General features: G+C 42.5%; 1 non-coding gene across 1 annotated transcript; it reads right to left on the bottom strand.

Moving 5' to 3' along the window:
• Positions 1-38,037: 38,037 nt before the first annotated feature.
• LOC139317776 (U6 spliceosomal RNA) lies at positions 38,038-38,144 on the bottom strand. The gene has a single exon (XR_011600477.1). It is a non-coding gene; the product is annotated as a U6 spliceosomal RNA (small nuclear RNA).
• Between the last annotated feature and the right edge of the window lie 33,945 nt (positions 38,145-72,089).

The following is a 72,089-nucleotide window of genomic DNA, read 5'->3' as shown; positions in this document are numbered from 1 at the left end:
CCAAAGAACTTTGCGATGATGTCTGGGGTCAGGACAGAAGTCCGGCAAAACTATTTATTGGGAACGATGAAACCACGAATTAACTTTAGGGGTAAACGCAGGGTCGAGACGAAGCACCACCCTATTAGAATGAAAGATGCATAAGTCTTTCCGGACAGACAATGCTGCAAGTTCGGAGATCTGACGCGCCAACGTGATTGCCAGCAAAAACGCCACCTTGAAAGAAAGAAACTTGAGTGACACAGACCCCAGGGGCTCAAACGGTGGAACCGTCAAAGCTCACAACATGAGCAGCAAGTCCCAAGACAGATACCTATGAACTGTGGGTGGTCGTAAATTAGTGGCCCCATGAAGAAACCCCCGGACCCACGGGTGGAGAGACAACAATTGATACGGAGGGCAGGATATGACCGTGGAAAGAGCGGCTACTTGCCGACGTAAGGTGGCCGGAGCCAGACCTTTGTCCAGTCCCGACTGCAGAAAATCCAGCACATCTTGTATAACCGCCAAAGTCGGGTCCACATGCTGTGCAGCCGCCCAACGACAAAACGCCTTCCATGACGCCTCGTAGATTCGGGTAGTAGAAGGTCGTCGGGATGCCTGGATCATGCCAATCACCCCATCAGACAGTCGACCTTTCATCAAGATGACCCTTTCAAATGCCACATGGCCAACTGGAGCCATTGAGGCTCTGGGTGGAAAATGGCCCCTTGGCACAATGCGATCCGATGAGGTGGGATCACCCATGGACTGCTGATTGAGAACTCCACGAGGTCGGCAAACCACGGTCTGCGTGGCCAATAGGGAGCCACCAACACTAACTCCGCCCGTTCTGCCACCATCTTTCGGACCACTTGCTGAATCAGAGCGACCGGAGGAAAGGCATACAACAGACCTGCCGGCCAACGACATCTCAGAGCATCCACCCCTTCCGCCGAGAGACTCGGATAACGGGACATGAACTGAGGAAGCTGGGCATTGGAGGGACTGGCGAACAGGTCGATCACAGGTTTCCCGAACCTGAGAACTAGCTCCCGGAACAGCCTCGGGTGTAATTGCCATTTGGCCAGGTCGATCAGCTCCCTGCTGAGCCAGTCCGCTTGAACATTTGCTGACCCTGATATATGGTCCGCCCGGATCGACAACAGATGGTGCTCCGCCCAACTGAACAGTCTCTCCGACTCGAGCATCAGGGCGCGAGACCTCGTGCCCCCCTCCCTGTTCACATGGGCTTTCGCAGATGTGTTGTCCGTGAGGACCAGAATGTGACGCCCCCGCACCACGGATTTGAAGTGAAGGAGCGCGAGCCGAATCGCCCGAAGTTCGAGGAGGTTGATGCTGTGGCCACGTTCTAACAGGGACCACCGGCCCTGAGCGACTTGATTCGCAAGGAGGGCCCCCCAACCGTGCAGACTGGCATTGGTGGTGATCACGATCCAGTCCAGATCTAGAAAATAGCAGCCCCGATGAATGGCCTGCGACTTCCACCAACGTAGCGACAGACGGACTTGCGGTGGCACAAACACCCTCCTTGACATGTTGGCAGAGCCCTTCCTCTGAAAGGGGAGAAGCATCCATTGCAACGGACGGGAATGCCTGCGAGCCCAAGGAACAATGTGGAAGCATGACACAAGCTTCCCGAGCAGGTGTGAGAGAGTCAACAAGGGCACCGACCTTAGGGTCAGGACTTGGTTGAGCAAGGCAGTGATGTTCTCGATCCTCTCCGGAGACAGGAACACCTGACCCCTCGTCGAGTCTATCATGGACCCGAGGTGCAGAATGGACGTCGATGGGACGAGATGGCTCTTGTCTGTGTTTATGGTGAACCCGTGTGCTCGGAAAGGAGAAAGCACCAGTTCCAAGTCGCGAGTCACTCGATTCCGAGTGGACGATAGGACCAGTATGTCATCTAGGTAACACAAAATCCGCACTGGAATCGAATGGAGGGTTGCGGCCACCTCTGCCACCAGCTTGGTGAAAGTTCTGGGAGCAGAGGAAAGACCGAAGGGCATGGCACAATACTGGTAATGCCTGCCTGCAAATTCGAATCGCAGATATTGTCGATGGGATGGATGAACTGGTACGTGGAGATAGGCTTCGCGAAGATCCACAGACTGCATGAGATGTCCCTGACACACCGAGGACAGAATCGACCGCAGAGAATGCATTTTGAAGCGGCGGTAGCGAACTGCCAGATTCAGCCGCTTCAAGTTGAGGATACCCCTTACTCCCCCGGAATTCTTGGGCACCAGGAACAGAATCGAGTAAAACCCGGCCCCTTGCTGGTCCAACGGGACCTGTTCTATTGCATTGATGTCTAGGAGGTGCGTTATCTCCGCCAGCATGAGACGACGTTGTTCCGATGAATGTGGTATGGGGCATTTGACGAAGCGCTTCGGGGGCCAATCTATAAACTCGATCAGAAGCCCTTCGGAAACCGTGCGATGTACCCAATTGTCTGAGGTCGACAGAGTCCACTGCTGGTGGAAGGCCCGGAGGCGACCCCCCACCGGGCCTTCCCGCGGCGAGTCATTTGCCCCTCCGAAAAGGCTTGGAACCGGCCCCGCAGAAAGGTCGATTCGAGGGAACCTGCTGTCTGCCCTGGTCCCGAAAACGCTGCCGGTCTGATGAGCGTTCTGAAGGCTGGAAGGACTGCCGGTAAGTAGAGGACCCCCCGGGCCCTGAGTAGGTTCGAAAGGGCTGTCGCTGGGAGTAAGGTGTATAACGCCTGTCCTGTTTACGGAAGGTCGATGGCAGGAACTTCCGTTTATCTTTGTCCTCCACGAGGAGCGGTTCTAGAGCGTCCCCAAATAAATTAGGTCCCTTGTACGGGGCCGAAGCCAGTTTCCATTTTGTTTTGACATCTGCCTTCCAGGGGCGAAGCCAGAAGAGCCGCCGTGATGTTATAGACGAAGCGAGCACCCGAGAAGTAAACTTCACAGAATTCAACAAAGCATCAGCTGAGTACTCAGTGGCCGCTATAATTTTGTTGACATCTTGGTGCAAGCGGGTTTCCTCCGGAGGAAGCCGTTCCTGAAGCTGATGCAACCAGATCAAGGAAGCACGATTGAAGAAAGAGGTAGCCGTAGCGGTCCTGATGGCCCAGGCCCCCGCCTGATGTGACTTACGAAAGGCCAGCTCCGTGCGTCTGTCCTCAGATTTCAGACCATCCAACGGATCAGAAGAAATCACCGATTGAGTGGTGAGGCTTGCCACAGGAGCATCCACATTCGGCAAATCCACCAGTGCCTCCAACTCAGGAGCCGAGCAATACAATTTCTTGTCTTGATTGCTAGGCACAGTGAGGGACCCAGGCTGGCCCCAAGGCGCTTGCAGCACGTCTGTGAACATCTGGGGACACGGGATAAAGTCCTTTTCCTGTTTAGCTTGCTTGAACAGGGCATCATGCGGACCCGCCTCAGTTTGGGAGGCAGGGAGTTGGGCCCCCACCGATCCCAAATTAGTTGTCAAATGCGCCTTATGGAGGAGGGACTTAAATAAAGATGGACGAAACAAGCCCGTGAAGGCTGGAGTGTCAGGCAACAAGCCCTCATCCTCCGAAAATTCGAGATCTTCAGGGCACCCTTCCTCATGTTCGGACTCTTCTGATGAATCAGATTCCCATCGGAGGGGTGAACGGGACCTGTGAGTCTGTGACACATGCGCCGCCTCTTGATGTGCCACCGGAACAGGCCCTTGAGGAGCGTGATGGACCCCTGCAGCCATGATGGTGGCCAAGGCCGTGGACAGCATCGCCTGAAAATCGACCTGCGAGCTCGATGGGCCCGGATCAGATGGGCGCAGGCCGGCAGCCATAGGGGTGAAGGTGGCTGATGGGGCCTGTCTAGCCAGCGGTCGAAAGGAGTCTGCTCCAGCAATGGAAACATCTGGCATGGATTGTGACACCCTCTTAGACAGAGCCAATGGGTTAATCGAAGCAAACCCAGACGGTGAACGCTCACGAGCAGGAGACGTTGGTTGAGTCTGACTCTGATCCCGGTTGACCAGTAAGGCAGTTGCCTGTATGGCCTTCTCATATTGTTTCTCAAATGCCCTGTGGCGACGGAGGGCATCTTTGTCCCCAGCAGCAGGGTTTTTGGAATGATGTGCTTTCTGACTGGCAGAAGCAGAACGCTTGTCCTTCTTCTTCTTTTTATGTGATTTGGAGGACCTAGCGGGGCTGGCTTCCCGCTCAAAGTCCGAGGACAGCGATGAGTCTGCCATGGTCACCAGGGTATTAAATAATAATTAAATTTCTTCTTTATTTATTTGTTTTGTTTTATATATATATACAGTCAGGTCCAGAAATATTGGGACATCGACACAATTCTAACATCTTTGGCTCTATACACCACCACAATGGAGTTGGAATGAAACAAACACAATGTGCGTTAACTACAGACTGTCAGCTTTAATTTGAGGGTATGTACATCCAACTCAGGTGAACGGTGTAGGACTTACAGCAGTTTGCATATGTGCCTTCCACTTGTTAAGGGACCAAAAGTAATGGGACAGAATAATAATCATAAATCAAACTTTCCCTTCTTAATACTTGGTTGCAAATCCTTTGCAGTCAATCACAGCCTGACGTCTGGAATGCATAGACATCACCAGATGCTGGGTTTCATCCCTGGTGATGCTCTGCCAGGCCTCTACTGCAACTGTCTTCAGTTCCTGCTTGTTCTTGGGGCATTTTCCCTTCAGTTTTGTCTTCAGCAAGTGAAATGCATGCTCAATGGGATTCAGGTCAGGTGATTGACTTGGCCATTGCATAACATTCCACTTCTGTCCCTTCAAAAACTCTTTGGTTGCTTTTGCAGTATGCTTTGGGTCATTGTCCATCTTCACTGTGAAGCGCCGTACAATGAGTTCTGCAGCATTTGGCTGAATGTGAGCAGATAATATTGCCCAAAACACTTCAGAATTCATCCTGCTGCTTTTGTCAGCAGTCACATCATCAATAAATACAAGAGAACCAGTTCCATTGGCAGCCATACATGCCCACGCCATGACACTACCACCATCATGCTTCACTGATGAGGTGGTATGCTTAGGATCATGAGCAATTCCTTTCCTTCTCCATACTCTTCTCTTCCCATCACTCTGGTACAAGTTGATCTTGGTCTCATCTGTCCATAGGATCTTGTTCCAGAACTGTGAAGGCTTTGTTAGATGTTGTTTGGCACACTCTAATCTGGCCTTCCTGTTTTTGAGGCTCACCGATGGTTTACATCTTGTGGTGAACCCTCTGTATTCACTCTGGTGAAATCTTCTCTTGATTGTTGACTTTGACACACTTACACCTACCTCCTGGAGAGTGTTCTTGATCTGGCCAACTGTTGTGAAGGGTGTTTTCTTCACCAGGGAAAGAATTCTTTGGTCATCCACCACACTTGTTTTCCATGGTCTCCCAGGTCTTTTGGTGTTGCTGAGCTCACCGGTGCATTCCTTCTTTTTGAGAATGTTTCAAACAGTTGTTTTGGCCACGCCTAATGTTCTTGCTATCTCTCTGATGGGTTTGTTTTGTTTCTTCAGCCTAATGATGGCTTGCTTCACTGATAGTGACAGCTCTTTGGATCTCATCTTGAGAGTTGACAGCAACAGATTCCAAATGCAAATAGCACACTTGAAATGAACTCTGGGCCTTTTATCTGCACATTGTAATTGGGGTATTGAGGGAATATCACACACTTGGCCATGGAACAACTGAGAAGCCAATTGTCCCATTACTTTTGGTCCCTTAACAAGTGGGAGGCACATATACAAACTGCTGTAAGTCCTACACTGTTCACCTGAGTTGGATGTACATAACCTCAAATTAAAGCTGACAGTCTGCAGTTAACGCACATTGTATTTGTTTCATTCCAACTCCATTGTGGTGGTGTATAGAGCCAAAGATATTAGAATTGTGTCAATGTCCCAATATTTCTGGACCTGACTGTATATATATATAAAACAAAACAAATAAATAAAGAAGAAATTTAATTATTATTTAATACCCTGGTGACCATGGCAGACTCATCGCTGTCCTCGGACTTTGAGCGGGAAGCCAGCCCCGCTAGGTCCTCCAAATCACATAAAAAGAAGAAGAAGGACAAGCGTTCTGCTTCTGCCAGTCAGAAAGCACATCATTCCAAAAACCCTGCTGCTGGGGACAAAGATGCCCTCCGTCGCCACAGGGCATTTGAGAAACAATATGAGAAGGCCATACAGGCAACTGCCTTACTGGTCAAAGGCCCAAGTGTCACCCACCTACGAGGAGCAGGCCTGCAGGCCTCCCTAGGGCGTGGGCCTGTCTGTAAACTTGAGGAGCACTGACCAAGAGACGGCCAGAACGACTCCAAACAATTAAGCAGGAGGGGTCAATCCAGAAATAAAAGACCCCCAAACGCCACTCCCAGCGATCACCGCTGGTTAGGCAAGGGCGTAGGCCTGAAAAAAATCGCCCGGGTAAGCTGGAGGCAGCGCCAAAATGGCAGGTGTGACGAGCCGATTCCCACAACAGTGCTCGCCACGAGGAGTCAGGCCGGTGTTTTGAAATTGCAGCGTGGGCGGCTAGCGTCCCCAGAAGCCGCTCTCCCCACAAACAGGAGGAAATCCCTGACTGGCCTTAATAAGACGCGACTCCGCCCGCAGATCCCTGACGGGACGGCAGTCGGTTCTCCTTAACGAGGGGGCTGGGCCTCCCACGCTGAAGCCTCTACTTGCCTCGCCGCTGCTTTACAAGTCGAAAAGCTCCAGCACAGTAAATATGAGGTAGGGGTTACGATGGCGAACCGCCCAGCCCCTCCTCCGCCAATCACGATCTCCCAGCCGAACCTGCCCTGCAGGGACAGATATCGGTGGCTGTGTGCGCGCGAAGCGTGAAGCATGACCCGACCCAGCTCACCAGGCACGCAGTCGGCTAACACAGCAAGCAGCAGGCAAACCAGGAACACAACAAAAAATAACACCTCCTCCTAACCGAAATAAGTAGAAATTAAAATACAGCTACTCAAAAATAACTCAAAAGCCTAATCGCAATACCCTAGAGCACAGAGGAAAAATAATCACCTCAGTCTGTCAGCAACTGAGAGAAAGACTGGGGAATTAAGGCTAAAGGGGTGTGGCTAGAGCACAGAGTGAGGTAGGAATTGATCTAAAAAAGTTCTCTCAGTTGCTGTCAGAAAAGAGGATTGGTCCCAGCTATGGAGTGTAGACGCAGCACACTGGAAAATACTCCGTTTCAAGAGTTTTCCCTTTTTTAAGTTAGAGGGAGAGGCAATCCTTACAATGAAGCTATGAGCTATGCCATGCAGGGCTACCCAAGACAGACAGGTCATAGCAGAGAGTTCTGACAAAACGTGATCCACTGGAGAAGGAAATGGCAACCCACTCCAGTATCTTTGGCCTGAAAACCCCATGGACAGTACCAAAAGGCGAACAGATATGACACTGAAAGATGAGCCCCTCAGGTCAGAAGGCGTCCAATATGCTACTGGGGAAGAGCAGAGGGCTAGTACTAGTAGCGCCAGAAAGAGTGAAGTGACTGGGCCAAAGCCGAAAGGACGCTCAGCTGTGGATGTATCTGACGGTGAAAGGAAAGTCCAATGCTGTAAAGATTTTTTCTCCATAGGAACCTGGAATGTAAGATCCATGAATCAAGGCAAGCTGGACGTGGTCAAACAAGAGATGACAAGACTGAACATCGACATCTTAGGAATCAGCAAACTAAAATGAACAAGAATGGTTGAATTTAATTCAGATGACCATCAGGTATACTACTGCGGGCAAGAATCCCTCAGAAGAAATGGAGTAGCTTTCATAGTCAATAAAAGAGTAGGAAAAGCAATACTGGGATACAATCCCCAAAATGGCAGAATGATCTCAGTTTGAATCCAAGGCAAACCATTCAATATCACAGTAGTCCAAGTCTATGCCCCAACCACTGGTGCTGAAGAGGATGAAACTGACCGGTTCTATGAAGCCCTACAGCACCTTATAGAATTAACACCAAAAAATTGATGTCCTTATCATCATAGGAGATTGGAATGCTAAAGTAGGAAGCCAAAAGATAACCGGAATAACAGGCAAGTTTCGCCTTGGAGTACAAAATGAAGCAGGGCACAGGCTGGTAGAATTTTGTCAAGAGAATACGATGGTCATAGCAAACACTCTTTTCCAACAACCCAAGAGATGACTCTACACGTGGACATCACCAGACGGTCAACACAGAAATCAGATTGACTATGTGCTCTGCAGCCAAAGATGGAGAAGCCCTATACAGTCAGTAAAAACAAGACCAGGAGCTGACTGTGGCTCAGATCATGAGCTTCTCGTTGCAAAATTTAGGCTTAAATTGAAGAAAGTAGGGAAAAGCGCTAGGCCACTCAGGTATGAACTAAATCATATCCCTGATGAATATACAGTAGAGTTGACAAATAGATTTAAGGAATTAGATCTGATAGACAGAGTGCCTGAAGAACTACGGATGGAGGTTCGCAACATTGTACAAGAGGTAGCAACTAAAAGCATCCCAAAGAAAAAGAAATGCAAGAAAGCGAAATGGCTGTCTGAGGAAGCTTTGCAAATAGCTGAGGAAAGAAGGGAAGCAAAAGGCAAGCGAAAGAGAAAGATACACCCAATTGAATGCAGAATTCCAGAGAATAGCTAGAAGAGATAAGAATGCCTTCTTAAATGAACAGTGCAAAGAAATAGAAGAAAACAATAGAATAGGAAGGACCAGTGATCTCTTCAAGAAAATTGGAGATATGAAGGGAACGTTTCATGCAAAGATGGGCATGATAAAGGACCAAAATGGCAGGGACCTAACAGAGGCAGAAGAGATTAAGAAGAGGTGGCAAAATTACACAGAACAACTATACAAGTATGAACTTAACATCCCTGATAACCACAATGGGGTGGTCACTGACCTCGAGCCAGACATCCTAGAAGAATGTGAAGTCAAATGGGCCTTAGGAAATCTGAGCAACAACAAAGCTAGTGGAGGTGACAGTATTCCAGCTGAGCTATTCAAAATGTTTAAAGACGATGCACTAAAATGCTACACTCAATTTGCTAGAAAATTTGGAAAACTCAACAGTGGCCACAGGATTGGAAAATGTCAGTTTACATTCCAATTCCAAAGAAGGGCAATGCCAAAGAAAGTTCAAACTATTGCACCATTGCACTCATTTCACATGCTAGTAAGGTTATACTTAAAATCCTACAAGCTAGTCTCCAGCAGTATGTGGATCGAGAACTACCAGAAGTACAGGCAGGATTTCAAAGAGGCAGAGGAACTAGAGATCAAATTGCCAACGTACGCTGGATCAGGGGTCTGCAACCTTAAACACTCAAAGAGCCACTTGGGCCCGTTTCCCACAGAAAGCAAAACACCTGGAGCCACAAAACCTGGGTGGGCGTGGCCAACTTGACATCACTCACTCCCACCCAGTCACATGACACCCCCCAGCCATGCCTACCCAGGTTTTGTGGCCCCATCCCGAGATTGCAGATACCAAGTTGCGATCTGTTTCGTATTGTTTTCCATACTGATCTATATGAGCCCATACTCGGCTGAGGAAATAGGCCAGTTTGGTAGGCTTACCGTCAAATGTCGCTCTAAACCGTGGTGGCGGGGCCCTTGCTGGCAGAATCGCCATGGCGACTGGAGGTGGGGTGAATACCAGCGGCTGAACTGGAACCTGCGGCGGCGGTGCTGCTGGTTGCTGGATCAGACCCCATGGCAATGCTGGGATTGTTGGGGCAAATTGGGCCCATGGTGATCCTGTAAGAGGGGGAGCAGCAGGTGCTGGCGTCCACTGGCACTGGACCCACCCCTGGCTGGGATAGAATCCCCAGCCTGGGGGGATAAATTCCGCATTGGGTAGCATGAAGGCAGGTTGATGAGGGCTGTATACAGGACGACATCCAGGCGATCGTTCTTTCGGTCCCATCTCTGGAGTTGGATCAGGCTGGCAACTTTTCCCAGAATCCATCTCCCTGGACCGAGCTCCTAGGCTTTGCATCATCTCTGCAGCTTCAAGGGCTCGTACCACACCTTCAGAAGGAGAATATCGGGTCTCGATAAACCTTCCGGTATGTGCTCCAATGGCTCCCTCTGCAATCTTCTCTCTCCCTTCCATTTTCGCTGAGTCTTCGCACCACCCAAGCTTTAGGTTGGTGCTGGGGCTCAGCACCCCATTCAGCCCCCTTTTGGGGTGCTGCTTAGTTATTTAGGGGATTCAGGTTAATGTCAGGGCTCCAAGGAACACCCCGAACAAAATAAAGCTCCAAGGCCTAAGGTCCCTCAAAGTTCCAATTTATTAGCGATGTCATGTTGGCACATCTGGGAAAACCTGAATCTGAAGCTTCCAGGTTTTTATTTTTATTTATTTTATTTATTTTATTTTATTAAATTTCTATACCGCCCTTCTCCCGAAGGACTCAGGGTGGTGTACAGCCAGAAATAAAACCATGACAATAGAAAAATTAAAAACAAGTTAAAACAATTAAATCAGTTGGCTGAAAATTCTAATAAAACAACCCATTAAAATAGTAAAAATATTATTATTATTTAGGCCAGCCCTGCTTGTTGGAATAGTAATGTTTTTAGGGCACAACAAAAGGTACGCAGGTCGGTAATCCTACGAATCTCCAGGGGCAACTCATTCCAGAGGGTAGGGGCCCCCACAGAGAATGCTCTCCCCCTGGGGGTTGTCAGCTGGCATTGTCTAGCTGACGGCACCCGGAGGAGCCCCTCTCTGTGGGAGCGTACCGGTTGATGGGAGGCTATCGGTGGCAGAAGGCGGTCTCATAGACACCCAGGGCCCATGCCATGGAGCGCTTTAAAGGTGGCAACCAACACCTTGAATCGCACCCGGAAGACCACCGGGAGCCATTGCAGCTCGCGCAGGAGCGGTGTTACATGGGAGCGTCGGGTCGCTCCCATAATTACCCGCGCGGCCGCATTCTGGACCAGTTGGAACCTCCGGGTGCTCTTCAAGGGGAGCCCCATGTAGAGAGCGTTACAATAGTCCAGACGGGAAGTGACGAGGGCGTGAGTGACTGTGCGTAAGGAGTCCCGATCCAGAAAGAGACGCAACTGGTAAATCAGGCGAACCTGATAAAAAGCCCCCCTGGCCACAGCCGTCAGATGGTCTTCCAGGGACAGCTGCGAGTCCAGGAGGACACCCAAGTTGCGAGCCCTCTCTGAGGGGGTCAAGATCTCACCCCCAATAGTCAGTGATGGAGTCAACTGACTATGATGGGACGCCGGAAACCACAGCCACTCGGTCTTGGAAGGGTTAAGTCTGAGCTTGTTCCTCCCCATCCAGATCCATACAGCTTCCAGGCACCGGGACATCACTTCAAGGGCATCATTGGGGTGGCCTGGGGTGGAAATGTACAGCTGAGTGTCATCAGCGTACTGATGGAAATCCACCCCGAAGCCATGGATGATCTCGTCCAGCGGCTTCACATAAATGTTGAACAGGAGGAGCGAGAGGACCGACCCCTGTGGCACCCCACAGACTAGGCGCCTTGGGGTCGACCTCTGCCCCCCTGCCAACACAGACTGCGTACGGCCGGAGAGGAAGGAGGCAAACCACTGCATAACGGTGCCCTCCACTCCTAACCCCTCCAGCTGGCGCAGCATGATACCATGGTCGATGGTATCAAAAGCTGCTGAGAGATCTAACAGGACCAGGACAGAGGAACAGCCCCTGTCCTGAGCCCTCCAGAGATCATCGACCAATGCAACCAATGCCATTTCCGTGCTATACCCAGGCCTGAACCCCGACTGGAACGGATCCAGATAATCTGCTTCATCCAGGTGCTGAGCAAGCTGTCGTGCCACCACACTCTCAACAACCTTCACCAGAAAACAAAGATTGGAGACAGGACGATAATTTGATAAAACAGCTGGTTCCAGGGAAGGCTTCTTGAGGAGGGGCCTCACCACCGCCTCTTTCAAAGTGGCGGGAAAGAAACCCTCACTCAAAGAAGCGTTAATAATCCCCTGGAGCCAGCCTCGTGTAACCTCCCAGAAAGCCAGCACCAACCAGGAGGGACACAGGTCCAGCAAACATGTGGTCGCATTCAGCCTACCCAAGACCCTGTCCACGTCCTCCGGAGTCACAAGATCAAACTCCTCCCAGCTAACATTCTCAAGACCTGCCTCCGTCATCCCATCTGAACCCATCCAGTCGGAGTCCAAGCCCTCTCGAATCTCAGCGATTTTGTAATGCAGATATTGCACAAAGTCCTCAGCCCTACCCTGCAAGGGGTCTTCCCGCGCTCCCGTATGGAGAAGGGAGCGAGTCACCCTGAACAGGGTGGCTGAGCGGTTATCCGCAGACCCAATCAGAGCGGAAAAATAATTAAATTTTGCCGCTTTGATCGCCACTAGGTAGGTCTTAATATGAGACCTCACCAGTGTTCGGTCAGATTCGGAACGGCTGGCCCTCCAACCGCTCTCCAGGCATCTTTTTCGGCGCTTCAACTCTCTCAGCTCCTCGGAGAACCAAGGAGCCAATTGAGATCAGCACCGAGTCAGAGGCCGCAAAGGCATGACGCGGTCCAAAGCCCCAGTGACCGCCCTATGCCAGGCAGCCACTAGATCTATGTTAATAACAACCGCCACCCCTCCACCCCTCCCCTGGGCCCTCGGCTGATGGAATGCCCGGAAACTTGGTGGGCACATTTCTACAAGGGGCACCCCCCCCTTCCGGGCCCAACCAGGTCTCTATGATACCCACCAGGTCCGCTCCCCCCTCCTGAATAAGATCGTAAATGAGGGGGGATTTATTTACCACAGACCTGGCATTACATAACATCAGCTGGAGGTCCAGGGCCTGAGGATCTGAGCCACCTGGGAAACGAGAAAGGCATTGGGGACCGGAGTGCGCAATCACTCGAAGGTAGCGATTTCCCACCCAGCTAAGTGTTCACAGCCCTGCTCCACACCCACAAGTTCATCACATTGTCCAATCAACTCTTCACACTCCACTGGATACAATCTTCAGGCAGTCTCCATCAGACACAGGCAAAAGTCCTTGAATACGGAATGTTGTTATGACTAACTTTCTACCGCTCCAACAACAACCCCCTCCCAACTTCCCCAGCTAAAATATGTGGCAGTTTAGAAGCAAAAAGAAAATTCTCTTCCAAAACTGACACTTGCATTTAAGGGCTGTAGTATTGGATCTGGAGGAAGTTAGGGGTGTGCATGCCTAGTTTTGGTTGTTGGGTGGGTGGTTTTTGGGACATGGGATGTTGGTCTTGTGTTTGATACAGTCAGTGTGATAGTCAATGTATAGGTCAGTCTCTCCTTGGTCCTGGCATCTTTTGAGCTCTGAGCAGAGCTCACAGGAGCAGGCACATTGCAGTATGGATAGGTTGGGCTGTGAATGAAGTTTCTTATGGTTGTTGCAGCTTTTGGCAAGTGAGTTTATTGTGTAAATGAATTTGCATTTGCTGGACTCATTCTTGCAAATGACTCTGCAGAAGCGTGGGGCCACCGAGCCGTCGCTGTTCTTGAACTCAGGGCCATCACGGGAAATGTCGATGATTTCATCGGGGGAGATGGTTGATGCCTGAAAGTCACTGATGATGTTGCGAACCTTTGTGATGTCATCGGATTCATTTATGTCCTCAAGATCAAATAAGATAGCGTTGGGACGCTTCTGTTCACGTTCGATGGCGTCTTTGATGAGGATGGAGATATTATTTGCAGGGTTGGTGGTTATCTTCGGTTGTGGTTGTTGGATTGGGATAGGATTTCGAGCTGTTGGATGTTCGCTTTTCTGTGTTGTATCTTTTTTTTTCGAGGGATGCTAATGGTGCTTCTATGGTGTCAAGGGATGTTAATCATGTTTCTATGGTGTCTACCCTTTCAAGTAGGACAATAAATTTGTCCAGTTTGGGTCTGCATGATGGGCAGAAAAGTGGAAACACAAGTGAGGATGCTTGTAGGAATTGGGCTATGCTGTTCTGTCCCCCTTCCTCACACAGGCAAACGTAATACCAAGCACGCCTGCCAATATTTTATTAGGTAAACAGATTAGAATTCCTGGCAGACCAAGGTTTTGGCAGCAAACTGTCGAATGCCTGCCAAGACTGTTTTCACTCCCATAAAGCAGAAGAGGACTTATCTTCAGTCCGTTCCAGGAGCAACAAATTATCCATGAGACAAGAGTTTAGTCAATGTTCAGTCCAAAATATATCCAAGCTGAATTTCAGAGATCACGATGTGACTTTCAGGGTTTAACTTTGTCCGTCACAAAGCCTGAAGAGCAATCCCACCCACTTTTATTCCTGGTGGGGCGTGGCTCTGTGACTCAGCTCAATCTCTGGCCCTCCCACGCCTCTTCCGTTGCTGCGCATGCTTCTCCCTCCGACGCTGCCTGGGATCAAGCCAGGATTCATCCTCCTTGCTCCCTATCAATTGGTGCTCCGATATGCCTTCCTCCTGGCACATCCCAGGCTGTTCCTCCTGGCCTTCAGATGGAACCTGAGGCATTGCCAGAAAGGAGGGTCCTGGAGAGGGAGGCTTTGTCAGTTCCTCCCCATCACCTTCTGAGTCCTCCTCCTCTGTTAGGACAGGCTCGGGAGTCGGGGTCACAACATATGTTTTTGGTTATTCCCAAGCACTTGTGGTGAGCATACTTGTCACATATGGAGCATTTCATGGTACTCTCATCCTCCTTGAAAGATTCTGTACATAGATAGCATGTGCAGGAGTTGTGTGGGTCATTGGTAGAGATCTCTTTCTTTTTTTGTGGAGGTTTGGCAGTGGAGTGTTTGCCTGGCATGGTAGGTTTGGTGTGGAGGTGTTGGTGCAGTTGGTGATTTTACTAATTATTTATAGCTGTGTAGCTGAACACCATTTATTTGCTAGAATCCACTGTTAAATTAATTAACCTTTTATTTGCTCGATTCCACTGTTAAATTGCTTTTTTTTGCTGGAATCCAGGTGTTGGTGCAGTTGGTGATTTTAAAAATTATTTATAGCTGTGTGAGCACATCTTATTTTCTGGAATTCACTGTTAAATTAATTAACCTCTTATTTGCTGGAATCCACTGTTAAATTAATTAACCTCTTATTTGCTGCAAATATAACAAAAATATAAGGGGATTTGCTTCCTCACTTCTGAGTTAACTATGCATGATCATTCTGGAAATTGACTGTCAGAAGTAAGTCTGGGTTCTGGGACAGCAAGAATCAGATCTTCAAGCACTGTTTTGTCCTCTTTCCCCCAAACTAGAACCAAAAGCCACTTTCCAGACCTCCCTGCCTTACCTTAAACTGCTTCTCACACAAGGGTGGCAAAACAAACTCTGTGCATAAACAACAAACACTCTCATATCCACAGGTGAGTGTGAGAGGCCAAGCCTTGCACAGAGAGAGAGAGAGGCTGGCCAAGATGTTTTTGCACATAATTTCTTCACCAGCCACTCTGGCTCCTATGTCAGCTTTCTACAGTGGAAAGGAAAGGAGTCACCTCTTCTACAGTGAGGTCTGTTGTGAGGGGCAAATGACATGGGTTTTGTAATTTGTTAACTAACATAGTTATTTTGTATTTTAATCTGATTGATATTCTCTCTTTTAAAGTGATCAGATTTATTAGCTTTTAACATTCCTAAACTGATAAATAAACTGTAGACTAGCTCCAGATAAGAAAAGTTCGTTAGTACAAATTGGGGTCTGGCTTATCTCTTTTGTGAACTCTAAACAACCTTTCTCCTTACAATTTATGCCCCTTCAGACCTCATTTTAATAAACATGTATGCTGTTATCCTGTCCAATCAACTTTCCTCTTTCAGATTTCTTTGTTATGTTAACTATAAAAGAGGATGTAAGCTAAAGTTCGGGGTTCCCTCTTTGAGAGGAATCTCTTTTGTCTGAATATTCTGATAAATTGTAATAAAATGATCTTCCTGTCTCAGTTTATCTCATTGGAAAATATGCACGCTGAGGCAAGAGCCTGAAAAAGCCATATTTGGCCTTCATTTGTGCCCAGAAAAAATGTTCAGGCTTACAGGTAGTCCTCAATTTACATCCACAGTTGGGACTGGAACCTCCGTCACTAAGCAAGGTGGTTTTTAAATGAATTGTGACTGATTTTATCACCGTTTTTGTTTAGCAAATCAGGTGATCACTAAGTGAATCTGGCTTCTCCCCCTGACTTCATGTCATTAGCTGACTGAGAAGATCATAAATGAAGATCAAATGACCCTGGGACACTGAAACAGTCATAAATACATGCTGGTTGCCAAACACCTGAATGTTGATTATGTGACCACAGGGATGCTGTGACATTCATAAATGTGAGGACCAGTCATGCGTTACATTTTTCAGTACCATTGTACCTTTGAATGGTCACTAAACAAATGATTGTAAATCAAGGACTACCTATATTTTATTTTGCATACATTCATGTCTGTCCAGATTGAAATGTTTGTGTTTTCAAACAGAAAGACAGACTGCTATGAAGGTGCTCACATGTTGATTCAAGACATTTCATGGGATGTGTTCAGAGGCTGGGCAGTCAACTCTTTGAGATAATGTAATATAGATTTTGAACTGTGCAGGAGTTGGACTCTATGATTCCTTCCAACTCTATGGTTGTATGGAACTTTGAGCGAAACTTCATAGGCTATATTTAACTAGCTGGGTCTCTTCATCCTCCAAATTTTTATTTATTTATGGATTTATGTGTTTGTCAAATTTAGGTCCTTTCACTCTCACTTTCAGGGAAGGGTGAAACACAAATAGTTTATTCTGGATAGTATAGGTGTTCTGACCCAGCCTTAGCAGAAGCAAGAAACAGACTCCTTGTTATGAAAAACCTCTCTTTAGTTACTTCTTGTGAATTAATTGCATTCACCCATTGAAAAGTCCAGGCAATAGTCCTTCAAGGAGTTAACTACAGTAACAGACCTTATCAGTTCCTTGCAATAATTGCAAGGCCGTGAGCTTCCAGCCAAAAGGCTGCAAATTAAGGTCTGGCATAAGGCAGGATGTAAAGTGAAATTGGATATAAAAGTGAAATAATACGGGGTCAGCCTAGAGGATCTCTGAAGGGCCCCTTTAACTAGTAAATATAAGAGAAAGTTGCAGAGTTGAAAAAGTTAAACCGCAGAGTTAACACACTTTCTACAGTTGGAGAGTTCAAGAAGTCAAACCGCAGAGGTACTATGTTAAAATGCAGAACTAACCCATATGGAGCTTTCCTGCCTAAGGAATAAGGGAGGGGGCTAGCTAAAGAGGCAGATTTCACATTTCCTGTTTTGTTACTATAAAGATACGTGTCTTAAACAAGATCTTTGTTCAGAATGTAAACAAAATGCATGTCTGAACCTTTTGGCCAAAATAAATAAAAGCTTTTTCTGATCTCGAAATTCAATTCATTCATTATTTTTCTGCAACATTTATGGCGACCGCGGCAGGACTGAAGTGAGATTTTGCTGTGGGCAGAAAAGACCAGCCAGTGCCCAGGTGAGGCCATCCTGCCCAACCTTCAAGGCGCCACTGAGAGTTTTTCTCTGGAAGGAAGCAGATGGCCCTCCTGGGTACTCGATGGCTCCAACCGACCCAAGAACCAAAAACAAGATCAAAACAAGCTAATAGATAAACGCCGGCTGAGAAAGAAAAAGAAGACGCCTGCAGGCAAGTATTGTGGGAATAGTAGACCCACTCCTTGAGAGTGGAAGAGGGAGCATGATCACCTCCCTGGGTCCGGGAACGTCCCTTCCTAACGGAACCGACGTGTCCTAATGAGACTCTAGAACTGTGTGGGTGGTTAAGCCATTGCAGTTCCTGTTGGTGACTGTTGGAAAAGTCCAGCACCGCAGGTCAATGGCAGTGTCTTAGAAAATGGGTGGCAAATAGTAGTGAAACAGAACCCTGACTGACTTCACAAATGCCAAGTAGAAGTCATGCAAGTCTGTGTGGCTCGAGTGAGAGGAAATCCCAAATGTCAGGTCAGAGTCACCCTGAAAAGAAACCTATCTTAAAGACTGCAATCTATGAAGAAGAGAGACCACCCTGAAATGCCAGCTTGTGCAGCATTGCAAATGCCAAGGGGACTGAGCCCCAGATACTCTAAAGCAGAAACACTTCAGTGCATAGCTTACATCAATAGCTTCCACTCACTATGTGCCCATGCAAGTGAGAAAAGAAAAGAAAATTTGTTGTTCCTTTTTTCCTGTGAAAATCCCAAAAGCAAACCCCAGGATTTTAGGAAATTGTGAAGCTGTGAAGTGTAGAAGGTGTCCGTAGTCTGTGTTGGGGGGCAGCAGGTCCTCCCAGATTTCCGTTTATAAGAGGGGTCTGAGAATCAGTGGCAGAACTGATGTTGTGTAGCCCGGCTGAACCAAAGTGTAAAACCCCACATAGAAAGGGAAAACATAGGAAGTTGCAGCTCAAGGGTGGTAGATACCCCTTCAGGAAATTTGTTTGGGCCAGGGACAAGAGGCAGATGCCTGTCCTGGCCAGCCTAAAGAAGAGAGAGGAAACAGATGTAGGAAAGGGGCCTTGCTGAGGGATGACACAGGAAAACGAGATCATGGGCGAGATCATCCGTGGTTTCGGGGTGGAGTACCATCAGTACGCTGACGACACCCAGCTGTACATCTCCACCCCGGATCACCCCAACGATGCCCTTGAAGTGATGTCCCGGTGCCTGGCGGCCGTACGGATCTGGATGGGGAGGAATAGGCTCAGGCTCAACCCATCCAAGACTGAGTGGCTGTGGTTTCCGACGTCCCGATATAGTCAGTTGACGCCATCACTGACTATTGGGGGCGAATCATTGGCCCCCACGGAGAGGGCTCGCAACTTGGGCGTCCTCCTGGATTCACGGCTGTCTTTAGAAGAGCACTTGACGGCCGTGACCGGGAGGATTTTTCATCAGGTTCGCCTGATTCGCCAGTTGTGTCCCTTTCTGGATCGGGACTCATTACGCACGGTCACTCATGCCCTTGTCACCTCCCGCCTGGACTATTGCAACGCTTTCTACATGGGGCTCCCCTTGAGGAGGACCTGGAGGCTCCAACTGGCGCAGAGTGCGGCCGCACGGGTGGTAATGGGAGCGACATGGCGTTCCCATGTAACACCCCTCCTGCGCGAGCTGCACTGGCTCCCGGTGGTCTTCCGGGTGCGCTTCAAGGTTTTGGTTACCACCTTTAAAGCGCTCCATGGCTTAAGACCCGGGTACTTGCGGGACCGCCTACTACCACCAATGGCCTCCCACCGGCCGGTACGCTCCCATAGAGAGGGGCTCCTCCGGGTGCCATCAGCCAAACAATGCCGACTGGCGGCCCCCAGGGGGAGAGCCTTCTCTGTGGGGGCACCTACTATCTGGAACGAGCTCCCCCCAGAGATACGGAGGATCCCGGATCTGCGCACCTTCCGCCGCGCCTTAAAGACCTTACTATTTCACCAGGCCGGCCTGGCCTAATTTTCCCCCTCTTTTATAAAGATTTTTAAAATTTTAAATATCTTTTAGTATTTATATATTCAATTTTAAATTGGTTTTAAAAGTTTGGGGTTTTAAATTTGTCGGGGCCAAAATTATTTAATTTGATTTTATTCTATTTTTTAAATTTTGTATTGTATGTGTTTTTATTGTTTGGCTGTGCACCGCCCTGAGTCCTTCGGGAGTAGGGCGGTATAGAAATCTAATAAAATGAAATGAAATGAAATGAAAACCAATTTGGCAAAAGAAAGATCCTTAAAAAAAAAAGTGAGAAGTTCACTAAAACAATTAGAAAGAATCCCAAACTGCAAATAGACCTGACTAGTCCTTAAAGAAAAAAAAAATATTTAGAAGTTGGGGCTAACCAAAGAAGATTTATGCTGTTATGTGTGGTAGGAGAAAAGAAATACTGCAGTGTTATAAAGATTCTGATAAATTACCATTCTTAAAAGAACCAGAGAACTCTGAAAGAACTAAGAATAGAGAAGAAAATTGTTATTGTTCTTCCCACCTGGGGTTTAGCAGGTAATAAAAAGAAAAGCCTGCTAAATGGGAAGACTCAGATAATTGAATTGATTAATTTGATATGATTTCTGTTAAAAATTATTTTTTTTATTTTTTTTTATTTTTTTTTTTATTTTTTTTTTAATTTGATTTATATGCCGCCCTTCTCCGGAGACTCAGGGCGGCTTACAATGCGTTAAGCAATAGCCTTCATCCTTTTGTATATTTATACAAAGTCAGCTTATTGCCCCCACAAACTGGGTCCTCATTTCACCTACCTTAGAAAGGATGGAAGGCTGAGTCAACCTTGAGCCTGGTAAGATTCGAACCTGCAGAAATTGCAGGCAGCTGTGTTAATTACAGGGTGCATTAAACCACTGTACTACCAAGGCTCTTTGTTAAGATCTGTGCATTCCCTAATTCAACTAAAATTTAAGGCGGGAATGACTAGTGTGTATGTCTAAAGTTTTGTGTACCTTCAAGGTAACTGCAACTGCCTGATCTCTAGAGATATGAATTTTAAATTGTTAGAAAAGAATTGGAGGTATTGAGAGGAAGGAAAATATCTCATCCAGGTTGGTCTGGCCACCCAGACAGGATGAAGAACAAAATTCAACTTTCCTTCTTCTCTATGCTTCAAGATAAACTCGAGTTTATAAGTAAGAGTTTATAAGTAAAAGTTTATAAGTAAAAGTTTATAAGTAAAAGTTTTAAGTTCACTAACTACAATACTGATGTGTAGTTGCTGTCCTTCAAACTCCCTTTCTTCTACTTCTGCAAGGCCTTTCCTCACCCACAAAGGGGGGAGGGGACCTTGTTCTCATGTCTTTTAGCCCTGCAAGGTTGATTTAGATCTGTAAAAGCAGAACTAGAGAGATTGAGGAATCAACTTTTATTCAGTCATGAAGAATTATCAAAAGTGAAAGATGATTTACAAATAGGACACAAAATAAATATTGAAAATCTTAAAGATAATATGATTATGCAAGCTAAACAGCAATTAGATGATTTGCAAAATGAAATGAACAAGAAAAATTAGAAGCTATGCAATTCGAAGATGACAGCTTAACAACAACAACAACAACAACAACAACAACAATAATAATATCAGAATCAACTTATATTAGAAATAGCAAGACTAAAAGATTTACCTACAGTAATTACTATCTCTGAAGAAATGATGCTTCTGGTAAATAACCTCAAGGAAGAGATAGAAGTTCTTAGACAAATTAATAGCTGAAAATGAAAAACTTGTACAACAAGACATCAGACAAAAAGAAGAGAAAACAAAAATTCCTTTTCACTTGCTGAAATAAATTTTAATCATAATTACCAAGAACTCCAAGAAAATTATACTTCTCTTTTAAAAGTAAAAATTGGATTAGAAGAAAGCAAGGGCAAGAAAAACTAAACTCCAGGCTAGCCTCGGAACACTGTGCTTGTATTGTTCTTCCTATAAACAATAAACTAATTTTGCTCTCAAGCAAGAAAAAAAAAGGGGAAGCTCTGCCTTCCAACACTCCTTAAAGGGAAAGGCTCCTTTTTTCCTTCCAACAAGTCATTATAAAGACCCACAATCCTACCTGGCAGAACTTGGAACAGTTGATGACCACTCTCCTTAATGGTGAAGAGAGAAAGAGAGATTAAGTAGTGCCATTGGTAAGATTTTAAAACCCACAGATGGGGGAAACCTCCAGGCTATAATAGACCAACAGTTTCCAATAAGGGACCCTCCCTTTCCTCTCTTGGAGCATTGCTGGACATTCTGTTTGAGTGAAAATGCATCTCTTCTCTGCGCACAACTTATAAAAAAGACTTTGTTTGCATCTAATTGAGACCTTTGCTTAGCCACAAAAGTGACAAAGCTTGCTTTCCTTCTCTTTGCATCCCAAATTCCACTGGATTTAATTGAGTGAAAGTATTCTGCTCAGCAGTAGAGGAACAGAAAGAGGAAAGACAGTTCTTGTGTTGGCTAAGAAGATTGCCCTGTAATAAAAGGTCCCAGGGCAGCATGTTTGAATCATCTTTGCAAGGTTTGTGCGTATGTTGTTTTAGACAAGTTGCTTCTCAGCCTAGTGAGCTCAATCTGCATTTGAAGAAAAACTGCAAAGGCATTCTGTAAAGAAAGGAAGCCATAGGCCTGGCTGCAATAGATGAGAGGCCTGAAGACTGAAGGGGACCAGGGTTCAGTCAAGCCCACCCTGAATCCTTGGTCCAAATGAAAATAGGGGGAATAAAGTAACCTTCTTAGTAGACACAGGGGCATCTAAATCTGTAATTACAAAGCTGCTGGCTCCCTTTTCTAATGATGTAATAAATATCCAAGGGGTTAATGGCTTCATAAATCGTTGCCCCATGCTGAAAACCCTGAATTGTTCCCCGCCTGAGTGTCCAGTTCCCTCCTGGGTCGTGACAACCTATATAAGATGGGAGCTATTCTGTCCTTTGATGAAGACAAGATGTCATTAACAATGACGCACCCCCCAGATGAAATATGGCGAGAAATATGGCTCAAGAGGGTCAAATCCCCATACCTGGCAGGAGTTTGAGGTACCAAAGTTGAAGATAACCCACCAGGATATGCTGCACCCCATGCTGAAGCCTTAGCAGTGCCTGTTCCTCTCAGGCAGAAGAACTAACCCCGCCCCATTACCATAAGTCAAAGGCAGAGAGCAATGGAAGGAAGCTGTCTGTCCAACTATTAGGAAATTAACCCTTAGGCAGCCAACTACCATTTACACCAGCCATGTGATTCAAGGAGTTTAGAGACAAAGGGCCATTTATGGCTGACAAACCAAGAAATTACAAGCATCAGGCTCTCCTCACTCAGAAACCACGAGTGACCCTGATACAAACAAATGCTTTAACCCAGCTACTCTTTTGCAAGCATTGGGTCCTGAAATTGAAACAACATATGCAGGTCAACACAGCAACCAGAGTGGAGCAGACCTTCCCAAGCCTGACTGACCAGCCTTACCAGGACTATAAGAGAAAAAGCAGACAAAGGTATGCCTTGAAAATCACCTTAAGTGAGTAAATGCATTACCACTATTACTTTGATCTGTGTGCAGTGGTGGGATTCAATTTTTTTAACAACCGGTTCTGTGGGCGTGGCTTAGTTGGGGGTGTGGCTTGGTGGTCATGTTGTTGTGGAAAATGAGAGTCTGAAACACATTCCTGGATCAGACAGATACATTTATTTGTGCAAAGGTTCAGTGCAGTGTTTGGTTCTAGCAAAACTGAACAAAGACGAATTATGATTTCACGATTTAAATATGTTTTCAAGACAAAGAGTTCTATGAGCCCTTCCGGCTTCCATATATGGTTACATTAAAAATACATTATACTTACATTACACTTTACTAATTACCAAACCATTACCTACTAGTTAATAAAATTATTTTGGCTACACATTTTTATTCTCCATCATTTACTAATCATTAAACTATTACAACTCTACTTAACCCATCATTTTATAGTTTACAACTTTCCTTTAAGTGCTGTAATGTTTAAATGCAGAAATTATGGCTATACTTTAAACAATAAGTAACTTTCTGTATCCTTTCAGATGTTCCCATATATCTGAATTTCCGTAGTTTTTGATTCTGTTAAGAAGATGTATAGAATCAGTGTGTTTGACACAGGGCCATAGGTCAAGTAATTATGGGGACATCCATGAACTAATTGCTCAGCTTCTTTTCTTTATCCGAGTCAGTCATTCACCAGAACCCCACTCTTAGCTTTCCTGATGGATGACAGCTGGGCCTCATCAGAAGATATATTTACCAATAATGGAGTTCAGCTGCCTCTAACAAGCACGTGAATAGAGAGGTTCTCTCAAAGTTTATTCAGAGTTCATAGATTTGATCTGACTTTATGTTACCTGACTTGGAATGATTTTATTCTGGCAACGAGCCCGGCTTTGCAATTCCTCTGATATTTTTTGTTTGTTAGGCCTAATTACCTGGCCCTGCGTCCTGCCTTCATTACTCATACTGCTTGATAACAACTCGGCAAATGCTCCTTACGAGCTGCTTTGTCTGCTTTGTCTGCTTTGATTGCTTTGAACTGCTTTGATGTATATGGGCTGACCTCCGTTGAAGCTTTACCCGTACAATTTGTTTTTAACCGGGGGACTCTATAAGCCGGGTCTTCTTTAATTTACTAGCAGATCGTTAACCAGCTTTGGGCCTTATTATTACCCAACATCCTCCATCAAGAGATCAACCGGCTGTCCTGATATGAGTCCACACAAACTTCATCGTTCCTTGTCCCCGAAGGACCTTAGTCTGGGGACTTCCCTCGAAAACTTAATGGGCCCCTTGCCTAAGATCAAAAAGACTGACACCATGAAATTGAACCAAGATCCGAACTTATCAATTACCTCTTTGGAAGAATTCTTCCAAAACTTAACATCTCTGGAGACTCTGCCCAGCTCTCCCTTGGAAGAATCAGAACCCCTGGCTGCCTCACTTTGCAACACATCTTCCTTGTTGGATTGCCCGACACCATCAGATGCTAGTTCTATCTTGCCCTGTCTCACTGCTTCGCCGTTCCCTATCGACTCAGTTCAACCTTTGGATATCCGACTTTTGCAACAGTTCTGTCTCCGTCTGGCTGACTCTATTACCCTTTTGACATCCTCTGTTGGAGTGCTGGAGAGCAAAGTGGAATCCCTTAGTAAGTCAGTCTCAGCAGCACATTCTTGTAGAATCACCAGACATGCACTGGGTCCGTCTCGAACGGATAGCCATCTTCCTCCACGACCAAAGCAGTTAGTGAATCTCCAATTGCTCACAGCCAACTTATGTCTGAACCTGGCCCATTCCCACTTTAACAAGTACGACTGGACCAACCGTAAAACCATTTTAGACACATTAAGGCTTCTATCTAATTCTCATATTCCGAACAAGGAGCTGCTCTCCGTGGAATGGCTTCCTAGCACATCCCACCACAAACATTTGATTCTCAAGTTCAGCTCATCTAAGACCCCCTCGCTTTTATGTGGTCTTCGCAACCATCTGACCCACTTTGGAGTTTTTCCTCAGAGATGCTTTAAAAATACTCACCTATCCTCTCATGGGAGGAAGCCGATCAACGTGGACACTTGCCATCGGACGGGGCCGGAGTGCAAGGACCTTCACACAGAACCTGATAGCCCTCTGAGGGCTTCAATTACCAGTCCCACAAACTCGCTGGCGACCCAGCAACAACAGGAGGACGACCTCCAGACTAGAAATGTTGCGCTCCCAGATCAACCCCTATCTACCTCTGATGCTGAAGGCTTATCAGGACTCGTTCCCTTATCCTTGTTTACTTGTTCTCCTTCTGTTCCGAGAAGCCCGCCCCCCGAATTGCCACTCTCTCAGTCCCCACAACTGGCCAGTTTGACTTCTCAGACTCCTCGGGCTCCCCCTCTTTTGCCATCTATCATTATCACCAAATCACATAACGGCTGTATTTCTTTTGATGACAACAATTCCATACAGTTGTCTCCCCCGACAGTTCCATCTGTACGACATTTAAGCCATTACTGAGACCAGGATGAGAATCTTAGTCCAAATCTGGCTTCCCACCAGATTTTTCTAAGACCTAACAATGTTTCCAAAACTAAACAAGATAAACAAGGCAAGATAACAGACTTCTTTGGTCTAACTGTCCCCCGGCCCTTCCACCAGCCACCTGTTGCTTCCAAACGACAGTCAAAGACCTACTCTCCAACTCTTTTCGAGGGAGGAGGGGTAGGAGAGATTATCCAAGAAGCCTGACTAGGAAATAGCGAGCAATCACGTCCTTCAAGAGTGCACTTCCTCTCTTGGAATGTGGCAGAATGGAGAGGAAGTTGGTGCACAGATGACTGTATTAAATTTTTAAATAGGTACCATGTAATTGCCTTGCAGGAGACATGGGTTAGCAGCGATGAGACCCCAATTGAGCTCCCCGGGTTTAATATTTGGCAGCTGCCAGCAAAGAGAGTAGCTAAAAAAGGAAGAGCCTCTGGAGGATTGGGCATCTTGGTAAAAGCTGAACTAGGATGGAAGGGAAATGAGATATGCTTGGAGGATGGCCCTCTTTTTTTTCAAGCAATCCATTTGGCATATGAAGGGAAGTCAATGATATTTGCAAATGTGTATGTCAACCCAGCAATGGGGGATTTGTGGGAGGCTCTAGAGGTAAAAATATTAGATATACGGAAAAAATTCACAAAAACACCTCTAATTTTGGCAGGAGACTTTAACGCGCGTGTGGGTCCCTCGTTGGAACCTTTTATTGAAAACGGTATAATTCCAGATGGATATTTACATAACCAACAATCATGGGTCTCCCAAGACAGGAAAAAGAACAAAGATGGGGGGAAATTTCTAACAATGGTATACAACTGTAACCTCCAAATTGTAGGCCAGTACTCAGAGCTCAGAAGGTACCCCATAACTTTTTTTGGCCCCAAGGCATGTAGTTCTATTGATTATTTTTGTGTCTCTCATAGCCTAGTAGCAGGGGCAACTTCGGTCTTGACGTTATCAAGGTCAGAAAGTGATCATCTTCCGATTGCGACGTCCCTCGCAATCCCTTCAGATTTAAGGAAAAGGAATCAAACAATCCAACAAATAGGCCTCAACTTAGAAATAGCCCAAGAGAGAAGACTAACATGGAAGAGGGTTGATAGCAAAACAGTGACGGAATTCATGATTTCACCATGTATGGAAGCCTTAGCGCATATATGCGCAAACAGTACGGGTGAACAAGAGCCTATAGTTTGTTTTGCGGAAATATGCCATAAATTGAAGCATTTTTCCATGACTACCAAGCCAATGGGCCAGTCTGATTCTAGTTACTCAACATGGTTTGACAATGACTGTAAGGAAAAGAAAAAACAGCTTAGGAAATCACTTAGGAGATACTTAAGCAGCCCAAACATGGAACTACAGAAGGAGTATATTACCATAAGGCAGAAATATAAGCAGCTACTGAAGAGAAAAAAGGCCTCCTATATCGACAACTTATGGGCTGGTCTAGAACAGGCAGCAAAGCTGGCCTCACCCACACTATTCTGGTTGGAGGTCTCAAAAATTATTAGAGATAGAAAACTAATAAGTGACCCAAACATTAGTGCAGAAAGATGGGAGAAGCATATGGCCACGCCAGCAGCAGTGGATAGCTCCGATGAGCTTATATCCTCTCCGAGCTTGATTCAGGAATATGAAGCCTTACCGCAGTGGGAAGAAGTGTCAATCACGGAGGTGAGGAGTTTAATCTCCTCCCTGAAGACAAACAAAGCTCCAGGACAGGATGCGCTCCCGGCTTCGTTATTTAAAGATAACATAGCCTGGTGGGCGCCCGTCCTGGCGGGTCTCTTTACTTTTATCAATAGAACAGGGCAAATTCCTGCTAGTTGGCGTTCATCAATAATTATCCCCTTACATAAAAAAGGCTCTAGAGATAACCCAGATAATTTTCGATTAATTAGTCTAATCGATATTTCAGCAAAAATTTATGCTAAGCATTTGCTTCATAAATTAGAGGATTGGATAATGAGAAATAACATTTTAGCTGAAGAGCAGTCAGGTTTCAGGAGCGGAAGATCTACTATGGATAATTGTTTTGTGCTGGACCATCTAATAACAAAGTTTAAGTCTTGGAAAAAAACCCTGTATGTGGCATTCATAGATTTGAAGGCAGCCTTCGATACAATTGATAGAAAAATTTTATGGGATAAATTAGAGGCCATGGGAATAGAAAAGAAATTGTTATATTTAATTCGACTGTTATACACGGATACCCAAGTAAGAGTTCGAGTGAATAGGTCAGGATCGGTAACAAATGCAATCCTACTAAAAAAGGGTGTCAGACAAGGTTGCATTTTAGCCCCAACACTTTTTAACCTATACTTAAATGACCTCCCAAAATGTCTGGAAGATACATCACTCCATGGGCCTAGTATAGGAACAAGACAGGTCAATTGCTTGTTATATGCCGATGATATAATTTTGTTGTCAGCCTCACAGGTGGGGCTACGAAGGTCACTTGGGAGGTTGGCAGCTTATTGTATAAAAAATCGCCTGACAATTAATATAGAGAAATCAAAGGTAATGATATTTAGCAGGCAACAAAATATAAGGAGATGGGTTTTAAATGATAGAAGAATAGAACAAGTTCAGTCATTTACCTATTTAGGGCTAGAATTTCAGACAAATGGCAAATGGAATAAGCAGGTAAAAGCCGGAGCTCGGAAGGCCATGGCTCGGATGGCTCAATTAAACAAACTTATTTTAGAGAAAACTCCATCTTCATTAATTCCAGCGCTAAAGGTCTTCCAGGCGAAAATTGAACCAGTACTTACTTATGGGGCAGAAATATGGGGGTCAGTTAAGCTGCCTGGGCTGGAAACCCCTCAAAATAAGTTCCTGAGGAGAATTCTGGCAGTGTCCCCCGGAACCCCAGCATGTGTAGCAAGGGCAGAAACAGGAGTCCATGCGACTGGCACTAGGGCCTTGTTGAAGACTGTTTATTATTGGTTGAGAATAATCGAGATGGAGGAAGGGAGGTTACCAAAATTAGCGCTAATGGAGCAGATTATCTCGAGTAACAAAAATAACTGGTTATCAAGAGTTCTGAAGCAGGTATTTAGCTCTGGTATCCCTTTAAATTGGCAGCAGTACGACTATAGGCAGATCCGAAATTGGATTGCACAGAGATTTAAGGACATAAGTGCCCAAGCGGATATTGCACAAGTGACAGCAGTAAAAGCTTGCCCCTGGTTATCAGCCAATAAACAAATTTTCAAAATAGAAAAATATTTAGCTGTGCCCTTGTTTCCCGTCCTGAGAAGATTCTTTACAAAATTGAGGTTGGACCAACTTGGAACAAATATGCTCTGGGGCAGATATAAGGGTATTCCTGTAAGGGAAAGGGTCTGTCTATGTGGGACGGGGGAAGTTGAAACAACGTCCCATGTAATTTTTGATTGCCCCCTATATTCAGACCTGAGGAAACACCAACTGGGCAGGATCTTTTATACCAGCACCCCTAAGTCTAAAGAGCACTTTTTGCGATATTGTTTGTTAGGTTCCAACTTGCAGTTGGTAAAATGGATTGCTAAATTTGTGGTAAAGTTGATGGGAAGGAGGACAAAGTTGGTGCAGCAAAATGCGGTAGATTGTAAGAATGACCACTTGATCTAACAATGTAATTTTAATAGCAGTTAACACTGATTGGGTAGACACAGGGGCGACATTATAATATAATTTTAATTATATGTAAACGGTATTTTAAATGATTGTATTTTATCCCGTATTTTATCCCGATTTTATTTTAGATCGTATTTTATTCTAATTGTATTTTAATTGCGAGTTATTCCAATCTCACTTAATTTGTTTTACCAAACCTTTGTAATGATTTGTCTTTGGAATTCTGCACTTGATATGGCCCAATGGGCTAATCAATAAATAAAAATTGAATTGATTATTTCTTTTATTCACCTTATTTGCTACTAATTACCTCATTTCTACCTCAATGTGACTGGGTGGGCGTGGCTAGCTGGTGATGTGACCGGGTGGGTGTGGCTATCTGCATAGGGACTACTCAGAGGGCTGAAAAAAGTCATTTCTGACTGGTCCTTGCATTTTTGACTGGTCCTCACACTTATGACCATCCTCACATTTATGCCTGTGCAGCATTCTTAACAACCATGTCACTCATTTCACAACTGCTTCTTTTCACCATGGTGATAAGATAGGGCAAAAAACGTAAAATGTGAGGACAGTCGTAAATTCAAGGACTGGTCAAAAGTGCGAGGACCAGTCAAAAATAACTTTTTCAGCCCTCTGAGTAGTCCCTGTGCACAAAAGGACTACCCAGAGGGCTGAAAAAAGTGATTTCTGACAGGTCCTCGCACTTTTGACCAGTCTTCGCAGTTATGACTGGTCATCATTTATGCCCATTGTACCATTCTTAACAACCGTGTCACTCATTTCACAACTGCTTCTCTTCACCATGGTGACAAGTTAGGGCAAAAACATAAAATGTTAGGACAGTCGTAAATTCGAGGACTGGTCAAAAGTGCGAGGACCAGTCAAAAATAACTTTTTCAGCCCTCTGAGTAGTCCATATGCATAAAAGGATACAACAATAGAGAGGGATGAAGGAAGGGAAGGGAAATTAGAGTAGGAGTAAGGGTAAGAGAGGGAGGAAGAGAGGAGGAAAAGGAGAAAGGAAGAGGAAGTAGGGAGGAGAAGAAGGGGGGGAAGAGAAAGTAAGAAGGAAAGAAAAGAGAGAGGTGGTAGGTTTGAGGAGAAAGATTGTTGTACAATAAAAAAGATGAAAGGGAAGAAAGCCAACCCCAAACAAATATAAAGATATTAAGATAAAGAATGAATTGTTAAACTTTAAAGAATAAAAGAGAACAAATATGAATAAATAGCAATAATTAGAAACACACATACAAACATACAATGTATTTTCTTTGAACAGAGTATTTGGCTGGTTCACAAATTTAAACAGTGTTTAGTCATTTCAATTAAATTTACAATTTCTATATTTCCTTTTTACCATATTTATTCCTCATCTATTTTTTAAAAAACCCAATATTACCCTTCATCCTCATCTCTAATCTTAATCAAATTCAATTTTCCCCTTCTATTCTATATTATACCCCTTCGCATTGTCATCTATTTTTATATCCATCCTCACATTGGTTAATTATGTAATTATGTAATGCAGTTGTTTAATACAAATTCAACATTTTAATATAAATCAATTAGTTATATAACTATCTTTTTTGTATATTAATCAATATGAACATGAATATTCCAATTATTTCCATGCAATCCAATTTCTTACAAATCAATTAATTATATTTACCAATAATAATAAACCAAATAATTTCCCCCATATATTCCTCCAAACCACAACTTAACCATTTCTGCTTTCAACACAATATACAATTAATAGTATCTCAATTATTACAATTCCCTAGTTAAATAGAGCTTTTTTTCTTTTGTTTTTTAAAATCTTGGACTCTCCTCTTTTGCCCTAAATTTCCCATTGTTTGCACCTACCTTTTTTGGTGAGGAAAAAGAAAAAGAAATCTCTCTCTGCCTCATTTTGTCACTTTGCAGCAAAGACCCTGCTTTACTTTCAGTTTCGCTTTTTCAGCATAGCTAGGCTAGGGGAAAAAAAATCTGCTCGAGCACTCTTTGCAGAGAGCAATAGAGCCCTGGCAAAACAGCTGAGAGCAAATCAGCTGAGAGGCAGGAGGCCGATCTAATCAACTTGTGCTAATTAACCAATGCTGAAGCTGAAGGGGCTGTTTTTTCTTGCTGTTTGCTTGCAAGGAGGTAAGTGCTGCAATTCACAGGGCAAAGGGTGGGGGCCACCCTCCTTGCCATTTAGCACCTCCTGCCTTCCACCGCCCCCCAGGGGCCGGTACTGCCCACTTTGGCAACCACTGGCTTAACTACTTAACTACTTAACAACCGGTTCTACCGAAGTAGAATCCCACCACTGGGTCTACCCATTTATTTTTGCAGGGTTGGTCTACTCATTTCTTTTCTTTTAACACTGATCAGCTTTAGGGCGGCTCTTTGAAGCCCCGCGGCAGCTGCGAGGCCAATAAAATTATAAAAAAACACCAAACCGTTTGTTAAATTGCTGGCTCGCCCACCCCTCGCCCAGTGGTGTGGAGGGGCGGGGCAAGGGGCAGGGCGAGCCAGCAATTTAACAAACGGTTCGGCTGAACCGCCTAGAACCGGCAGAATCCCACCACTGTCTGTGTGATATTCTCCATGTAAAGGAATTAGATTATCTCCTTTTGAAATACTTGAAAATCATATAGGAGACCTAAGCCAGATAGGAACTAAGTGGGTGAATCAGATGGTGGGAGAATTAAATAAGCAAATACAAGAAATGCAACAATATTGTGTGTCCCTTAGCTCACCATTTTTGACCACCTCTAGTTATAATATTCAAATAGTAGTAAGAAATAAATGGGAAAACATGATTGTAAAAATGAAATGAATAATAATTGGAGTATTGTCTTTGTATTTTGAAATCTAGACAATGATAAGTTTTTCTTTTTTAATCTTTTTCTAGAAATATGAATAAGTATAAACTGTGACAATTGAAATACTTTAATGGTATATGGTGGTGAAGGTAAAAAGGTTTAAGTTGTAACTTGGATAACAGCTAGAACATTTTTAAATTTAATTAGGGAAATTGTAACGATTACCATATTTTAAAATTTATATTGTGATGAAAGTAGAAATGATTAAATTGTGATTTGGAGGATTGTATGGGTAAAACACTGGAAAGAAAAAAGTTTAATGCCTAGGTGGAAGGGCCTGTATACTGTGGTCATGTGTTCCCACTTGCAGTAAAAAAGTGTTGAAATCCAAGTCTTGAATTCACTGGACTCGAGTTAAGTCCGCAGTTTAGGAATATTGGGAGGCAGACCAGTGTTGTGGAATGAAAGGACCAAGCAACATTCCTGGGTCAGCCAGAGACAGTTTTATTGTGCAAGGTTCAGAGCCAGTTTTGTACCTGAAGCTTTGAACAAGGAGAGAACTCTGATACAACGATTTTTATACATTTCTAAGACAAAGGATTCAATGAGATCATACATTTTCCATATATGGTTAACATGAGATCATACATCTGATTTTCCCTATATGGTTACATACATTGGATAATATGTTCATCTAATTACTTAAACCATTAATCTTAGTTTATAAAATTATCTTAGCCACACAACTTTTCCTAAGTGCTCGGAGTTGCTAATGGGAGATTTACTACTGTCCTTGGGTAAATTTATTGGATTAAGTAACTCTTTGTAACATATATGTCTTTGTGTCATTCATAGTGAGGTCACTCAGATGTTTTCCATATGGCAGTCCTTTCGTGACATCTAGGTCTTGTCAGAAGATATATTACCACTTAATGAGGTTTAACTGTTTGTTAATGTAATCTCCAACAAGCACTTTCCTCTCTTATAATAATGTGAATAGAGAGGTTCTTTCAGAGTTCATGTATCTAAGCACGTCTTCCCCTTATAATAATGTGAATAGAGAGGGTCCTCCAGAGCCCATATATCTGACTCTGTATGATTCCTATTTTATTCACATTATTTCTTTTATCTACATTACCAGGACTAGGCCCAACCCCTAGTAGTATGCTTGAAGAAGCGCCCCCTATAACTGTCCTACCGGCAACAGGCAGGCAACATACGGGGCAGAAGAGGCCTTACTGGTGTCACACCGGAAGCTGACCCTCTACGTACGGCTGAAGATTTGGAACGGGAAGTCAAACATATATAGCCATAGGTACATTATCTCTTCTTTTAATAAGCGTACTTGCTGTTATTGTGATTAGTTGTGATTTGCTGTATATAGTATGCTGGAATCACCTCTTCCCCAAAAAGACAGGTGCTGAATCTAAAATCATTGACTGTGACAAAGAGCAGTACGAAACTCCTGTAGATATTTAAGCCAGGGAGTGAGCTCTCTGTGGAGCTGCTCTAGCTCTAGGAATGTGGATATTATATTAACAAATAAGGGGTGGTTCTGAGAGATACCTAAGACTAATATTGCCTTTTCCCAAGTCACATATAACCCTAACCTTCTTCCTGATGTGGTGATTTTATAGATTTTTTTTTTATTGAAAAGTTTTAAAAAGTTTTACAGACATTTCCCCTTCCCCCTCCCTCCTCCCCTTCCAACCCTCCCCTTCCCCTCCCTCCCCCCCACTTCCCAGAGCAAAATACAGGGTATAACATTTGACAATCATAAGATAAAATAAGATAATTATCTATAGCCTCCTATCCCCCTCTTGAACTTTTAACTCCCCTTTTACTAAACTAAATTTAAGTACTTTATAAAATCTCTTTGATCATTCATAAGCTATTTGAAATTTTTTAGTCCGATATTTGCCTTGAATATAATCAATCCATCTTCTCCATTCTAACATATATTTCTCATTTGAATGGTCCTTTAGATATACTGAAATTTTCGCCATTTCTGCTAAATTTACTACTTTTAATGTCCATTCTTGAATGGTAGGTAAATCTTCCTTCTTCCAGTACTGCGCCACCAAGAGTCTTGCTGCAGTTATTAAGTTCAGAATCAAGTTAATCTCTATAACCGTACAATCTGTAATTATACCTAACAAAAACAACTGTGGAGTAAACTTTATCCTTTTTTAAAAAATATTTTGAATAATCCACCATATTTTTATCCAAAATGCTTTAACTTTTTTACAAGTCCACCAAACATGAAAATAGGTAGCATCAACACAATCACATCTCCAACATTTGGGTTGTAAATTTGGGTACATACAAGCTAACTTTTTAGGATCCCAATGCCATCTATAAAACATTTTGTAAAAATTTTCTCTCAAATTTTGAGCTTGTGTAAATTTTACATTTCTTACCCAGATCCTTTCCCATGTTTCCATCATTATTGGTTCCTCAAAATTTTGTGCCCATTTTATCATACAATCTTTAACTAACTCTGTCTCCGAGTCTATTTCTATCAATATATTATACAACCTTTTTATGTGCATTTTACTTTGGTCCCTAATTTGTTTTATCAAATTTTCTTGACTTTGTGTAATACCAATTTTCTGATCTTTTTTCCATCTATTCTGTACATATTGAAACCAGATTTGAATTGCCCTTTCCTCTCTTAGTACATTCAGAGACTTTAACTGTAATACATTTCTTTCTGTAATCAGAAGTTCTTTATAAGTAATTACATCCTGTCTTTGTTCTATACTTATATTTTCTATCGCATGTCTGGGTACTACCCACATGGGTATCTTGCCATTCAATTTATATTGGTATTTTTTCCAAACACGCAAGAGGGCATTCCTTAATATGTGACTTTTAAAAGTCCTATCCACCTTCTTCTCATAAACTAAGTAGGCATGCCAACCATATAGCAAATCATACCCTTCAATATTCAGTATTCTTTCATCTGTTAAATTAATCCAGTCAAGAATTGCTGACAAAGCAGCTGCTTCATAGTACAATTTTAGATTGGGCAATTTCAAACCTCCTCTTTCACGTGTATCCTGCATTATTTTTAATTTAACTCTCGGTCTCTTCCCTACCCAAACAAAGTTATTAATGCCTCTCTGCCATTCCTCCAAATTTGCATCCTTTTTAAGTATTGGTATCATTTGAAAGAGCAATAGAAACTTGGGCAGCACATTCATTTTAACTACCGCTATTCTTCCCAACAAAGACAGTTGTAATTTTTTCCATTTATCCATCTCTGTCTGTATTTTATGCCATAACAATTCATAATTATACTTGTATAATTTCCCATTTGACGTTGTAATAAAAATTCCTAAGTACTTAACCTTTTTCACTATCTCACATCCTGTTACTCTTTCCATTTCTTCTTTTTGATTTGTATTCATATTCTTAGCTATCATCTTTGTTTTCCCTATATTTATTTTAAACCCTGACACTTGACCATATTGCCTAATTATCTCCATCAAACCTGTAACTGAATTTACTGGTTGGGTTAAAGTTACAACCAAATCATCTGCAAATGCTCGTAATCTATAATCATGTTGCCTGATCTTAATACCCTGTATGTTATCCGAGTCCCGTATTTTATTCAGCAATACTTCTAAAGTTAAAATAAACAATAGTGGAGACAAGGGACATCCCTGTCTTGTTCCCTTCTCAATTTTAAAAGTTTCTGTAAGACTACCATTAATTATTATTTGTGCTGTTTGTTTCTGGTATATTGCCTTAATAGATTGTATGAAATGCTCTCCCAAGTGCATCTTTTGTGCTACTTTCACTAAAAACTGCCAATTCAATCGATCAAATGCTTTCTCTGCATCCAAAAACATAAGCACTGCAAGGACTTGGTTGTTCTTCCCCAAATACTCCAGTATATTAACAATTTGTCTTACATTACTTTTCATTTGTCTCCCTTGTATAAATCCAGTTTGATCTTTATGAATCACTTGTTGCATAACTGACATTAATCTATTTGCCAAAATTTTTGCAAAGATCTTATAATCTGTATTAAGCAATGATATGGGTCTGTAATTTTTGGGTTGACTGATCTTTTTTTTTTAATTGAAAAGTTTTACAAAAAACAAAAATTTTCTTCCCCCCCATATTCCCCCCACCCTTTCCCTCCCCTTGTCCCACCTTCCCCCCCAGACTTCCCAGAGCAAAATACAAGGTGTTTCATTTAACAATCATAAAATAGATTAACCTACTTATCCTTAGACTACTAACTCCCCCCCGAAACCTTAACTCTACTATAGATAACAAAATACTTCTAATACTTAACGTTCATTCATAAGCTATTTGATATTTTCTTGTCTGATACTTATTTTGAATATAGTCAATCCATCTTCTCCATTCCGATACATATCTTTCTTGTGTATAGTCCTTCAAGTACGCTGAGATTTTCGCCATTTCTGCTAGGTTCATTACTTTCAGTATCCACTCTTCAATAGTAGGCAAAAAGTCCTTCTTCCAATATTGTGCTACCAACAGCCTAGCTGCTGATATTAGATTCAAAATCAATTTAGTCTCTAATACTGTACAGTCCATAGTTATACCCAATAGGAACAATTGAGGAGTAAATTTCAACCTTCTTTTCAGAATATTCTGCATCACCCACCAAATTTTTATCCAAAATGCCTTGATTTTCTTACAGGTCCACCATATATGATAATAGGTTGCATCATTACATTCACATCTCCAACATTTAGCTTGCAAATTAGAGTACATACATTATAATTTTTTAGGATCTAAGTGCCATCTATAAAACATTTTATAAAAGTTCTCTCTCAAATTTTGTGCTTGCATAAATTTAACATTTCTGACCCAAATCTTTTCCCACGTTTCCATCATCACTGGTTCCTGAAAGTTTTGTGCCCATTTTATCATACAATCCTTAACCAATTCCGTTTCTGAATCTATTTCCAATAATGCATTATACAACCTTTTAATATGCATCTGACTTTGATCTCTAATCTGTTTCACCAAATTTTCTTCAGTTTGCATAACACCAATTTTTTGATCTTCCCTCCATCTAGCTTGAAGCTGACCATACTGAAACCAAGTATAAATTATCCCTTCTTCTTTTAATTCATCTAAAGGTTTCAGTTGCAACTTACCCCTTTCCAAAAGAAGAAGCTCTTTATAAGTAATAACCTCTGTTTTTTGCTCTATACTTACATTTTCTATTGCATGTCTGGGATTTGCCCATATGGGTATCTTATAATTTAACTTATATTGGTACTTTTTCCAAACCCTCAACAACGCATTTCTAAGTATATGACCCTTAAACACTCTATCCACTTTTTTTTTCATATAACAGATAAGCATGCCATCCATATAACAAATCATAACCATAAATTTATAGGACCATTTCCTATAATAAAAATAATCAACCCCGTTACAGTGCAATTGCAGTTGCCACGGCTTTTGGGGAAAATTCACCCCGTTTTTCACAGTAGCCTTCTAAAACCTGTAGTGGGGTCTACTTTAAGGCCAACTCCACGTGAACCCCCTGGGCCCCTGGTTGTTGGGGGCCAAACGCACTACGAGGTGCAGCGGATTCTTGATTCAAGATGGCACAGGGGGCGCCTCCAGTACTTAATTAAATGGAAGGGTTACCCATTGTCAGAGGCTTCCTGGGTGAAGAGCGCAAACATCCAAGCTGATCGCCTTATAGCAAAATTCCATGCAGACCACCCGGGAAAGCCGGGAGGGGGGGGTGCACAGCCGGGGAGGGGCTGATGAGACTAATCTTGTTGTGTTTTCCCTATGGGATAGGTGATGTCGCAGAAGTGAAGGGAGAGGGGCCGGATGTCAGCGTTCCAAATTAGGCTCTCTTCCAGCGCTGACATAACAAGATGAACTTTTACCTAGTTTTGTATGTACAGATAGTGTTTCTAATAGAATATTTAACATTCTTTCTTCGGTTAAGTTAAGCCAATCACTGATTTGTGATAAAGCAGCTGCTTCATAATACAATCTTAAGTTAGGCATTTTAAGACCTCCTCTCTCACGTATATCCTGTATAATTTTCAGTTTCACAAAAATATGGAATGTTTCACGAATTTGCGTGTCATCCTTGCGCAGGGGCCATGCTAATCTTCTCTGTATCGTTCCAATTTTAGTATATGTGCTGCCGAAGCGAGCACATGGTTGACTATGATCTTGATCTTCTTTCGGAATCAGGGAAATAAAAGCTGTTCTCCAGGATGGTGGCACCTCTCCTCCCCGTTGTATTTTAACAGATAACTCCTTAAGAGGTTCTACCATTTCTAATTGAAAATTTTTATAATACACTGCTGTCAAACCATCTGTGCCAGGAGCCTTTCCACTTTTTAATTGTTTAATTGCCAAAAGAATTTCCTCAGTGGTTATTAATACATTCAATCTTTCCCTTTGTTCATCAGTAATTGCAGGAATATTCTCCTTCTGCAAATATCTCTCTATATCATTACCTTGTATATTATCACCAGCATATAACCTCGTATAAAAATCTAAAAATGCTTTTTTAATCATATTCTGTTGATATACCTCTTTGCCTTTATACTCTATTTTTTCTATTGTATGAGATTTTTGTTTTTTCCCTAACATATATGCTAACCACCTGCCTGGTTTATTTGCATTACAAAAAGTATTATGTTTAGCATATTGCAAGTTCGTTGCAACTTGATCTGACATCAACATATTAAACTGTCTGTTTTAGTAGTCTGAGGATAAATAGGTTAATCTAGTTTATGATTGTTAAACGAAACACCTTGTATTTTGCTCTGGGAAGTCTGGGATGGGAGGGTGGGATGAGGGGAGGGAAAGGGTGGGGGGAATATGGGGGGGGAAGAAAATTTTTGTTTTTTGTAAAACTTTTCAATAAAAAAAAAAACATATTAAACTGACCTTGCAATATTGTAATGGCTTCTTTTATATTCTTATCATCTGGTTTATCCACTAACGCTTGTTCCTTCTTTTTTATTTCCTCTTCCAGTTCCCTCCGTTTTTTCCCCTGTCTACATTTGTAGGAATTATTCAAATTTATTAAAACTCCTCTCATATATGCTTTACTTGCATCCCATACCATTTCCATAGGTGTACCCTTATGCATATTTAAAACAAAAAATTCTTTCATTAACTTTTTACATTCTATCACATTTGCCTCATATCGAAATAAGTTTTCATTCAGTCTCCAAGATCTCCTAGACCCCTCCCCAGACTCTAATTCCATCCACACCGGATTATGGTCTGTTAAAGTTCTTGGACATATCTTCGTCTTCTTTACCCTGGAAAGAAAATCATTTGTAATTAGTATAAAATCAATTCTAGAAAAAGATTGGTGCCTATCAGAAAAAAAAGTAAAATCCTGTTCTTTAAATTTCGTTCAGGCCATATATCTCTCAACTCCATATCATCTATCATGTCAAAAAAAGATTTAGGCAATTTAGCCCGTGTTTGAATATTTGGCAAAAGGGTCTTTTTGTCTTTTTTAGTGTCCAATACATCATTCCAATCACCCATCATTATACATGATTTGTAATCCATTTGTATTAATTTTTTATGCAAAAGTTTATAAAATTTCTCTTGTTGTTGATTAGGTGCATATACTCCCACTAAAAGTATTTTCTTCCCTTCTATTAATAATTCAATCATTATATATCTTCCTTGTGGATCTGCTTCAATTAATTTAGCCATTAAATCTGTTCTTAGGTATATAACTATACCATTTTTCTTCTCAGGAGCTGATGCAACAAAATAATTGCCCAGTCTAGCATTTATTAGGTATTTCTGATCACTTGTTCTAATATGTGTTTCTTGCAAGCAAATTACATCATTTTTAAACTGTTTCAGATAGTGAAATATTTTCTTTCTCTTTTGTGGTGAATTTAGGCCATTAACATTCCAGGTCAAAAGTTTATTTGCCATCCTTGGCCCCTGAAAGCTTATGGAGCACCGACTGGAAGTCCTCCTGGAACTTCCTCTTCGGTCTAGCTCCTCCCACAGCTTCCATATTTGTAATTGCAATTTCTTGGGTTATTATCTGACTTTGTTGCTTCTTTAATTCTTGTTCTTTACGTTTAGTTGCTGCTCAAGTTTGTCTTTAATCCTTGGGGTCTTCCATTTTTTCAAATAAATCCAAAAGTTGAACATCCTCTGAAAGTTGCAATAATTCTTGTTGAGTAGCCAAAACACTTCCTTGAGCTTGTGCCTGCATAATTTCCTTTTCCCCCTTTCTGGCCTCTCCTGGTTCTTTCCTTCTTCTGGCTTCTGGAGATGGTGGGTTTCCAGCCTTTAGTATGGTAATGTAAAAGTCTCTTGCCTTCCAAACTGAGTTGAGACGATGTCTCTCACCCAAATAATTCACCACTAATCCGGCTGTAGCGTCCCATCTGTATTGCAACTGACGCCTTCTAAGTTCATCAACTAAAAATGCATAGTCCTTTCAAGATCTCAACATTTTGGGGGGAATTTCCTTCATTACTAAAACCTCCTGTCCTGCCACTTGAAGTTTCTTCTTATAAGAAACTTGTAAAACTCCATTTCTTGTTCTCCTTGTAACAAAGTAGATCACAATATCTCTTGGTAGTTGTCTCTGTCTGGCAATCCATGAATTAATGCGATAAATTTTGTCTATTTGCCAGTCACACTCTGCTTTAGATTCTCCAGTAAACTGAGCAAGGGCTTCTGCAAAAATCTCTCTGAGATTTTCCTGGTTATTTTCTTTCAAACCTCTGACCCTCACTGCCCATTCCATCGCTCTGTATTGTGTCATTATGAGTTCTGCTTCCGCCTTTTCCATCTTGTTTTGAGCCTCTCCCAATTTAACTTCCACATTCAAATTAAACTGATCAATTTCATCCACCCTTTCTTCCAATGATGTAACATGACCCACCAGTCCCTTAAATGCTTCCACAATATCTTCTCTTATTGCATCATTTTGGGTTTGAATTGTTTCTTTAATTTCAAGCAGTTCCTCAGACATTTCTTTAATTTTTTCCTCAAAATGGAGTGTGATTTTTTCTTCCAAATCAGTAGACAGTTTCTTTAAAGCTCCCTGAAGAACTTCTAGTGCAGCGGTTCTCAACCTGGGGGTCACGACCCCTTTGGGGGTCGAATGGCCATTTCACAGGGGTCGCCAAAGCCCTCTCTTGCCCCCCCCACGCCTTCACTCACCCTCACCCTCTGCCTCTGTTGGATCGCTGGTCGCTTACCCCGCCCACTCCCAATCTATTGCTGCCTCCGGAGTCCCAGCTGATGGCTAGAGGGAAAAAAAACTTTAAATTCTTGCCGCGGGGCTTCAAAGAGCTAGCTGCAAAGAGGTAAATTCCTGGAGCAAATTTTTTTCCCCTAGCTATGCTGAAAAAGCGAAATTGAAAGTAAAGAGGGTCTTTGCTGCAACATGACAAAATGAGGCAGAGAGATTTCTTTTTCTTTTTCCTCACCAAAAAAGGTAGGTGCAAAACTGCAAACAATGGGAAATTTAGGGCAAAAGAGGAGGTTCAAGATTTTAAAACACAAAAGAAAAAAAGCTCTATTTAACTAGGGAATTGTAATAATTGAGATACTATTAATTGTATATTGTGTTGAAAGCAGTAATGGTTAAATTGTGGTTTGGAGGAATATATGGGGGAAATTATTTGGTTTATTATTATTGGTAAATATAATTAATTGATTTGTAAGAAATTGGATTGCATGGAAATAATTGGAATATTCATGTTCATATTGATTAATATACAAAAAAGATAGTTATATAACTAATTGATTTATATTAAAATGTTGAATTTGTATTAAACAACTGTATTACATAATTACATAATTAACCAATGTGAGGATGGATATAAAAATAGATGACAATGCGAAGGGGTATAATATAGAATAGAAGGGAAAAATTGAATTTGATTAAGATTAGAGATGAGGATGAAGGGTAATATTGGTTTTTTAAAAAAATAGATGAGGAATAAATATGGTAAAACGGAAATATAGAAATTGTAAATTTAATTGAAATGATTAAACACTGTGTTAGAAGAAATATCCTTTTGGGTTCTGCTCCAAGTGGGGAAAAAGACACTGGAAACATGGAGACTGCTTGGAAAGATGGTTTAATGGTGGACAGGATCACATGGCTTGAGTTCCTGAACAGAAAAGGGGCAGATACAGTAAAGTTTTTATGCTCTCTCTGGCTTTTCTTTTTTTTTTAAAAAATTTTTTTATTATTAAAATATAAACACAGATATAAAGACAATACAATACAATACAATACAAAGACAAACAAAAAACCCACCACCTACAAACCCACCTAACATTTTACATATACGTTTTTGTCATCAACAGAATATATGTCATTGAGCTTATATAGTTTAATAAAGAGTAATTATTAAATGTCTAATTCCAATGTTATAACCTTACACTACAAATTTACATTTCTTATGAGTTCATCTCCTTATGCAAGTCTTTACCCTAATTTCTGTCCTCTACATTTTTGCTGATTTTCCTTTCCAGCCATTGATACCATTGGTGCCATACAAGATAGTATTCGCTTTCTTCCTTTTCCTGGAGTTCCAGCGTCAATCTGTCCATTTCAGCACACTGTTATCTTTGCAACGATTTTGTCTTTGGATCGGAGATGGTCTAATTTCCAGTTTTGAGCAAACAGTAGTCTTGCTGCTGTCAAGATATGTATGATAAGATATTTCGTTTCCTTAAGATGTTGTGCCGTTATCATGCCAAATAAAAAGAATTCTGGACTATTTTCTATTTGAATGTTCATTATTTCTTCAATAATATTTTTTATATCTTGCCAATAGTGTTGGGCTTTCCTACATTTCCACCAAGTGTGGTAATATGTCCCCTTTTTTGATTTACATTTCCAACACAATGCCGAAGTGTTTGGGTGTATTTTGGCAAGTCGGGCTGGTGGTAGGTGCCATCTATAAAACATTTTAATGAGGTTCTCCTTGTAAGATGTGGCTCTTGTCATTTTAATGTTCTGCTTCCATAATTTCTCCCAATCTGCCAATTGAATATTATGTCCTATGTCCCTGGACCACATTGTCATGTTATGTTTAACTGTTTCTTCTATTAATTTGTCTCTCAAAAGGTAGTTATATGTTTTAGTAATCATTTTCTGGTCTGCTCCTAATAAAATTCTGTCCAGTTCGTTCAGATCTTTTGCAATTCCATATTTGATTTTATCCGCATTGTATCTTGAGTATATTTGAGTGTAGTGCCACCAATCAATATTTATATCGCCATTTTGGAGTTGATGTCTTGGAGTAAGTTCTCCTTCATGATTCAGTAAATCTTGGTATCTCATCATCTTTCCGATTTCAAGAGTATTTGGAAATATCAATGCCTCCATCGGGGACCACCATTTTGGTATTTTAGTATAATAAGTTTTCTTAATTCCCTGCCAAATCTTGAAGAGTGAGGCCCGAATTATGTGTCTTTGGAAGTACATGTGTTGTTTGTCTGGTCCATCCCATAGGAACGCGTGCCATCCTCATATGAGATCAAAGCCTTCTAGATATAAAGTTCTTTTGTCATCTAATCTCATCCATTCTTTGATCCAGGTCAATCCGGCTGCTTTATAATATAGCTCCCAGTCTGGTACTGCGAGGCCTCCTCTGTCTCGTGTGTCTTGTAGCGCTTTAATCTTAATTCTAGCCTTCTTTCCCTGCCATATGTAGGTCATTGTAATTTTGTTGAGATTTTTGAAGAAGTCCCTTCCTGGATGTAATGGTATTACCTGGTATAGATATAGTACTCTTGGTAATATATTCATTTTAATTGAACTGATTCTGCCCATCAATGACAATTGTAGCTTGTTCCAGATTTCCAGGTCTTTTTTAATTTCTTTTAGTAATTTCGTGTAATTGTCTTCTTTGATCGTGGTTGCTTTTGCCGTCAGCCAAATACCTAAATATTTTATCTTCTTTACTAATTGGATTCCTAATTCTTCTTCTAATTCCGATCTCTGAGTCTGGGTCATATTTTTCGTCATTATTTTTGTTTTTTGTTTGTTTATTTTGAGGCCCGCGACTTCCCCATATTGTTCTATCATCGACATCAGTCTGGGTCCAGATTGTCTTGGATTTTCCAAGTTGAAAATTACGTCGTCTGCAAAGGCGAGCAATTTGTACTCCTCTCCCCGGATCTTGAGTCCTTTGATTTCTTCCTCGTTCCTTATTTCGTTTAATAATACCTCCAATGCTATTATAAATATTAGCGGTGAAATGGGACATCCTTGTCATACTCCTTTCTGAATATCAAAAATTTGTGTCATGTCACCGTTTATTGAGATTTTTGCTGTTTGTTGGGAATAATTTTTTTTAATCAGGTTATGAAATTTCTCTCCACAGTTCATTAGTTCAAGTTGTTTTATGAAAAAAGACCAATTTAAATTGTTGAAGGCCTTCTGGGCATCAAGGGAGACTATGGCCGTTTCTCTGTCTATCTTCTGATCATAGTATTCCAGAATATTTATAATCATTCTCAAATTATTCTTAATTTGTCTTTTAGGTATGAAACCGTTTTGGTCTGGGTGTATATAGTTATGTATTATTGCTTTGAGTCTCTGAGCTAGTATTGACATGAATAGCTTATAGTCCACGTTGAGTAATGAAATTGGTCTGTAATTTTTAATTTGCGTCGGATCTGAGTCTTCTTTGTGTATTAATGTAATAATAGTTTCTGTCCAAGATTTGGAATTTCTGCTATCAATAGTGCTTCGTTAAAAACTTGTAACAGTATTTGGTCTATCGATTGTTGACAAAGTTTATAGAATTCAGTAGGAATTCCATCCAATCCTGGAGTCTTATTGTTCTTTTGTTTTTTGCGGGCTTCCATTAGTTCCAGCATTGTTATGGGCCGGTTTAACATCTCTCTGTGATCTTCTGTGAAGTCCGTGAGAATGGTTTTTTGGAGGTATTTTTTGATTTGGTCTTCCGGGACCTCTTCCTGGCGATAAAGTTTTTGAAAAAAAATTTTAGCTTTTTTTTTCTTCTCCAGATGTGTGTGGTAAAGAGTTCCTGATTCGTCTTGGAGTTGGTGTATAATTCTTTTTTCTGTTTGCTTTTTTAGCTTATATGCTAACCAGCGTCCAGTTTTGTTAGCATGTTCAAAATTATTTTGTTTTACCATTCTTATTTTCTGTGCCAATTCGGTTTTTGTGGTTAGATTCAGTTTATGTTTGGCCAAATTTAGCTTTTGTAGCACAATCGTGTTGTTGGGCTGTTGTTGTAATTTAAGTTCCTCTGTCTTAATTTCTTCCAATAATTCATTTCTAATTCTTTGTTTCTCCTTTTTCTTTCTTGCCACATATGCAATAGTTAGGCCTCTAATATAGGCTTTCGTGGTATCCCATAGGTTTTGTAACGATGTTGTATCTTTTGTATTTATTTGTAGAAATATCTTGATTTCCTTTTCTATCATTTGCTGATATTCTTTTTCCTTTATTATACTTGTGTCCATTTTCCATCTCTTCTGTTTTCTGAAACCTTTCCAGACTATTTTGATAGAATTGTGATCGGCCCATATACTAGACATAATTTCTACTTCGTGTGTTTCTTTACTTAGTTGAGGTGTCATCCAAGCCATATCCAGCCTGGACCACAATTGATGTGGGCCCGAGAAATATGTATATTGTTTTGTTTTGGTATTTAGTTCTCACCAGGTGTCGTGTAGGCTTATTTCTTGTACTAAATCTTTGAATGTTTGTGGCAATGTCTTCCTTTTAATTTTATTCTTCCTAGTGCTGTGGTAATCTTCTCGTAAGTTTACTATCGCGTTAAAGTCGCCGACAATGCATACATTTTCGTAGTCCAACTCCTTTACTTTGTCATGTAATTTTTTGTAAAAATCTAATTGGTTTCCATTTGGAGCGTAAATAGCTACTAACAATATTGTTTTTATTTCCAATTTTAGTTCTACCATTAAGACTCGGCCTTCTTTATCAGTGTAAATCAGTTTAGATCTTATGTGATCTCTAATATATGTTACCACTCCCCTTTTTTTACAATCTCCTAAAGATGTGTATATTACTCCTAATTTTTTGTTTTCAAGTAGTTTTTTCTGTTGTTTTCTTATGTGTACTTCTTGTAATGTGATTATGTCTGCCTCTAATTTTTGCAACCTTGTAAACATCTGATGTCTTTTGCTCGGTGAGTTTAAACCATTTATATTTATGGAAATGAGCTTTATTTCTTCTTCCATTTCCACTAGTGTTTATGTGTCTGTTATTTTGAGTTTTGTTGTGTTTCTTGTAACTCTTTGTGAGATCCCCGCTGTTTCCTCCTTCTCCAACCTTCCCTTCTTTTGTTCTTTGTCTTCCTTGTTTGTCATTTGTGTCTCTTGGTCACTTGGGTTATGTTCTTCTCTACTATCTCTGCTTTCCTGTTCTCCTTCATTTCCTAGATATTGGTCCATAAAGTCTTGAGCTTTTTCTATTGTATCTATTCTGATTTTCCTTCCTTCCCATGAAATAAGTAGGCCTTCCGGTATGAGCCATCTAAATTTTATCTTGAGTTTATTCAGTTGTCTACTTAAGAAATTGTAGTCTCTTCTCCTGTCTCTGGCTCTTCTCGGTACTTGTTTCAATGTTAGAACTTCCCTCCCTTTGTACATGACTGTCTCCTCTCTCATTCTTCTATATATTTCTTCTCTCATTGTTTTTTTTGTAAACCTAATATGGACTTCTTTGGGGAGTTTGTTTCTCCTTGCATAATTTGTAAAGGCTCTGTAAATTTCATCAATTCCATTTCTAATTTCGTCCTTATCTTTGTGCGTTGCCTTTGCCAGTATTTCGATCATAATCTCGCCCAGGTCTTCATCTCTCTGTTCTTCTATATTTTGGAATCTAAGGAAGAAGGATGCCTTCTCCATTTCAAGAAATGTGAGTGCATCTTCGGTGTCTTGGCTCCTCATCGTTTGTTGGTTCTCCATCCTCTCCAGCCTCGAGGCTGTAGCTTCCGTTTTTTCCTCCACTTTATGTATTCTCTGTTCATTTTCTATGATATTTTGCTGGATTTTCACTATCTTCTCATCTATGTTTCTAATGTCATCTTTAATTTCCCCTACATCCAGTCGCAATTGTTCATGGTTATTTCTAGTTTCATCGTGATTTAGTGTCATCTTATCTTCCATCCTTTTCATTCCCTCTTGTATCATTGCGAGGGCAGCCTGTATATTCTGCATGCCTATGATAGTATTGGTCTTTTCTTCTCCCGTCTTTTGCTGTACTGGGGAGGCCACTAGTAGTGTTTGGGTTTGGGGTACCTTTTTGGTTGTTTTAATGGTAGTTGATATACTTGAAGTAGCCATGTCTACTGTACGTGTTAATCTTGTCCACAATTTCATATAATTATATATTGCCTATTTTATGTTAATGGCTTAAATGAAATGTTATTGTTGGAATTAATATTAGTGGAAATACTTCTAATCAGCAATCAGCAATATAATAATAATATATATAGAAAGAAGAGAAAAGCAGGGGGAGGGAAGGTAGAAATGGGGGAAACAGCGGGGAAAGGGCACGTTTCTAGCAATTCATAAATTACCTTATTCTTAAATTAATTGCAAATTAAGAGATCTATTTCACTAGCAGTATTTATAGTAATTCTAAAATCAATTCTATGTCAATTTATATTTCTAATTATCTTAATTGTTATAACTGTATTAAATTGTTTAAATTAATTAGCTTTGATTATAATAATAATAAGTTGATCATTCAAATAACTATAGAGTACTATATGTGTGATAAATATTGATTGAAAGCTCTCTCTGGCTTTTCATTTCTTGGGGCCCCGAAAGAGTATCCTGATTGCTTGTCAGACTCCCAGAGGGTGGGGGTCTTAGCTAGCCTTGCTGGCTGATAGTCACATGTGCTTCCCAGGTCACATGCTTCCCAGGTCACGTGTGGTGAGTTTCGGTTGCTAGATGGGGCCCATTGTGTTAGTTTCTGTTGCTATTGTGTTGCAAATGTCCTTTGACAGAGGATTGACTTTCTGCCTCTGGCCCATTAACAAAGGGTGGGGGGCAGGAAGGTGGGAGCTGCTTTGTCTGTAAAATATGCTTCTCCATTTCTCATCCAGGGAAATATAATATTCTGCCTTTTTAATATTTCCCAAAATATTTCATTCTTCTAGGAAAGGGGTGGGTACTAACCTCCTACAACTGTTTAAATTTGTGAACTGGCCAAATACTCTGTTCAAAGAAAATATGTTGTATCTTTGTATGTGTGTTTCTAATTATTGCTTTTATTGCTATTTGTTCTCTTTTATTCTTTAAAGTTTAACAATTCATTCTTTATCTTAATATCTTTATATTTGTTTGGGGTTGGCTTTCTTCCCTTTCATCTTTTTTATTGTACAGCAATCTTTCTCCTCAAACCTACCACCTCTCTCTTTTCTTTCCTTCTTACTTTCTCTTCCCCCCCTCTTCTTCTTCTCCCTACTTCCTCTTTCTTCTTCTCCTCCTCTCTTCCTCCCTCTCTTACCCTCACTCCTACTCTAATTTCCCTTCCCTTCCTTCATCCCTCTCTATTGCTGTATCCTTTGATGCATATGGACTACTCAGAGGGCTGAAAAAGTTATTTCTGACTGGTCCTCGCACTTTTGACCAGTCCTCGAACTTACGACTGTCCTCACATTTTACGTTTTTGCCCTATCTTGTCACCATGGTGAAGAGAAGCAGTTGTGAAATGAGTGACACGGTTGTTAAGAATGGTACAATGGGCATAAATGATGACCAGTCATAACTGCGAAGACTGGTCAAAAGTGCGAGGACCTGTCAGAAATCACTTTTTTCAGCCCTCTGGGTAGTCCTTTTGTGCACAGGGACTACTCAGAGGGCTGAAAAAGTTATTTTTGACTGGTCCTCGCACTTTTGACCAGTCCTCGAATTTACGACTGTCCTCACATTTTACGTTTTTTGCCCTATCTTATCACCACGTTGAAGAGAAGCAGTTGTGAAATGAGTGACATGGTTGTTAAGAATGCTGCACAGGCATAAATGTGAGGATGGTCATAAGTGTGAGGACCAGTCAAAAGTCCGAGGACCTGTCAGAAATGACTTTTTTCAGCTCTCTGAGTAGTCCCTATACACATAGCCATGGCCACCCGTTCACATGACCAGCTAGCCATGCCCACCCAGTCACATGACCTTCAAGCCATGCCCACAAAATAAGCCACGCCCACAGAACCAGTAGTAAAAAAATTTAGAACCCACCCCTGGTTGGGGGTCACCACAACATGAGGAACTGTATTAAAGGGTCGCGGCATTAGGAAGGTTGAGAACCACTGTTCTCGTGTCAGTGTTTGTGTATCTGGTGGGGCTAACAAAGACTGCATTTTTGATGTTTGAGCTGGAGAAGTCCCCGCACTTTTAGTCACAACAGTTTTTATTTGCTTCGCAGCCATCTCCAAACTGCACTTTCCCTCCAGCCACTCAGCAGAACCAACAGATCTTCTTAATCTCAGTCCTTAATAATTATTATGGCTTCGAGGACTTCCGGTGGCAACGCGTTGTCGATAGCAGCTCCTTTCGGAGCGCTAGCCCCGCGATCTCGTTAAAGCCGCTAAAACAGCGAAAAACAGCTGTTTAGCGGTTTGAAAATTTTCCCCTTGGGAAAAGAGGGGAAAGAGAGCAGCCAGGCTTGGGTTGAGCTCCCCAAGAGTCCCAGGAATAATTCCTGGGGCACGAAGGGTGAGAGCTCCCTAGAAGCCTGACACAAGCTCCGGACCCGGGACGCTTCTGCATTTAGCAGAACAAGACGCCGTGACCATCCCTGCAACATTTTAACACTATTCTGGATACAAAAGCAGGCAGAGCAAAGACAGGAGGAACTCCAATTGCAAGTATTAAACTTTAACTCCTGTGTATTGTATACTTCCTTCTTGATTGCTGTGGGAAGAAAGTGAAAGGAAATGGCGCTGAGCCTTAATTGGGTGTGGTAACGAAAGTTAACTTCAAAGTACTCATCTGCGCTGACAGTTTCTGCTGCCAATAAAAGGAACTTGTCTCAAAAGAAAGAAGAATTAAATTGGACTGTAAAGAAATTTAAATTTACTGAGGACTGAAACTAATTGGAAATTGAGTAAATTTCTGGGAGTGGTTCCTGTAAAAGTTTTAATTTGGAACTGAAAATTTGAAAATGGTGTGAAAAACAGGAAAACCCCATTACCGTTTTAAGGAGGAAACAGAGACTGAAATAAGCATAGGACAGAGTTTTTTTTTATTCACTTTGCAAAGGGCCTTTCTCTCTGGAGGAGAGGAAAGACGAAAAGAAAACAATTTACACGGGTTATATAGTCTTCAAGAACATCAGAATACACGTCAATAAAGTCCCTTGGGAATCAGTTTCAGATCTTATATAACATATGTAGTACATGATCCACCCTGGAAATTCCCCAATTTCCCAACAGAAATACCCCTCAAAAACATCAATTGCGTACTTCCCTTTTCCTAGAACAGACAAACCTCAAAACAATCTCATTTCAGTACTTTTCCCAGAACATCAGCTTCCGTCAAAACAACTGCATGATACATATTTCCTTCAAGGTAATCATTTCAGAAAATCCTTATGTACTTTTTGTCTAGTTATATAATCAGGTTATACAAGGTAAAATAAGGCACTTAAAATGGCGTAACTCAGGTTATGCTTTTACAGGAATAATTCTTATATCTCTCACAATCCCCAATTCTCCTCTTTACCAGTTTATTCCTGTAAATTATGAATATCCTGTCACAGTATAGAAACTCCTCTCCATACAATAGGTAATTTGGGCAATGCCATGTTACCACATAAAAACATTAACTTGGAGGGAGCTTGTATAACCCTTCCTCTAAAATCCGAAACTTCTTGTATGAAGGTGTATAATTACCATATAGCTCAGTGCATTACTTATATAAAAATTCCATTCTATTTGTAAGATCAATGTATTGAGGAACTATCTCATATGTATGGTTGCACTTGGCACACACCATCTCCAAAAGATGACTTAATACATATCTCAGCTTCCTCAGTGGTGTCTATTAGGGTTAGTGGTGTTTCTATAAGAGTATAACGGTGCTCGAGTTCAGTATGGAAACATAGCTGCTACCATGTTAAAGGGTAACTAGGCAACACAGCCAAAATCCCCATTCCTATCTGCACCTGTAGGATAACAAACGCTACCACAAGAAACCCCATTATTCCTAGTGAACTAGCTCCCCCAACGTATTCTCCAAAGAGATAAAAGGTTATTATCTTACCTCCAATTCGTCAGGCAATTGAGGGGAACTTACATCCACTGGATACCAAAGCATAGATTTACATCAATCACTAATATCTTTCCTCAATACAATCAGAAACACAACAAAACATTATTATCACTCCTAGCCAAATACAAATCTCTTCTTCCATCCGTTGGTCCTCAATCGTCTAAGGTTTGTCGTCGAAAAGTCAATTTAAGAGGGTTTGCAGGTTTTGTAGCAACTGTCCATCCATAAGGCGAAGCCACCAGTCCCTTGACTCTGGAATAGCGTACCCAGCCTTGTTCCTTAGTCCTTACAGCCGACTCTGTAGTTAGCAGAACTTGGAATGGTCCTTCCCACACCGGCTGCAACTTCTTTTCAGTAATGGCTTTTATCAGACCCAGTCTCCGCTTTTGTATTCATGTGCTTGGAAATCAAGAGGTGGATTCTGTCCTTTTGACCTTAAATGAGAAAAACACTGGGACAGTCCCTGTATATATTTTCTCAAAAAAAATCTTTCAATTCTATCCTAGGCATCTCAACTTTCCCCGTATATGGCAATCCAAACATCATTTCATACGTAGATATCCCCAGATCTTTCCTAGGACTAGTCTTATTCTTAATAGAGTGTTGTGGCCCCGCCCTCCGAGCCTATCTCATCGGAGGAAGAAGGCTCCAAACATGAAGAAGAGGAGTCGGCCAGGCCTCCCTCTCCAGGCCCCTCCCCTCTGGCACTGCCTCAAGTGCCGGCCGAGGAAGAGGAGATTAGCCAGGAGCCTGGGAAGGTTCCATCCCTTCAGATACCCATTTCGTTTTCATCCTTGACATCTTGTAGCCTATTCCTCAAGCAGTGGAAAACTTCAGGATGTGGTTTTTAATCAAAAACTTGATTTCGGGCCCTAACCATCACCCGCTTTCCACAGCTCCAAGCTCAGGCCAAGAAGGTCACTTAATTCGCCGGCTGATCTGTCCCCGTACCCACACACACACAAACACAGCCAGTCGAGGGTTAAGGAAACACTTTGGAACGCACCCAGGTCTTATCTCCCACTTGGCAGCGATAGACACACCGTCTGCCAAGTGACTTTATTTTCAAAGTAAAACAGAAAGATAAATACTCAAGAGTCCAAATGTCCGACACTTTAAATCTTTCTCTCAGCAGCTCCGGACGAGGCTTTAGTGACTATCCAAGGTTTCCTTTGTTCGTCACAAAGATCCTTGCCCACCACCCTCTATTATATAGTCTCTGGGGTGTGGTCCAGTGACTCAGTTCTAATCCCTAGCACGCCTCCTAAGATGCTGCAAACGTTTATCACGCCTTCGGAAGCGTGCGTCCAGGAATGATGTTTCCTCATCACTCTGATCCAAATCAGCTGTCTCCTCTCCCTCGGCCGGCACTTGAGACAATGCCAGAGGGGAGGGGCTTGGAGAGGGAGGCCTGGCTGACTCCTCTTCCTCATGCTCGGAGCTTTCTTCCTCCGATGGGATAGGCTCAGAGGGCGGGGCCACAACACTATCCCCCACCGCAGGGCCCTTCCCCCGGGTCTGACAGTCGGGATGGGGTCGGGACGGGAACTGTTCGTGGAAAGCCCGCACCAGGTCAGGGGCCTGAACGGCAGACGCGTCCACCCAGGTGAAATCCTCGGGCCCGTACCCCTTCCAGGCGATGAGGTATTGGAAGCGCCCCTTCAGCCAACGGGAGTCCCGGATACTGTCTACCTCGTACGTCGAGGCGTCGTCCTCGTCGGCTGCGGCTGGGGGGGCAGGCGTCGGCGGGCGGCGGAGATGGCTCGCGGGGGCCTCAGGGACCAGGAGGGACCAATGAAAAACAGGGTGGAGCCGCATGGAGCGGGGTAGAGTCAATCGGTAGGCCACCGGATTGATGACCGCCTCGATAGGGAAGGGACCGATAAAGCGGCGGGCCAGTTTCCTCACCGGCCGGTCCGTGGGGAGGTGTTTCGTGGACAACCACACCCGATCTCCTACTTCCAGCGGTGGCGTCGCCCGGCGGGCGCGATCGGCGAACCGTTTATAATCCTCTTTCGCCCGGATAAGCTGCCGCCGCACCAGTTGCTGCACTGCCTGCAGCTCCGAGAGGAAGTCCCGGGTCTCGGGAACAGGGGATTCCATGATGGTCAACGGGAAAAGCCGTGGATGGTATCCGACGTTGGCATGGAACGGGGTCATCTGGGTGGAGGTGTGTTGGGAGTTATTAAAAGCGAACTCCACCAGGGGAAGGTACTCGGCCCAGTTGTCCTGCTGCTGGTTGACAAAACAGCGGAGGTACTGCTCCAGTATGCCGATGACCTTCTCCGTGCCCCCGTCAGTCTCCGGATGGTGCGACGACGACAGGCACATCTGCACCTCCAGCGCAGCCATCAGGCTTTTCCAGAAGCGGGCCATGAACTGGGCCCCGCGGTCCGAAACCACCCGGTCCGGCAGGCCGTGGAGGTGGAAGATATGTTGCAGGAACAGGCGAGCTGTGGTGCGGGCCGAGGGCAGGCCGCGGCACGGGATGAAATGTGCCATCTTCGTGAGCGCATCCACCACCACGAGGACGGTCGTGTACGTAGCGGACAGGGGCAGGTCTGTCAGGAAGTCCATGGAGATGGCTCCCCACGGTCTCTCCGGTGTCGGCAGCGGCTGGAGGAGTCCAGGAGGGGGGCCGGACGCAGCTTTGGCCTGTCGGCACGTCACACAGGACGTCACGTAGGCGTGCATGTCGTGCCGTACCCGAGGCCACCAAAAAGTCCGCGTCACCAAGTTCAAAGTCTTAAAGAAGCCGAAGTGCCCCGCCGCGGGGTTGTCATGGCATTGGTTCATGACGAGGGCTCAGAGCGGACTCGTGGGCACGTACAGCCGACCCCGGTGTCTGAGCAAGCCCTCCTCCACAGTCCATGGGGACGCGGGGCCGACGTCCGCTCTCCGCTGCTGCGACCAGTCGTCCCGTCGCTGCGCTTCCAGCACCTGAGCCCGCAGGTCCACCGGTTCCTGGACTGCGGCCAAGGAGTCCGCTGGCAGCACCATCCGGGGGGGAAGGGAGTCCTTGGGGCAAAAGTATTCCGGCTTATGGGATAGCGCGTCCGCCCTCTGGTTGAGGTTGCTCGGAATGTATGTGACGTGGAAGTTGAACCGGGCGAAAAACAATGACCACCGGATCTGCCGCTGGTTCAACTTCCAGGCCGTGGTGAGGTGCTCCAGGTTCCGATGGTCCGTCCGCACCTCCACCTGGTGTCGGGCCCCCTCGAGGTGATGTCGCCAAGCCTCGAACGCGGCCTTGATGGCCAGCAACTCCTTTTCCCAGATGGTGTAGTTGCGCTTGGAAGGGTTGAGTTTCCGGGAGTAGTATGCGCAGGGAAAAAGAGTGCCGCCATCCACCGGAGCCTGTAGCAGCACCGCCCCAATCGCCACGTTGGACGTGTCCGTCTCCACCACGAACGGATGGTGTGGATTGGGGTGCCTCAGGACTGGCTCCGTGAGGAAGGCCTGCTTGAGGACCTCGAAGGCCTGCTGCTGCGGGGGCCCCCACTGGAACGGGACCTTCTTCCGAAGGAGCTGGGTCAACGGCAAGGTCAGGGTGGCGAAGCCCGGGATGAAGGTCCGATAGTAGTTGGCGAATCCCAACAGACGCTGGACGTCCTTCACCCGACGCGGGGGTTCCCAACTGCGCAAGGCCTCCACCTTGCGCGGGTCCATCGCGATGCCCTCGGGGGTGATGATGTGCCCGAGGAACTCTATGGAAGTCTGGAAGAAGTAGCATTTCTCCAACTTCGCATAGAGCTGGTGCTCCCGCAGGCGCTGCAGGACCTGGCAGACATGCTGGAGGTGACTTTCCGGGGTCCGGGAATAGATCAAAATGTCATCCAAGTAGATCACCACGAACCGATCCAGCATGTCCCGGAACACATCGTTCATCAAGTGCTGGAAGACCGCGGGGGCGTTGGTCAATCCGAACGGCATGACGGTATACTCGAAGTGTCCGTACCGAGTGCCGAACGCCGTCTTCCACTCGTCCCCCTCTCTCACGCGCACCAGGTTGTAGGCCCCTCGGAGATCGAGCTTAGTGAAGATCGAGGCCTCCCGCAACCTCTCCATCAGCTCCGGGATCAGCGGCAGGGGGTAGCGATTTCGCACTGTGATGGCATTCAAGCGCCGGTAGTCGCAACACAGGCGCAAGTCCCCCGTCTTCTTTTTAATGAAGAGGACTGGGGCCGAGAGCGGGGAGGTCGAAGGCCGGATGAGCCCACGGGCCAGGTTCTTTTCCAGAAAGTCCCGTAAGGCGGCCAGCTCGGGCTCCGACATGGAGTACAGGCGTCCCGAGGGCAGGGGCGCGTTGGGCATTAGGTCCACCGCACAGTCGTAGGGTCGGTGCGGGGGCAAGCGGTCCACCTCCTTCTCGCTGAACATGTTGGCGAAGGGCGTCAGCTCCGGAGGCAAGGCGACGTTTGGGGCAGAGACGTCCTGGCCGGCGCAGGTGTGGCGAAGGTGGTCGACACACTGCAGGCTCGGGAACGAGATGGCATTTCTCGACCACGCCACCTGAGGGTCGTGCGCCCGAAGCCAGGCCATCCCCAGGACCAAGGGAAAGTGCAGATCCGCCGTTACATAAAACTGGATCGCCTCCTCGTGGTTCCCAATGGCGAGGCGCAAGGGCTGGGTAGCGGTTTTTATATTTGTTGTTTTTTGGCTCTTATTTATTGCAAAAGTTTTACAATTACATTTTCACCCCTTTTCCCCCCCCACCTCCCCCCCAAACTTCCCAACCTCCCTAACCCCCCCTAACCCTCCCCAACCCCCAGACTTCCCTATAATGTACTCATACTCATAAAAAACCCTTAATATAACACTTATATATAAACTTAAACCCCTCCCTCCCCTGTATAGTTTTTCTCTTTACCTCATTACATTAAAATATATCCAATACATTATTTTCAAGTAAAAGCTATTTGATACTTTCTAGTTTGATATTTGTTCTGAACATATTCTATCCACCTTTTCCATTCCCATTCGTAAGTCTCTTGTGAACAATCTTTTAAATATGCTGAAATCTTCGCCATCTCTGCAAAACTGGCCATCTTCAAAGTCCATTCCTCAATCGTGGGCAAAACTTCATTCTTCCAGTATTTACCTATCAACAATCTTGCTGCTGTTATCATATACAATATCAATTTTGTTTCACCCAATGTAAAACCCTTAACTATACCCAATAAAAACAGTTGTGGAGAAAATTGAATTTTTTTCTTCAAAACATTCTGCATGACCCACCAAATTTTTATCCAAAAAGCCTTAACTTTCCTACAGGTCCACCAAACATGATAATACGTAGCATCCAAACATTCACATCTCCAACATTTTGGCTGAACATTAGGGTACATACATGACAACTTTTTGGGATCTAAATGCCATCTATAAAACATTTTGTAGAAATTTTCCCTCAGGTTCTGCGACTGTGTAAATTTAACATTCTGAACCCAAATTTTTTCCCATGTTTCCAACATCACTGGTTCTTCAAAATTCTGTGCCCACTTAATCATACAGTCTTTAACTAATTCAGTTTCTGAATCTCTTTCTAGCAAAACATTATAAAGCCTTTTGATATGCATTGGACCTTTCTCTCTTATATGTCTAACCAATTCTTCCTCATGCAACATAATACCAGTTTTTTGGTCCTCTTTCCATCTCAGTTGTAATTGATTATATTGTAACCAAGTTAAATTAATCCCTTCATCCATCAGTGTCTGCAATGTCTTCAGCTGCCATCTGCCCGCATCTGTAAAAAGAACCTCTTTATATAAAAACCCCCCGAGTGACATTATATTTGTATTCCACAAAGTATGACCAAGATCCAGCCATAGCGGTATTTTATAATCCCATTTGAGTCGGTGCTTCTTCCAAACTCTCATCAAAGAATCTCTAAGTATATGACTTTTAAATACTTTATCTACTTTGTCGTCGTAGAATAAGTAAGCATGCCATCCAAATTCGAGATCAAAACTTTCTGCATTCAATATTCCAGTCTTTTTCCTTCCAAACCAATCACTTGTTAAAGTTAAAGCTGCTGCATCATAATATAGCTGTAGGTTTGGAAGTTTAAGACCTCCTCTTTCTGGAACATCTTGCATAATTTTCAATTTCACTCTCGGCTTCTTCTCGTTCCAGACAAACTTATTCACTCCAGATTGCCAAACTTTCAATTGTTTATCACTTTTAAGCACCGGAATCATTTGAAACAAAAAAAGAAATCTTGGCAAAATGTTCATCTTAACTGCTGCTATTCTTCCAAGTAGAGACAGCTGCAGTTTTTTCCAAGTCTCCATGTCTTTCTGCACCTCTCGCCACAACACCTCATAGTTATTTTGAAACAATTTCATGTTTGATTCTGCAACCTGAACTCCTAGATATTTTACCTTAGGTACAGTCTCAAAACCTGCCCTCCTTTCAAGCTCATGTTTACGATCTTGTGTCATATTTTTAACTATCATTTTAGTCTTTTTTGGATTCAGTCTAAAACCTGAAACTTTACCATAGTCTTGTATAATGTCCTTCATCAGGATTATTGATTCCATTGGTTGTGATAGGGTAACAACCAGATCATCTGCAAATGCCTTTATTCTGTAATCCTCTTGCCTAATCTTTATACCTTTCAAGATATTAGAGACCCTTATTGTATTTAACAAGACTTCTAGTGTTAGAATAAATAAAAGTGGGGACAACGGACATCCCTGTCTTGTTCCTTTTTCAATTTTAAACTCTGTTGTCAGACTTCCATTAATAATGATCTGTGCCTTTTGCTCTTGATAAATTGCTGAAATCGCCTGTATAAATTGATCCCCAAAGTCCATCTTTTTTAAAGTCTTTAGTAGAAAATTCCAATCCACTCTATCAAAGGCCTTCTCTGCATCCAAGAAGACCAGCACTGCAGGAATCTGTTTATTCTTCTCAAGATATTCCAATAAATCTATTACTTGCCTTACATTGTCCTTCATGTATCTGCCCTCGATAAATCCCGCTTGATCATCATGAATCACCTTTTGAATTACTGGCATCAACCTGTTGGCTAGTACTTTCGCAAAGATTTTATAATCTGTATTCAAAAGAGATATTGGTCTATAGTTCTCTGGTTTTTTAGGACCAATTTGTTCTTTTGGTATCAAAGATATGTGAGCTGTTGTCCACGATGGGGGTATTTTACCCCCTTGCTGAATATTGCAAAATAAATCTCTAAGTTGTTCCGCCATTTCAGCTTGCAAAGTTTTGTAATACACTGCGGTCAAACCATCCGTGCCAGGAGCTTTGGCTGTTTTTAACTGTTTAATTGCTACTATTATCTCCTCCTCTGTTATAGGATAATTCATTCTTTCCTTTTGTTGATCAGTAATTTTTGTAACTCTTTTATCGTTTAAATATTTTTCTATAAGTCCATTCTGCACCTCCTCTTTAGCATATAATTTAGTATAATAGTCCACAAAAGCTTCTTTAATTAATTTTTGTTGAAAAATTTCTTTCCCTCCAATATCAATACTATCAATAGTCCGTATACTTTGTTTTTTCCTCAATGTGTAAGCCAACCATCTGCCCGGTTTATTAGCGTTACAAAATGTGTTATGCTTCGCATATTGTAAGTTTGTTGCAACTTGTTCCGCCATGAGCATTTGAAATTGGTCTTTCAACAGTTTTATAGCACTGCGTATTCTTTCATCTGTTGGATTTTTAATAAGTAACTGTTCTTTATTCTTTATTTCTATTTCCAAATCAGATCTTTTCTTTTGTCGGAACAGTCTATGTTTAGAATTCATGTAGATAAGTACCCCTCTCATATAAGCTTTACTTGCGTCCCACACAATTTCAATTGGGGTACCTTTATTCAGATTTATTTCAAAAAATTCTTTCAAATGCTTTTTAAGTTCTGTTGTATTTTTTTCATATCTAAACAAATTCTCATTTAGTCTCCAAGAACGTCTCTCAACCTTATCCATCTCGATTTCTATCCATACTGGGCTATGGTCAGTCAGAGTTCTTGGAAAAATCTTTGTTCTTTTTGTCTTAACAAGTAAGTCATCTGTCAACAAAATAAAGTCAATCCTAGAGAAGGATCTGTGTCTGTCAGAAAAAAAAGTATAGTCCAATTCTTTTGAATTATGTATTCTCCAAACATCTTTTAGTTCCATATCTTCTTTCATGTCAAAAAAGGTCTGTGGTAATCTGATCCTAGACTTTGCCAAACTCTTTTTATCTAATTTAGAGTCAATTACTCCATTCCAGTCTCCCATAATTAAAATAGATCTGTAATCCCATTGCAATATTCTGGTATGTAACATCTTGTAGAAATAGTCCTGTTGTTGATTGGGAGCATAAATTCCAATCAAAAGAATTTGGCCATTTGCTGTAAGCAATTCAATTGCTACAAACCTACCATCTTCATCTGTTTCTATAACTTTAGCTGTTAACTTTTTATTTACATAGATAACCACACCATTCTTTTTTTGCGAAGTTGAAGATATAAAATGTGTTCCTAGTTTGGAGTTTATCAAATATTTTTGATCTTGAGTTGTGATATGCGTTTCTTGTAAACAAATTATATCATTATTAAATTGTTTCAAATATGTAAATAATTTCTTCCTTTTCTGTGCTGAATTCAACCCATTAACATTCCAAGATAAACACTTAAACGTCATCAGCCTCTTTCTGGAGCAAAGAGCAAAATACTTGAAGATCATCCGAAAGCTTCGATCTCGCTCCTCCCATAGCTCCAATCTCTTGTGCAGTACTCTTAACTGCCTCCTTGTCTTGTCTTTCCTGTTGTTGTTGTTGCTTTTGTTTAAGTAACTTAGATTGAGCTCTAGTTATACGTTGATCCTTAACTTCAATCATCCGAACCAAGTCCAAAATTGGAGAAGATTCCAGCAAGGGCTCATCCAGAAAACCTCCTTCTGCACCTTGCACTTCCTCTAATTCCTGCTTAGACTGTTCTTGCAATTCTCGTTGAGGTTGCTTCTCTTCACTCTCTTTAATCTCCAAAACTGTAGATGTACGTGGAGATGGTGTTCTTTCCTTAAGAATAGTAGTATAAAAGTGTTGTGCCTTCTCCACGGTATTCAAATGGCATCTTTCTCCCTTGTATCTGAAAATTATCCCAGCTGGTGCGTCCCACCGGAAAGGTATCTGTAAATTTTGCAATTCCTTGACAAGAAAGCCAAATTCTTTTCTAGCTTTCAGCATTTTAGGAGGCAATTCTTTATAAATTCAAATTCGTGAGCCCCCCACTTGTACAGAAGTGTAAAAGGATTTTTGCAGGATATCATTTCTTATTTCTCTATCTGTAAAATATATGACCACATCTCTAGGTAATTGTCTTTGTCTGGCCACCCAAGAGTTCACTCTGTAAATTTTGTCTATTTTGTGAAAAACCACATCAGGATTAACTTGTAGAATCTTGGCCAGGGCCTCAGAACAAACTTGTCTCAAATCCTGTCTTTCCTCCTCTCGAATTCCCCGAAGCCGTATAGCGAACTCCATTGCCCTGAATTGTATCATAACAATCTCGTTTTCAACTCTCTGCATTTTATTGTCAACATCAGCAATTTTATAATCATTGTCTTTCATCTTAACATTAACTTCTGATTTAAATTCTTCAACTTTAAAATCAACTTTCCCAATAAATTCTGCCAGGCCAGATGCCACTTCTGATATTTTTTTGGTCACCTTGTTTTGGTTCTGTTTTACCATATCTTTAACTTCATTAATTTCCTGCATAAATTCCTGATGTGATTTTTGAAGTTTATCATCTATCCCCTGATGTGATTTTTGAAGTTTATCATCTATCTCCTGTTGAGATTTTTGAAATTTATCATCCAAAGTTTTAGAAATAAATTCTTTTAAATCTCCCACATCAAATTCTTTTTTCTGAGTCTGTAGCTGTTGAGCAGGGGGAAGTTACGTTTCATGTTTGTGTGTGGGGGATCCCCCCCCTGTTGCCTTCCCTTCCTGCTTCTTTGAAGCCATCCTGCCACGTGATCTAGTTTTTCTAAAGAGGGAAGTTCCTTTTCCTTTCCCTCCTGCACAAAGACTTCTAAAAAAGTCCCCCAGATTTGATCAAATAAAGGTTGAAGTAAAGCAAAGTCAAATATTGAAAAGGGAGAAGTTTTCCAGTTGTTTCTCTTATAACAAACAAGGCAACTTTGTAGCAACTTGGAAACTTTGTAACAAAGCAAAATAACTTCACCAATCCACACTCGCTGGCTCGTTAACTCTGAGGGTAAGCGCCATGTTTTTTCAAAGCACTTTCACTCATTCGCATTTTCTCAGATTAAAAAGTCAACAAAGCGCTAATACTTGCATTTCCAAGTTTCAGGATTCAGGTAGTTTCGCTGTTTATTAGAGCTGGTTCTTTCGCTTTAAGTTTCCTGCAGCCGGCTTGTTCTGCAAAGGCAGAATCGTCCCACGTCGCCCGGAGTTTCAGCAGGTTGGAAGGGAGCCACGCCTGTTCTCTCCCCAGAAACCGCTGGGTAGCGGTTTTGATGGGCCCCGCCACGAGTTCCCGCACATCTATAGTTTCGACCCTCAACGGAGGGTCCACTGGGACCAAGGGGACTTTGTAATGGGCCACAAAGGCCTGGTCCATAAAGTTCATGGTGGCCCCCGAGTCCACCAGCGCGTGCGCCTGGAGCCCCTCCGACCGGTTAGCCAACAACACCCGGGTGTTCAAAATCAGGTGCCGAGGGGGCTCACAGTCCACAGCCGCCGACTCCAGCGGGGCATGGTCACGTGCCTGACCCAGAGTTTCCCCTAGGCCAGGCCTGGCCTGTTTCCCGGCTGGTCACGCCGAGACTCCGGAACAGGCTTGCGCGGTCCACTCCGCTTCCGGGGACACGAGGCGGCAAAATGTCCTGCCTCGCCGCAATAGAGGCACAACCCCCCTTGACGTCTCCGCATCCGTTCCTGGGCCGTCAGTTGAGGTCTGGCTGCTCCGAGCTCCATGGGCTCCTCAGCCGTCGCCACAAAACGCTGTGCGGTCCGAAGCACTGTCGGTGCGAAACGCGGGGGTGCCGACGCTGTCAATGGTTCCGGAAGAGCCCGACGGGGCCATCGCCGTTGCAGGCGGGCGTCGATGCGCAGGCATTGGGTCACCAGCGCGTCGAGGGGCGGTGGCGCCTCCACACGAACCAGCTCGTCCTGCATCTCGTCGGAAAGGCCGTCCTGGAAGGCGTCCATCATCGCCACCTCATTCCAAGCCGAATCCTGGCCTAGCAGTCAGAACTCTGCAATATAGTCCTGCAGGGGGTGCTTGCCTTGGCGGAGGTCCTTGATGCGCCTCGCTGCCGTCTGCACCCGGAGGGGGTCCTCAAACATGGTGCGCAGGTGTTGTAAAAAGCCCTGAAAGTCCAGGAGCAAGGGGCTATCTTGCAACAACAGGGGCGTGGCCCATCGGGCGGCAGTGCCAGAGAGGGAGCTGATAACAAATGCCACCCGAGCCCGGTCATCCGGAAAATCCTCCGGCCTCATCGCCATAAATTTATTTATTTATTTATTTATTTATTCGATTTGTATACCGCCCTACTCCCGAAGGACTCAGGGCGGTGAACAGCCAAACAATAAAATAACATAGACATAAAAAATTTAAAAACCAGATAAAATCAAATTAAATTATTTTGGCCCAGACAGATTAAAACACCCCAATAATTTAAAAACAGATTAAAATTTACATATTTAAAAGGGAAGAGATTAGGCCAAGCCCGCCTGCTGGAATAAAAAGGTCTTCACAGCGCGGCGGAAGGTGCGCAGATCCGGGATCCTCCGTATCTCCGGGGGGAGCTCATTCCAGACGGTAGGTGCCCCCACAGAGAAGGCTCTCCCCCTAGGGGTCGCCAGCCGACATTGTTTGGCTGACGGCACCCGGAGGAGTCCCTCTCTATGAGAGCGAACTGGCCGGTGGGAGGCTATTGGTGGTAGTAGGCGGTCCCGTAGATAACCAGGTCCTAAGCCATGGAGCGCTTTAAAGGTGGTAACCAAAACCTTGAAGACAGTTGGCATTGTCCCAAGAAGGCCGGAAACATCTCCTGCTGCCCAGAAAACCTATCTGGCACGTTCACTGGGCATCTCGGACGGGGAGGGGGAGGAGGTGGAGCTGCAGGAGCATTTCCCAAAGCAAGTTGGGCAGTTAGCTGTGCTACTTGCTGTTGCAGAAGCTGATTGGCCTCCAGCATCTGCTGTATCTGCTGCTGCAGCTGTTGGTCCATCGTGGGTTAACGATGGAGTATGGGGTGACGAACAAGATGATCTGTCCCCGTACCCACACACACACACACACAAACACAGCCAGTCGAGGGTTAAGGAAACACTTTGGAACGCACCCAGGTCTTATCTCCCACTTGGCAGCGATAGACACACCGTCTGCCAAGTGACTTTATTTTCAAAGTAAAACAGAAAGATAAATACTCAAGAGTCCAAATGTCTGACACTTTAAATCTTTCTCTCAGCAGCTCCGGACGAGGCTTTAGTGACTATCCAAGGTTTGCTTTGTTCATCACAAAGATCCTTGCCCACCACCCTCTATTATATAGTCTCTGGGGTGTGGTCCAGTGACTCAGTTCTAATCCCTAGCACGCCTCCTAAGCTGCTGCAAATGTTTATCACGCCTTCGGAGGCGTGCGTCCAGGAATGATGTTTCCTCATCACTCTGATCCAAATCAGCTGTCTCCTCTCCCTCGGCCGGCACTTGAGACAATGCCAGAGGGGAGGGGCCTGGAGAGGGAGGCCTGGCTGACTCCTCTTCCTCATGCTCGGAGCTTTCTTCCTCCGATGGGACAGGCTCAGAGGGCGGGGCCAGAACACCGGCACACACATATCACTACCACATCACATTAATCAAAGACAAAATATTCACATTCAACCGCAGGTAGGAAGAACAATAAACCTTCCTTACTACATTCCTACAGAGTTTTCATTCCTACAGAGTTTTCTGCCTCATCCAAGAATGAGAAAGATCTGTATACCAAGCTCACATCCCAGAAGAGACAATGCATCCCTCCCAAGCAGATTAATACCTGCTTCTGGAACAAATATCACATCCAAATGTATAATACACTTTCCACAACTCAATTTCATATTCTTCAACAATGGCACATCAAAAGGTATACCCTTGACACCCCTTATCTTAATAGTTACACTTGTGGGATGCACTCCTCTAGGCAATTTACAAATAGAGGTTCTAGTCGCACCCGTATCTATTAGAAACACATGATCTTCCTCTTCTGGACCCACTAATCATCCTCTTCTCAGGACAAGTTCTAGCAAAATGCCTCTCCTTTACACACACAAAGCACTTTTTGCTTTCCAATCCACCAACACTAGGCTTTTTTCCACTGGAGTAATCCTCTCCCAATTCCAGGACGTTGTCGCCGCATTGCAACAGAAGTTTCACAAAGCCTTTTCCTCGTCCACCTAACTCCTTTCCCTCTCCTGTCTGTTTCAACACAGACACCATCATTTGACTTTTTTTTTTCTAGTCTTGGCCTCGTCCCTATTCACATAGACCTTTTGAGATTCTTTCAACAGAGCAGCAATATCAGTAGTAGCCCAATCTTCAAGCTTCTGTATGTCTGGCCATGATTTCGTCACAAATTTCATTTTCATTAAGGACTCATAAGCCGGCGTTTCAGGAGAAAGACCAGAGTGCTTATTCAAATTGTCCTTAATATGTTCCAGAAACACAGATGGTGTTTCTTCCCACAACTGTTCCACCTCAAAGACTTTTGTTAGAGTTTCTTCCTTGACGTACAGCTGTCTTAACTCCCTCCATTTGCTCCTGATCGGCTAAATTATTATTATTCCAACCAGGATCAACTAATGGAGACTTAACATCAGCAGCAACGGGCTGAGCAGCCCCCACTTGGGTTTTATCCCAAAAAAGCCATAGCTGCCTTTCGAATTTGTGACCTCTCCTCAGGGGAGAACAAATAACCCAATATATGCTGTAACTCTGCAAAAGTATACAGATTGGGTCCCAAGAACAAATCCAATGACTCAGACAACTTGATCGGATCCGCCTGTAAAGACGGCATGTTGCTTTTATAATCTTCCAGATCAGAAGATGTCAAAGACACATTCACAAAAGTCACAATACCATTCGGCATTCCTCTTAAAGGAAACATTCCTTTAGTTTGTGAACATGTAACACGAGGAGAAGTGGATGGATTCTGTTTCACAGTTACTGACAATTCATCCAACTCTTTCTCCAGCTGCCTATATTACTGCCCTGCCGAAGTCTCTTCCTTTCCGCTCCCAGCAGCAACATCAATTCCACCCACAGCTTCAGCTCCACTTGGATTATACGAAGGAGGGGGAGGTGGGCATGTAGCATAAGCTAAAGGATCCCAGCCTTCCTCTTCTTCTTTCTTCCCATACAAAACTCTAGAACTTCTCGGGGGAGAAGGGTCAAACTACTGAACATGGAACCGAGGTTCAACATATAACAATTGAGCTTTCAACTTCCTTTTTCACCAAAACTTTCTTCAAAGCATTGATCCAATATGGGTCTGACTCCCCAAACTTACTCCACCTATAATTAGGCTGTATCAACACAAACGTCAGCCAAACCTTTTTACAATAATTAATCATAGTCACCTTATCTAATACCTTTGTATAAGCTTTCAACCAATCCTCTGACCACTGTGTTAACAATTTCCCTAATGGAGATATGGGGGATGGAGGGTATTTCAGTCTCAGCAGCACTTTTCCCTAGTAAAGGCCCCATACTTTCCCTAGCCTGTATTATACTAATTATACACACAAATCATACAGGCCATACACAAATCCAAACCACCAAAAAGAAAACATATACTCACTCCTAGTGCACCGTAGTCTTCAGGAACATTCCTCTCTGTCGAGGCATTCACGTCTCTGCCTCAGGGTACATAGAAAAGCAATTCTGGCTGGAAAGGAAATAACCCCATTCCACTGAAATCAGTGAGTGTGCACTTATCAGGGAACACCTTTTCAGACAGAAAGTTTTCAGGTCCCTTCGGGCGCCAATTGTGAAAAACAGGAAAACCCCATTACCGTTTTAAGGAGGAAACAGAGACTGAAATAAGCATAGGACAGAGGTTTTTTTTATTCACTTTGCAAAGGGCCTTTCTCTCTGGAGGAGAGGAAAGACGAAAAGAAAACAATTTACACGGGTTATATAGTCTTCAGGAACATCAGAATACACGTCAATAAAGTCCCTTGGGAATCAGTTTCAGATCTTATATAACATATGTAGTACATGATCCACCCTGGAAATTCCCCAATTTCCCAACAGAAATACCCCTCAAAAACATCAATTGCGTACTTCCCTTTTCCTAGAACAGACAAACCTCAAAACAATCTCATTTCAGTACTTTTCCCAGAACATCAGCTTCCGTCAAAACAACTGCATGATACATATTTCCTTCAAGGTAATCATTTCAGAAAATCCTTATTATGTACTTTTTGTCTAGTTATATAATCAGGTTATACAAGGTAAAATAAGGCACTTAAAATGGCATAACTCAGGTTATGCTTTTACAGGAATAATTCTTATATCTCTCACAAATGGCTTCTAAGCAAATAAAGATTGCTGGGGCTAAAATTACTGTGAGCTCCCCTATTCCACCACCCAAACCGCAATCTTTGACAGCTCCAGCAGAACCACAAGTTTTAACCCTGGAAGGCTTGCAGCAAGCCTTAAAGCTGCAAGCCTTCTCTTTAGAAGAAAAAATTACTTCTGTTCTTGATGAAAAAATAAAAGTGGTGACTGATAAAATGGATGAAGTAACTCTAGAAGTGACAGAAATCAAGGATGAAATTCAAGCTCGAAACAAGGCAATTAGAGAAGACATTATTTTTGCATTTAAAGGTTTGGCAAGTCATATTGAAGGGTTAGATGAAAGACTAGAGGAAGTTAATCAATCAAACGTGAATTTGGAGAATAAAATGGGAGAAGTTCAGACTCAGATAGAAAAAGCAGACTTAGAGGTGATGATGGTGCAATATAGATCGATGGAATTTGCTATAAGAGTAAGAGGCCTGAAAGAAAATACCCAAGAGAATTTGAGAGAGATCTTTGCAGAAGCCTTTGCACAGATAACTCAAGAAAAAAAGGAGGATCTGGATTGGCAAATAGATAAAATTTATCGCGTTAATTCATGGGTGGGCAGGCAGAGAAATTTACCAAGAGATATTGTAATCTACTTCACAGCAAGAAGGCTAAGAAATATGATATTGCAGGCTTCCTACAAAAATAAACTTCAAGTGGCAGGGCAGGAAGTTCTAACACTAAAAGAAATTCCTCCCAAAATGTTGAGAGCAAGGAAGGACTATGCTTTTGTGGTGGATGAACTCAGAAAACGTCAGATACAGTATAGATGGGAGATTCCAACTGGATTGATGGTGGATTATTCAGGACAGAGATTCCATCTTAATACATTATGGAAAGCAAGGGATTTCTACTTCAATTTATTGAGGGCTGGAGGTTCCTCTTCTCCAGAAACCAGAGGAAGAAAGGAAATAGAGGAAACAAGAATGGGAGTGAAAGAAATTACCCAGGCTCTAGCAGAGGCTCAAGGAGGGGCTTTAATTGTTGAAGAAGATTTACCACAACTTAGGAGCTCTGCCCAAGATATGGAGTTGTTTGGCAAAGTAGAGGAGCCGAGGGATCAAAGACAGACTCGAGCAGCAAAGAAACGCCAAGAGGAATTAAAGGTGCAGCAAGCTCAGATCAAAGCACAAGAAACCACAAAATCAGAAGCAGTGGGAGGAGCTAGGCCGAAGATCAAAGTGAAAGATGACCTTCAGCTGATGCTTGAAAAGCTTCAAAGTGCCAAAAATGGCAAGTAAATTTCTAACTTGGAATGTCAATGGATTAAATTCACTGCAAAAGAGGAGGAAAACATTTCATTATCTGAAGCAGTACAAAAATGACATTATATGTCTACAAGAGACACATATTAGAATGCAAGATCAAAAATATTTAACAAATGCAAGATTGTGGACACATTTTATAGCATCTGCACCGGAGAAGAAAAATGGTATAGTTATATACCTAAAAAAAGGCTTAATTGCTAAATTAACTGAAGCAGACCCACAAGGAAGATATATTGCAATTGAAATTTTAATAGAAGGGAAAAAAACATTATTGATTGGACTATATGCACCAAATCAGCAACAAGAAAGTTTTTATAAGACTTTACATGCTAAATTAATACAGTGGAATTATAAAACACATATAATGATGGGAGACTGGAATGGAGTTCTGGATATCAAAAAGGATAAAAAAAGATCTTTACAAAATATTCAAATACGTGCTAGATTGCCTAAATCTTTTTTTGATATGATGGAAGATATGGAGCTGAGAGATATTTGGCGTAGAGGAATGGAGAAGAGAAAGATTTTACCTTTTTTTCTGACAGACATCAGTCATTTTCCAGGATTGATTTTATATTAATTTCTAATGAATTCCTTTCTAGGGTGAAGAAAACGAAGATATGTCCAAGAACATTAACAGATCATAGTCCGGTGTGGATGGAATTAGAATACGAAAAGGCACCCAGGAAGTCCTGGAGGCTGAATGAAAATTTGTTTAGATATGAGGAAAATGTGAAAGAATGTAAACAATTTATGAAAGAATTTTTTGTTATGAATTTGCATAAAGGTACACCTATGGAGATGGTTTGGGATGCAAGTAAAGCATATATGAGAGGTATTTTAATTTATTTGAATAATAAACATAGACGTTAACAGGAAAGGAAACGGAAGGAGTTAGAAGAAGAAATAAAAAATAAAGAGCAAGTATTAATTTTAAACCCAACTGACAAGAAAACAAAAGAAGCAATTAATTTATTGCGAGGGCAATTTAATATGTTGATGGCAGATCAGGTAGCAACTAATTTGCAATATGCCAAACATAACTCCTTTTGTAATGCGAATAAACCAGGCAGATGGTTGGCATATTTGCTTAGGAAAAAACAAAAGCTACGTACTATAGAGAAAATAGAATATAAGGGTAAAGAGGTGTACCAGCAAAATATGATTAAAAAAGCATTTTCAGAATTTTATACCAAGTTGTATACTAGTGATAAGATTCAAGGTATAGATATGGATAAATATTTGCAGAGGGGGAATATCTCCATAATCTCAGAAGAACAAAGGGAAGGATTGAATCAACTGATAACTGTGGAAGAAATTATTTTAGCAATTAAACAATTGAAGGTGGGAAAAGCCCCCGGGACAGATGGGTTGACAGCAGTTTATTATAAAAATTTGCAGGCCGAAATGGTGCAACGACTTAAAGAATTATTTAATAAAATACAAACTGGAGGACAAGTGCCTCCTTCTTGGAGAACAGCATTTATTTCCCTGATTCCAAAGGAAGACCAAGATCATACTCAGCCAAAAAACTATAGGCCTATATCATTGTTAAATACAGATTACAAGATCTTTACTAAAATATTGGCAAATAGGTTGATGCCAGTTATGCAACAAATGATTCACAATGACCAAACTGGTTTCATTAATAGGTGATATATGAAGAGTAATGTAAGACAAATAGTTAATATATTGGAGATTTGGGAAAAAACAACCAGGTCCCTGTGGTGCTTATATTTCTAGATGCGGAAAAAGCATTTGATCGACTGAACTGGAATTTTTTATTGAAAATAATTGAAAAGATGCAATTCGGAGAGTATTTTATACAATCTATTAAGGCAATATATCAGCAACAAACAACACAAGTAATAATTAATGGTAGTTTAACGGAAACCTTTAATATAGAAAAGGGAACAAGACAAGGATGTCCTTTATCTCCATTATTGTTTATTTTGACTCTGGAATTTTTGTTGAATAAAATACGTGGTTCAGATAAAATAAAGGGAATTAAAATTAGGAATGAGGATTACAGGGTACGAGCATTCGCAGATGACCTGGTTGTGACTTTGACCCAACCAATAAATTCGGTTATAGGTTTAATGGATATAATTAACCAATACGGACAAGTCTCTGGATTTAAAATTAATGCAGGGAAAACGAAGATAATAATTAAAAATATGGTTACAAGTCAAAAAGAAGAAATTGAAAGAATAACAGGATTTGAATCAGTTAAGAAGGTTAAATGTTTAGGGGTTTATATTGATGTCAATAAAGTAGGAATTATAGCAAATAAGAAATAATGTGAATAAAATAGGAATCATACAGAGTCAGCTATATGGGCTCTGGGGGACCCTCTCTATTCACATTATTATAAGGGGAAGACGTGCTTAGATACATGAACTCTGAGAGAACCTCTCTATTCACATTATTATAAGAGAGGAAAGTGCTTGTTGGAAATTACATTAACAAACAGTTAAACCTCATTAAGTGGTAATATATCTTCTGAGACCTAGATGTCACGAAAGGACCACCATATGGAAAACATCTGAGTGACCTCACTGTGAATGACACAAAGACCTATATGTTACAAAGAGTTACTTAATCCAATAAACTTACCCAAGGACAGTAGTAACTCTCCCATTAACAACTACAAGCACTTAAGAAAAGTTGTGTGGCTAAGATAATTTTATAAACTAAGATTAATGGTTTAAGTAATTAGATGAACACATTATCCAAGGTATGTAACCATATAGGGAAAATCGGATGTATGATCTCATGTTAACCATATATGGAAAATGTATGATCTCACTGAATCCTTTGTCTTAGAAATGTATAAAACCGTTGTATCAGAGTTCTCTCCTTGTTCAAAACTCCAGGTACAAAACTGGCTCTGAACCTTGCGCAATAAAACTGTCTCTGGCTGACCTAGGAATGTTGCTTGGTCCTTTCATTCCACAACATTTATGGCACCCCAGATGGGACTAAGGAACAAAGAACTTTTGTTCTGCCAGACAGCCTGCCCCAGCGGGAACCGATGCCTCCCCAAGGAAAGTTCACTGGCCGGCCACAAAGACTCCATTGAAGTCTACGGAATCTTTCGGTGAGGAGCTGCCGTGAACCCGCTGGCGAACGGACTAGTCAAGGAACCTCAAAGGTTAGCCAGACACAGAGACCTCAACAAAAAAAAAAAAAAAAAAAAAAGGAAAAAGAAAAAGAAAAAGAAAAAGAAAAAGAAAAAGAAGGAAAACAGGTAAGTATAAGTCAGGGAGTTCAAGTCTCTCTGTTAAGAAGTACCCACCAATTTAGTGGTGAAAAGGGGGCCTGATCACCCCCCTAGGAGACAAGGCGTCGTCCTAAAGTCTCTGGTAATTAAGTATTGCGGAATTAAGTATTGTGCGGGTGGTTAAACCCTTGCGGTTCTCATTGACGACTGTCGGAACATCCAGCGTCGTGATCCAAGGGTAGTGTTGTTAGGATGGGTGGTACTAAAGAAAGGGGAGAAAGAAAACCTTATGCAATAAATGTTAAAAAAAAAAGTGTGTGATCTTATGTGTGGTAAGAGAAAAGAACTAATTGCAATGCTATAAACATTCTGATAAATTGACCATTCTTAAAAAAAAAAGCCAGAGAACTCTGAAAGAACTAAGAATAAAGAAGAAATTGTTTACTGTTCTTCCCACCCGGGGTTTAGCAGGCAGTAAAAAAGGTAAAGCCTGTCTAAATGGGAAAACTCAGATAATTTGACTTGATCAATTTGGTATGATTTCTGTTAAAAAAAAAAAATTCCTGGATGTGCATCTATAATGATAGTGTGTAAAATTGAATGGGATTGAATTGATTGTGATATGTTTGGCTGGCCAGCAAATTAAGTAAATGAAGCTGGAAGAAACAGGCAGTGGTTCGGGCCCAAAATCACATTTGTGATTAAAACTGCTCTCTGAGTTTTCCCACTCCTTTAAGAATAAGCTATAGGTTGCCCAAGGAAATAAAATTAAAAC

The sequence above is a fragment of the Pituophis catenifer genome, unplaced genomic scaffold, assembly GCF_029215685.1.
Source record: "Pituophis catenifer annectens isolate HBS135680 unplaced genomic scaffold, rPitCat1.0.hap2 SCAF_5, whole genome shotgun sequence".
NCBI classification, from domain to species: domain Eukaryota; kingdom Metazoa; phylum Chordata; class Lepidosauria; order Squamata; family Colubridae; genus Pituophis; species Pituophis catenifer.
Note: the sequence above shows the minus strand (reverse complement) of the source record. Positions and strands in the feature narration are given on the sequence as shown.